We start from the raw sequence: 72089 nt of genomic DNA, 5'->3' as shown, positions 1-72089 counted from the left end.
CAGCCACACGAACACAAAGCCATGGCTTCATCATACTTAGTCGTAACAATGCAAATCGAAGGCGGTAGCGTAATCTGGAATGATTTCCTGACATTCAAGTTCCTTGATACCAGCAGAGCAAGGAATGAACAGTGCGAACCAAGTTCTACACTGCATGATAACTATATATCAACTATTTAATCTGTATGCGATGAGCACTTCCAAGTAGAATAACGTGCCATATCACTTTCCGGAATGGTTACAGAAACATGCAATGACTTTACCTTAATGGACTGTTTTCCTCAGTCTCTGGATATCAGTTCCTGCATGAATACTATGTCCAGCATATCGCAAAAGATGCTCAACAGAACTTCAGGACTGGAATTGGTTGGAATTACGACAGAAGCAGCTAAAGCTATAATGCCGGTGAACTGCAAGAATTCATCATGTCTACCCTGGAGTAGTATATTGGCAGAGTTGAATCTCGTGAAGTCAATGCTCCAGGGTATTAAGGCTGACCGAAGGCTCAGTCGCTGGTAGCCCAATGCATTACTAAGCAGGGATCGCTGATAAACAGGGTCACCCAGTGTAAAATATTATCATTATAAAACGGTACTCAACTAATGATCTCGCGAGAACATGAAACCAATATTATTACATCCATGACGGTCTTTCATTTCTTAATTTGGAAACTCGCTGGTTCCAAATTAAGAAACAGTTTTGAGGATTTTTGCGTAGCGCATTCGTCACATAATGTCACTCCAGTGAGACTGCCTTCAAAATTAAGTTAAACCTGCTTTTCCATAAGTCTGCAGAAGGGAGACATAGGTATGATTTAAGTCACAAAAAGATAAATAATCTCTCTCTCTCTCTCTCTCTCTCTCACACACACTCTCTCTTCTTTTTGTTTTTTTCAACAGAATTCAGAATGAGTCGATTTTTTTTCCTGAGAGAAACAATATCCGAAAAGTATGATCTAGTAAAGAGATAGAAAATAGTCTTTAGAAAACACACACCCCCACACACACCCACACACGCACACACGAGTGCATACAAATAAATATTAGTCATGATTAGGAAACCCACCTTTTGTTTAGGATGCATTAAAAATGCATTCAACTGCTACAAAGATGAAAGCTGGAAATCGGCTACTTACTGATGTCTAAAATGTCAGGGCTAAAATAGTGCTTCTTATTCTTAAGAGAATAAAAAGGCCCTTTGAGATTTATTTTTATTTATGGCAAATATAATCAATGTGTGTGTGTGGGGGGGGGTTAATATGTAGCAATATACACTTTAAGCATTATTATTATCATCATTTTACTAGAGGACTGTTATAGCATATCTAATTTTTTGGATTGATGAGCCTCTGAAATAGTGATAATTTTTGTTGGGATCAGACCTAAGCTCTAGAAAACGGCACACTGGGGCTGTAACATATGGTTACGATACCTTTGAGAGGGAGGGATGGTTCTCTACTGGAAAGAGTATATTGAATGGCAATATCACTTTTTTTTTTCTTTTCCTTTTTCCAAAAGCAACTGCATTGCCTATCCTTTCTTTTAATACTTAACTGCTATCTTAACTTAATTAATACTTAACTGCCTATCCTTTCTTTTAATACTTAACTCATTAAATTTGCCCTTTCTTAATTAAATTAAAGATAACTATATTTAATGTCAAACGGTAAAATAATGCACATAACATAAAACCGGAAGTACATTAGTGGGAGGATTAAAAAAATTCATACAAATTCATACTCAAAAACCAAACACAGTCTGTTTCGATGCAACTTAAAGCCTCCAATAAATAGTGAATTCTATAAAAAATTATCCATCACCCAAAAGCTTTCGCAGACATCCATACACCAGAGAGAGAGTAGCTGGCAAAGCAATCTGTCTAGGTAGCCCCTCAATCCTATGAAAAGAATGGGGGGATGGGGAATCCGTCAGTCTTCTTCACAGTGTACCTGAGGCCTCTCTTAGGAAAGTGCTCATAAACAGATCCTCCTCAGATAATCACTAATGAATGGCGTGTGGCACTTTTTTTACTCCCGTAATTTCAATATAATCTAGATGTTAAGATAATAGATGATTCAAGAGACTACCAAGTGAGAATCCAGGGATGCTAGCCAAGATGATTAGCTTCAAACGAATCCGAAGGCTTAAAGAGATCTGTTATTATTACTATTATTATAAATTTTACAGCCAATGTAAGAGAGAAAGTACCTTTCAGACATTAAATATTATTTTATCATGCTAAAACCATTCGAACATTTAAATATGAATGTAGTAACACGTTAATAATAATACACACACACAGCATTAATTTGTCAAAGGTTCTGTAACCTCTTGTTTTGTGTGCGTGTGGGAATGATGTTAAAAATAAATCCTAACTACGCCCTTATTTACACCAAGCTGTACCCACCATGTTAAGCAATCGATGAATATGCGAATATATCTGATACCATACAAAACTATTTCTAGGACAGCAATGTCTCTTTAGTACTACTTTGAAAAAGCTTACGTAAGTTGTTTACGCGACGCGGGAACATCGCATGAGCAAAATAAGTGTGGAGACTATATATTAACGAATGAATTCTGAAGATATTTTGGCTCGTACCCCAATGAGTGGAAAAAAAAAAAAGATCTCGCATCCTTATCTTTTTCCTATTTTTATCTTTAGAAGTGGTGCCTTTTTGTTAATTCGTGCTTCTTAACATTTTATTATTTTTTCAAGCGATTCGTTTGATGTTCCTTTACAAACAATGATTAACCAAAAAATAATAAATAAAACTCTCGTAACGTGAAATCTAGCAATGCAAGAGGCTCAAAAATGCTTGTTGTATTGGGTTGTGCGTGCGTGCGTGTGTCTGTGATAGGAAGAGTGGTACAAACGAGTAGAGTAGACAGACACGCACTGATTAGGTTAAGTCGAACTTTAAAATTTGCATATAAGACCAAAGCAAACCTTGCAAAAAATTTATTTTTACAACCTTTACTAAATATTTATCGCCCATTTCTTTGACAAAGTAGCAAAACACGTCCAAGAAAATACTGAATCCAAATGATTTCATGACATAATACTCATGACTCATATAGTCACATAATTTATATAAAGCAGACCAGTGTTGCCATATGCATAAAGATCAGTCAGACTGTTTTAATGTCAGAGTTTTGTGTATAGTGTGAAATAATAAATTTGGAAGCTGACATATCCCCCTTCCTCTCTCCGCCTCTTCTTTACTTATTTTATTTGGAGTTTGCAAAACGAAGTCGCTGATGACCCATAGCGCTAATTAAAATAAAATAATGAATAAATTTGTTATGATAATTAATAAAATAAGTTCATTTCATACTTCGATGTCTGTTGCTACTAATGCAAATAAAAACTAAGTTACTTAAATTTATATTAAGATATTCATTTTAAAATTACAACTGGCTATCCAAATTCATAAATGATAAACAGGGCTTATATAGAATATAGAAATTAAATCAAAATAAATGAAATTTCTTTCCTAATTTATAGCACAGCGAGTCAGTGAAATTTCTGTTTTTCGTAATTACTTTTAGTTACAAAACTCATTAGAACCAAAATTTGATATATTGAATATTATGAATATTAATTGATACTAATACGAATTAAATATATCGAATATTAACGATCCGTAACTTTTATTCTATATAGTTAACAGTGCACAAACTTGCCAAATTGTAGGCGTTAAACTTAAATCAAAGAGTTTAAAGCGCTATGGAAGAGGGCAGTTATTTATCAGCATTACTTCATTTAAGTAAAGTGACCTGTATAAAGAAATTAGACATCTTCATATTTATGATACCATTATCACTATGTTTTGCCTTCTAGTAACACTTTATTGTTTTAAAATAGACTATTTTCTCCACATACCATCATGGTCTTATATCGCAGGATAGTTTCAATTCTATCTCACTGATAATAAGAACTACAGACGAACCAATTTTACTCTACAGTAAATATATTCAGATCTTAATATAAAGTGACTTTCTCAATGAGTAATTAAAATGGGTAGATAAATTTTCTAAATACCAACTGTCATGAAAACGAAATATTCGATATTCTTCTCGTTAGCCTCAAGCGTGCTCATATAGTGTTCTGCTATTGTCCCTTGCTGGTAACAAAGCAATGCCTCAAAAACTGTACTTTGCTTATCAGATCAAGGAGATGGTGAATTTTAGAATTTGAATTTATGCTGTTGATTTAAGATACTACCGAATTACCTATAGCTGCACGGAGACTGAATAACTCAAGCCCAAAATTTCTTTTGTCCTAGAATCCGAATTTAGGTCATTCCAGCCAAAAGGAACATCGTTCTGACATCACTAGAGGTGCAAATCGAAGTGAATAGTTCTACTATTCTGATTTGAAACCAGTGAGTGCAAAGAATACCGTGTGAATTTGTTATAAACTCCAAGCCAGCACGCGGAGACGCAAACACAGTTCACTAAAATATTACCGCTCTACACGTATTTGCAGTAATCGGATTCATCAATATCAGCAGAAAGATAGTTACATCCAGTTCTAGAGATTGCCTACCAGAGCGGGCGGGTGTTATGTGCTAGGGGTAGAGAGTCGGCGGAATTCAAGGTGAGTGAGTGACTTCATTGTCTAAAATAGCTACAATATACGGTAATCTTACTTCTTGCGCAAGTTCTGGAAGTGTGCACTGCATCTTGGATCGATAATGAACTAAAAATCTCTGTCTGCTTATCTTACGTGTTTCACAACGTAAACATCATGAATTGCGAGCTACTGCTCTTTGTTTAAAGGTCATTGAACCCTTAAGCAGCGAGCCTGCAATTACAGGATGAACACAATCACAAATTTAGTTTTCGTTATCTTTACAGAAGTGAAAAATTGAATCCTATAATGGAATTTTCTTTTCGCTTCTTTTCTTTTTATTTCTTTATTTTTTTTTAACAAACAATTATCAAAATGCTCTGAGTAACTTGTCTCCTTCCATGTTTTTTCCAGAATTTTTGTTTTCCATGCTAATTACAGCAACAGTATCGTAACTCAAAAGCTCTTAAACTTTGTTGACTTTGGACATGAAATATAGCTTAACTTGGGATTCTCATATAACTGCTAGAAAGAGAAGCAGTATTGTTTTCAGGCGGGTAATCGCAATTACTAAAGAGTACCCAGGGAAATTCACGCGCAATAACTTTCTTTGAAAATAAAAAAATAATAATAATAAAATAAATGTAAAAATAATAAAATAAAATAAAATAAAAATTCTATAAATTCGCCATGGGAAAAGTATGAGAAAAAAATAATCGATTTGTCACTTTATGTACTATACACCTCTCGGCGGGCCATGTAACCTCTAGAGAGCGCGTCCCCTAGGTGTCGGATAGAGGAGCCCACCAGCTATGGGGGTGGTGGTCCGAATATATTGAATAAGGACTCGTGGACCAACAAGACCATAAGGGACAATAATCTTGATTTTAAGGGAAGTGATCCACCCATGGTCCTAGCTGGATCTGACCTCTTCTACTACTTGGAGGAAGATCCACTCACTTTAACCTTTCTTATAAGGCCTTATCAGCTAACGTTTCTTATTTTATGACCACCACCATCCCCTTATGCTTTAGAGTACTCTAGAGCTGTCTTTCCATTTCTGGTATATATATATATATATACAGGGTGTTCGGGATAAATTTGACAGTTTCGTAAGGAAAAAGAAAATCTTCTTTGTATCTATTAAATTTAATGAATTGACAAAAAAACATTACAGGCAGAGTTAATTACAATACTATCAACAAGATTTACTCAAAATAACCACCATTAGCATCGATCACAGCTTCAATTCTGCTTCGGAACCTCGAACAAGCTGATGCTACAGTCTCCCTGGGAAGGGCCGCAAAAACTGTTTTAATTTTATCCATTAACTGGGCTTTTGTATTACTGGAAGTGCGATTGGTGTCTTTTTCAACTGCGCCCCATACAAAATAATCCATGGGGTTAAGGTCTGGGGAGTTTGGAGGCCAAACATTTGGACTGGTGAAGTCGTAGAAATTTTCAGACAACCATTTTTGACTTTTCCCAGAGGTGTGGCAAGGGGTCGAATCCTGCTGCCATACATACGGCCTACCATTGGCTACCCTTGTTATCCAGGGCTTGACTACAGTTAGCAACTCCACGAACAAAGCCCGAATTCCAATGCCAGGGTTCTTCAACACCTGTTCCTGCAGATTTGCGAGGAATTCTGCTGTACGAACGCAATCAGATCGTCTGCTAGGGATCTTTCTTCTTGCTACATCCTCGTAGTCACCATTGCAAGTCTCTAGTTCATGCCTGATTGTTTTTACTGTATTCAGGGAGCATTGGGCAGCAGTCGTAATATCCTTATTTTGATGGCGGGCACGAATCATCATGATACAAGTTATTCTCTTCCATGATTCAGGTGGGTTCCATCTATCTATCCTTTCTGACATCTTGTATATGAATGAAGAAGGGTCCAAACTTTTAAATGAAGAGAAGTGTGTGTTAATACATGTAACTTACGGAAAAATATAATTAATTATAAATATGTCAAATTTATCCCGAACACCCTGTATATATATATATATATATATATTTATGTCCCCTCTAAAATCTCCTCTTTTCTCTTCAATATACCCATTCCTCTACGGGTTTAAATTTGGAAGATGATAAGCAGTAGTGAGCTATGGAAATTTTAACAAAGGGCTCGCATCGTCGAGCAAAAAAAAAAAAAAGAAAATAAAAGAAAACCGTATTTCACACAAAAATGTTTATTAATACAGCTTGTGTACAAATTCCAATCAAAAAGTATGAGAGGACAATCAACCTCTAACGGCTATCATTTTTAAACAAATATTTCATGATCTAAACATGAAATATTTGCAAAATCAACTGTGTTAATTTATCTCACATAAGAAAAACATTTTTTAACTATCAAAATATAATAAGAATGAAATCTTTTATAAAACATTTGATTGGCTACCGATTTTACCATACGACTTGCTACCAGAAGGGACAAGGATAAAGATAGCGCATGCGCTTATTTCATTTTCAAATTTGGGCGCATTCGTTATAGAGGAGTTGAAATAATAATTCCAAATAATCTATACACTGCCGAATAGACTAATTTTTGTTAGGTTACCGTATGAATTTGTCGCTTAATATGTTTAAAAAAATTTTTTTTTTTTTTTGAAAAAATAAAAAAGTAAACAAGAAAACAAGGGGCTCGCAAATTTGAAAAAAATTTAACAAAAGGCTCGCGCGAGCCACTTATAGCTCATCATTGGTGATAAGCGATGGATAGCCTCTTCTAGGTTACTAGCCTAGCGATGGATATCCATCGCTAGGTTAGTAACCTGACAGGGAGAACACTAAATTACTTTCATGCCAACAGAGAAAGATATTCGAAATGACAATGGAATGAAAAAGATAAAACGAAAATGGAAACGACAAAATATAATACACATAGCAAACTGGAACGTAAGAGGGACAGCATAAAAAGAAATAGAATTAGATTTAATATTAAATGAAAGAAAATTTCAAATAGCAGTAATCACCGACACAAAAGAGAAAGCAAAAGGAACCATGAGAAGTGAAAATTTTAATGTAACATAATGCAGTCGACAGAGACCAAGTCTTATGATTTGGATTCATAATTCCCTTTTAAAACAGTTGAAATATCATAAATCATGGCTATCATAAATCATGAACGAATAATAGAAGTTAGAATAAAAATAGATAGAGGTTATTTAATAATAATTGGTTTATATGCCCCAGAAGAAGGAAGAGAAGATTATAATACTGAATTTTATAATCAATTACAAAATATATATAATAAAACAAGCAAAAATGATTCTGTAATAGTAGCAAGAGACTTAAATGCAGGAATTGGAAAAACGAAAATTAATAATAATATAGGAATACATGGAGAATATATTCTAAACAGGAGTGGTAAAAAATTGATTGACTTTGTAGTTTATAATAATCTTCAAATAATGAATTCTTTCTATAAACACAAGACATACATAAATATACTTGGGCAGCCAGAGGATGGACATTAATCCTTATAAGGACTGGCTTAAAGGGGCGAAGCAAGAATGCTTTTCATCTTCCCCGTTATCTGTAGAGTACAGTGTAGGGATAAGGTGTTATTGAGCTATTAAAGCTCTGATCACGGCAGGAGGGTAACAGCAATAGCCGAGCCTCAGTTAGAACTTCATTGGCTACAGCATTGCCATCCATTACCCTCCAAGGGTATTAATCACCGCCTTTCTTGTGTATCGATGGACATTAATATTAGATTACTTTATCTTAAATGAAACGACATCAACGTTTCATTTAAGTAGCGATACTTAAATGAAATAAGTAGCGATCATTTCCTAGTTAAAATAAAATTAAGATTACCATCTAAATGGCACAAATAACAAGAACAGAAAGAAAGTTTTAAATATTCTTCTATAAAACTAGATTATTAAATGAGAGAAATATATAATGGCTATATGAACAAAGAATTAACCAATATTTTATAAAATAAAACGAATTCAAGAAATAGAAATACAACGGCTTACTATAAAAACGATACTAAATACAGCAGTCAAATCTTAAAGAAAGACCAAAAAATGCAATAAAAAAGAAAACACTGAAGATATGGGACGATATAATCAAAGAAATAAAAATGAAAAAAGAACCATATCATAAATGGTCAATATAAAAGAATAAGAGCCATAGCTAAAAGAGAAGTCAGAAAAAGACATAATCATGGAACAAATTTGTTTCTAATTTAGAACATGCCTTATATAGAATAAGACCCAATGTATATAAGATTTTGAAACATTTAAGTAAAAATACTAGAGAAAGAGTAAAATTAAGCACCGAATTGAAATTAGAGGAATTTCTAAATTTCTATGCAGAATTGTGGACAGACAAATATTTTTAAAAAGATAAACATTCAATGAAAATGAAATGGAAATAACTAAAGAAGAATTAGAAATCAGCTTGAAAGAAACAAGAAGGTATATTAGGTTTGAATTTTATAAATATGCAGGAATAAGGTTTAAAAGAAAGACATTATTTTTAAATAAAATCTATTCAACAAGTAACCCACCATAAAATGAAAAAAAAGAAAGCAATAGTGATCCCTATTTTTTTTAAAAAGTAATAGAGATTACCCTAAAAACTATAGAGGTATAAATATTCTAAATTCCTGTTATAAAATATATAGCAGAATTTTAAATAATGAAATAATAAAATATTTCGAAGGCTTTATTTTAGAAGTACAAAATGGATTTAGAAAAGGATGATCATGTATAGACCCGGCCTTTTGCTTAAAATGGATAATAGAGAAAAGAAGATAATACAATTTAGACACACACATATTACATTTATTGACTTTGAAAAAGCATTTGATAAAGTTAAAAGAAGTATTTTATTTAACATATTCAAAGAAAGACAAAGACCAAGTAATATTCTAAAAGCTATAATAAGTATATATGAAAATAATCAAATACAAATACGATTAAATTATGAACTATCATAACCGACAGAGATAAATCAAGGAGTCGGACAGGGAAGTCCCCTTTCAGCAACTCTTTTTAATATTTATTTAAATGAAATAATAATAAAATGGAATAAAATTTCCCATCAAGGGATTAAACTTTCTCCAACTGTTAACATAAACAGTGTCCTTTTTGCTGATGAACAAAATTACAAATTCTGAAGATAACTTAAAGAAAGATATTTTAAATTTAAACGAAATAGCCAAAGATTAGGGAATGATAATATCAACAGAAAAAAAAAATAATGTCCTTTACAGGACAAGATGCAATAAGAACTAAAATGGTAATAGATAACAAGATTTTAGAACAAGTGAATTCATTTAACTACTTAGGATGTATGATTACATATGAAAATGAAAAAGATATAAGCCAAAAAAATTGCGAAATATTTAAAAATAATAGGTGTAATTAACTCTGTATTTAAACTTAATCTAGATAAAACACAAACTAGATTAAAAGTATATAATACATTAGCCTTACAAATTCTATTGTATGGCTAATGTATTGGCCATACAATAGAATGGCCAATACAATACAATGATAAAAACTGCAAAGTATACTCTATTCGATCACAAAAGAAGTGAAGAAATTATAAAAGAACTAAACCAGGAATCAGTCATAGCAAAAATAAAGAAATATAAACATAAATAGATGAAACACGTTGAAAGAATGAAAACAGAAAGATTACCAAAACAAGTAGTTAAACTTTTTTCTAATTACAAACCATTAGAAAAAAGAAAACCTGGACGTCTTCTAAAGAGATTCAACGATGGCTTCTGAGGCCGGAACAGGAGCCATTGTAGGCCTAAATCCATGAAAAATATGATGATGATGATGTGCTATATACATAGCGTATACATTGCTTGGAAAGAAGTCCATGGACGCCATAGTGTAAGGAACAAACAGCCATGGCACCCACCTTAATAACATGTAGGATCTCTTCTCTGCCATGATTGCAGCAATCCTACAGAGCACACTTTCCACAAGCGTTGGATAGCGATCAATGAAACTTTTGGACCATTCTTCCTGCAGACATGTAAGAGGTCCTGGACTGTTGTGGACGTCCCTTGATCTCACCCGGCGATCCAGTTCATCAACGCCTCTTTCAAACTCATGGAGTTTGAAACAGATATTCAATAGGATTAAGATCAGGGGGGGGGGGTCTGTGGATGCTAGTCACGTATTGGTGACGTTCGTGCTCAAAAACCACGCAGATACAGTTACACGTGTCTTAACTCAGCAGCGTTAAGTCTTGTTGAAAGAGACAATGGTCAGTTCCGTAGAAACGCCAGAAAGTATGAAGCATTGCATTATCCAGAATGTTTAGATACCTGTCAGAGTTCAATATTCATGGCATCATAAACAGAGGTCCGATGTCAAAGGAGAAAAAACAGGACCATATCATCACAACGCCACCTCCGAATTTAATGGTTACGGTCCACCGAACATTCATGGGGGTAGCGTGATTCGTCGCTCCATAACATACGAGCTCGTAGCTTTCCAAGCTTCCACATCCCACTGCACACACTCTTTGCACCACTGAAGACGACGCTGCATGTTGGTTCGCGTAATGTGGGGTTTGCATATTGTTGTGGTCCTACCATGGAAACCTATGTTGTGAGCCTCGGTTCTGAACGATTTTGTGCAGACCAGTCGATGCCCAGAACTCCGAATTTAACGTGTCGGCCGACGTATGGCGGTTTTTACATATTATACATCGTAACACCCTACGGTCACATTCGGTGAGTGTGGTAGCACCTGCGCTTCCATATCAGTATGGTATCACTGATTGTTGAACTGGCATGCCAAAATTTGCCGAACAAATAGGCCTGCAATATGGCATCCTATCACAACGCCTCTTTCAAACTCCATGAGTTCCCTTCTCGCAGCCATTTCACTCGTGCACAGTTGCACTCACTTAGGAGCATCTATTCAATTTATATCGGCTATAAACATGTGACTCGTTACCTGGCACGATGCACCGTGTCCTTGGGGTGTGTCCGCTGATTTCTTCCCAAGCACTCTAGATCAAACTACCATGACGAAAATTTTGAAACTCAGTGATTGCTGCAAGTCTTTATAATTTCAAATTTTAAAGATTTTTAAAGTTTTAGTTTTATAATAATTAAAAGATAACCATAAAGTTTATAGCGATGTCCAAGTGAGCCAGCAAAAACAGTGCAGAGTACCCCAATGATACAGTTGAATTTGCAACTAGGATATTCGGAGCATCCTAATGAAACATCATAATAATGTTCATTTGCTTTCTAAAACAAAAACGAATTTTTTCTGGTTCTATATTACCATCTTCAACATAAGAAGGCAAAATCCATGGCTATTATAAAATAGACATTGGCGAAAATTATTCTAGATGGTGATATTAAGTAGTACATAGACAAGTGACTCCTCGCAATTTTGAAGAGCATAAAGCGTTCTTGCATTAATGTTCTAGAAATGGGTCATAGGTCAAGTTGAAATGTTGCTTTCTTTGACCATACAATATGCCATTTTCTAAAGGTTTTGCTAATTTCTTGAGTGTATTGAATTAGACTGCAGTTACATCCTGGTGGGTATTTGCTCGCTTCTATTTTCCAAACAGATCATTAATGGATCATCTGAACTTATCGTAACAATAATTCCCATCTATAATTTGCGACGTGTTATATGCAGCTGGTGAAGGGAGAGCCCTGACTACGTGGTTTATTCGGTATCGACGATGCTTCCGGTTGGATAATTATACACAGCATTGTTATATACATTGAGCTCAGGTATGTTGAGTAAACAGTCTGATGATTAATGTGTGTGTGTGGAACCATATACTCATTAGACTGTTTTCCCCTCCTCGTTTTGCCCACGCGTGTATATATAGATATACAATGTATATAGATATACATTGTATATCTTCGTTGTGCACACACACACACACACACACACACACACACACACACACACACACACACACACACACACACACACACACACACACACACACACACACACACACACACACACACACACACACACACACACACACACACACACCAATCATAAAATGTCATTAATTCTTCCCAGAACTGGCCTCTTGGTTACTAGTCAGGCGTACCGCGGCAGGACGGTATCGGGGGTGAATGAACGTGGAAAGACTAGTATTGCAATAAAAAACAGACAGGTCTGAAGTCTTCTCGGATGAAGCCGTTTTGAGAGCAGTGAGTGTGAACACTCGATACACTTGGCAGGGGAGGGGGAGGGGGTAAGGTTAAATGAAAAATAATCCAGAAAAAAAGAGCTAATTGCTTCCATTAGTTATAATCGAAGTTTTCAAATAATATTTGTATAACACGATAAAAACTGTGGTAAGGCAGAACCCATTCTTAAAGCTCAGTAAAATACATTTATTTTACTGATCGTTGCCATTAAGATGAATATGCTTATATTAATTTAAGCAATCATTATTTTTATTCCGATGTCGTTATCCCACACTATGTAAACTTCTAGCATTCAGTGATCATAAAGAAATGTTATCAAATTCATTGCATAAAAGTTAGAATAATTAATTTATATTTTTGTTTTTATTTCTTTACATACTTCAATTTCTAATGTTTATTTTCCAGATATACGCAACGGTAAAATGTGGTCATATTTCTGCCATTCCTCTGCTGCTTTTGTTGACTTTCAGCTCCGTTTACTGGCCTACCCATTCCATTTCTCTCGAAGAACTGCATTCTGCCTACAATAACGATGATGATCCAGATAGCCTACGGAGAGCACTGGAGTTAGTCCAACAGAAAAGACAACTACTAGAAAGGAATTCACTGATTGAAGCTAAGCGGCTATTGAAGCGATATCTAAGCGAGTATCCATATGATAATGACGATGAGGAAATAGAGGAGGATGATAATTTAAACAGACATTTAGTAAACGAAGATATTCTGGAACGACTTAATTCGTCGCCTGAAGATCATTATTTTCCTAAAATAAGAGAGCTTATCCATGATATCCTACAGAATGAAGCTAGAGCAGAAATGTATGAAGAACCTAATGAAAACGAAATAAACAGACGAAAGAAAACAATGAAAAGGGATGAGGAAGAGGAGGAGGATGAAGTTCTAAAACCAGATAACGATGATCAGGAAGACGAAGAAGAGCAAAGGGAAAAGAAATTTTCGGATAGGAAGCAACAGTCTGATGAGGGTAAGCATTATAGCATAATCGTTTCGTAATTTTGAATTTAACTGACCAAATATAGTTAAAATGGTATCAAGGTGAAAATATAAATAACAACAAGGGAACGGTTGAAAGTTTGCAATAAATAACAGCGTGAATTTTTTGAACTGGGTAATGTCAAGGAAATTTGGACAAGTCCAGTATAATACAGTAGGTAATTGGCAAATTGTCCTAAAATTTAATCACTTTACTCTTTAAACATCGCAACCTGCTTGTATGAAAAGTGTTAATTTAAAATTCTATTATTCATGTTTATCTCTAATTAAATTAACTGAAAATAAACATGAATGATAGAACTTTTTTTATATATATTTTCTACTGTTCATGATTATTTCTAAGTTGATATTCTAGAGCTTTATTTATATAAACACTTCACCATGTCTGAAGTGGACGATGAGTAATATGGCAGCTGGGTTGCTCATAAGGAAGAACGTTAAATCAGCTCGATGAATTAGATGAACACAGCTTTTAAAATTACCATAGAAGTGTACAATATTTGGTTTTCATTATTTTCATTACACCCATTTAACCAGGAAACCATTTACATGTCCATTATACACTTACTCAAAGAACAATCGTCAAGGGTAAAAAACAAAAACATAATAAAAATAAACATTTCTGGCATGTCCTAGAAACATGAAGTTTCTAGAACATGCCAAATTCAATAGTTGAAATTAATTTATGTTTTTGCAATGCTAAAAGTTGTTGAAAATAAGTTAAGAAAGTTACTTTTTTTTTTTAATTTTCGAGTAACAAAATATGAACTATGAGTTAAACAAAACATAGCATAATAAAAGTAAACATAAAATCTAAAAATTCTAACAAGTAACTGTATTAAAAGTATAGGTATAATTATTGTCGAACAATAACCTGCACTGGTCATACACTGATTTCCATTGATGAAGAAAGCAATCGATAAATTCGAATTTATCTTAAATAATTTTTTTTGCTGTTAGTCAGTTTCCATCCACATACATTCTAACTACGCACAAAGGAAATCCCGGGGAAATCTGTATCATCCAGGCTATGATCTAAACGGATTCTTCCGTTTCAAAGCGTCTTGTACCAGGTGTTAGGATGAGGACTCCCATTCAATGAATAAACATGTTTATAATTATAAACATGTTAATATTTATAACATGTTTTAAACATATTTACTTGTCATTCGTCGTTTAAGCGAAAAAAAAAAAAACGTTTGCTACCTGTAAGTTTGCATGTGCTAATTGCTCTCTTAAATTCGAATATATCAGCAGCGTTGAGCAAACCGGCTGTGCACTGTTTAGTGTTATGTCATTATATCAAGAGAAGGCTGCAAAACTTACATTTCCCCCCCTCCCAATACAGCCGAACATGAATGGGTGTAGCTATAATGAAGCAAGGGAAAGCTATATCATCCAGGCTATGATTTAACGTACTCTTCGGTCTCAAAGCGTATTGTACTAGGTGTTAAGAAGCGAACTCCCATCATTTTAGCAGAATCCGAGACTCATGAAATTTAAATACATTATTTAAAGAAAGTTACACTGTGACATTATTCTTGTGGAATTTTCCAGAAAGGGGGAAAACGTAAATAGGAAGATTAAACATTTTCATAAAAAAGTTAAATTTCGATTAATGTTTGCATCTATCTCACGTGTTTAATAAGCCTCAACTTCTTCTTTAGTATTCTGCAATTGAGCAGGTTCTTCTTTTAGTAGCAGAAACTTTCCTTTCACTTTCTTCTGTTCTGAGCCTTCTCTTTCAAAGTTGTGTACCTGTCTCCATTGAGCATGTCATCTAGCATTGTTTTCCTTACTCTTCCTCTGGGTCTTTTTCCGTCTATTTTTCCTTCGATGGCATCTCTGATGATTCCATTCCATTAGAATATGTCCGATCCAGTTTCGCTTGTTTCTTTTTATCCTCCTTAACAGACTTCTTTCTTCTTCTACTCTTTTTAAGACCTCTTCATTAGTTATTTTATCTAACCATTTGATTTTTTCCATCCTTCTCCAAATCCACATATCAAAGCTTTCCAAAATCTTAATTTCTTCTTTCTTCAATGTCCAAGTTTCAGCTGCATTGAGGGCAACACTCCACACATAACATTTTATTAGTTTTTCTTTAAGTTTCTATCCATTTTACTTCTGAATAAATTCCATTTTCTACTAAAGGCATCTCTTCCCATCGCTATTCTTGCTTTTATGTCACTTTTACATCTTCCATCACTGTTAATAACACTTCCTAGATATTAAATGTCTTTACTTAATTCAATTTTTCCCCATTTATTCTGATATCCATATTTGCCTCTTTCCTTGCTATTTTCATCACCTTTGTTTTCTGATGTTAATTTTCATTCCATAATTGATACAGGATTTCAGTAATCTGTTCAACAGATGTTGCAGTCCTGTTTCAATGTTTGATAGTAATGCCTTGTCATCTGCGTATCTTATTGCAAATATCTGTCTACCTCCAATCTTTATTCCTTCTTCCGAATTCTCCAGTGCTTCTTTTAGCATTGCTTCGGAATACATGTTGAACAAAATTGGTGACAGAGAACAGCCTTGTCTTACTCCTTGTCCAATGATACCTGGTTCTGTTGTACCACATATGTCTCTCACCATGGCAGTTTGTCCCATATATAGTGAGATAATTAGCCTTCTGTCTTTCCAATCTATACCAATCTTTTCCATTACTTCCACCATCTTATCCCATTTTACGCAGTCAAAATCTTTCTCAAAATCTATATAACAAATGTTAACTTCTTTATTCACTTCTTGACTTCTTTCACTTACTATTCGTAACAGTCCAATCGCATCTCTTGTTCCCCTACCCTTCCTGAAACCAAACTGATCTTCTCCAAGAAATTCTTCCACTTCGTGTTAAGATTCTCTAAGTATTTTTGATGTATGGGAAATTAGGCTTATTGTTCTAAAATCCTTGCAGTTCACTGTATTACCTTTCTTTGGTATAGGTATAAATATTAAGGTCATAAAATCTTTTGGTAGTTCTCCTTTGTTATAAATTAAATTTATTATTTTGGTTATTTCTTCAGTTCCTTTCTTCTGAAGTTGATTCAGGAATTCTGCAGGTATTTCATCTATTCCTTCTGCCTTTCCACATTTTAGTTCTTTGATGGCCATTTCTACTTCTGTCTTCAAAATCTCTGGGCCTAGATCATCTTCATTTACCTTGTTTATATCTTCTAATGGCAACTCATTTGGTCTATTTTCCTTGTCATATAGATCTTCAATGTATTCCTTCCATCTCATTAAGATTTTATCTTCTTCAGTTATGATTTCTCCATTCTTATTTTCTATGCCTCTAGCTCAAATTCCATTTCTCTTGTAATTCATGCTTCTTGCTTTTTCATATAAAAGATCATACCTTCCCACTCTCTCATAATTTTCCATTTCTTCACATTGTGTTTTAAGCCAATCTTCTCTATTTCTTTCTGCTTCCCCTTCTCAATCTGTCATTCAAGGTTCTATATTGTATTTTCCCTTCTGGGGTGTCTTTATATTTCCATTTTCTTCTTTCTTCCATTAGAGACATCATCTCATTAGTTATCCAAGTTTTTTTTTATTCTTTTAGCTCTTACATATCCAATTTTTTCTTCTGCAATCTTCTTTATTTTTTCTTTAACTTGTTCCCATTTCTTTTCTGGATCTTCAGTTTTGACAAAACTTGTTTCCTCTAATTCTTTCCCCAATCTATTTCCAAATTCCTTGGTATTTTTTAATTTCTCTAAGTTCCATTATTTCCTTTTCCTAGCTTCTTGTATTTTCTTTAGTTTCACATTTATTTCTGTGAATAGTAGGTTGTGGTCAGAGTAAATATCAGCTCCAGGATATGTGCATGCATTTTTATACTATTCTTGTATCTTTACTTTACTATAATGTAATCAATTTGATACCTTTCCGAATCTCCTGGTTTTTTCCATGTGTATAGTCTTCTCTTAGATTTTTTAAACCACGTATTTGTAATTATTAGCTTATTATCTTTACAGAATTCCACTAACCTTTTCCCCTCTCTCATTTCTATTGTCTAGTCCGTATCTTCCTACTACACTCTCATCCTCTTCTTCTCCTACAACTCCATTCCAATCTCCCATTATAATCATATAGTATTTTCTTTTTTTCTTCTTTAATTAGTTCTTGTAACTGTTCGTACATTTTCTCTATTTCCTCATCTGAATGGTCACTTGTTGGCATATATACCTGCATTATTGTTATGTTCACTGGTTCAGCCTTCAATTTTACCACCATAATCCTGTCATTCAGACAGTTTATGCTAATGATGCTCTTTGCTGTTCTTTTATTAAAAACTAGTGCAACTCCTTTTTCCTTTTTATCTCCACTTGAGTAAATTACTCTTACTTCGTCACTATAAAAATCACCTATTCTTTCCCATCTGATTTCACAGAGCCCTATGATATCAATTTTTCCTTTGGCCATTTCTTGTTTGAGATTTTCTAATTTTCCACATCTGTTCATGGTGCTCACATTCCATGTTGCAATTTTTTGATTCTCTGACGATCTTTCATTTTCAGTTTGTTTATAGCTTGTTTTAAGTCACTTTTAGAGGTTTGATCGGGAAGAACATCAGCCCCTGAAGCATCCTTATTTCCCGATATTGTATTTATTCCAATGTGCACCTTCTTTTCCTTTCTGTGCCAAAACACACCACACCACACCACCTTGGTTTGCCGGGATGGTAGCTGCCCCCCTTATAAGTTCTATTCATTGCTACTAAAATTTTCTAGGGATATTAGTGGAGTGGTTTCCCGCTGCTTTCTTCACCGCGGTGCTCCATCAGGTACTAGTAGAGCTGCTGCCCTCTACTAGCTAGAGTAGAAGTTGGGAAAAAGAGAAACACTCTCGGGCCTCGAGTACTCTAATACCCTCGGGGTAAAGTAAGCAAGAGTCAGCCAAGTGAGGCCATATAGGAAAGAATACAGAAGGAACCTGACACAAGTGAAAGCAATAGCAGGCTCAGCTCGGGACCCCGTGGCCGCTAACCACGTACTCCCAAGATGGGAGCCCCTGTGTTTAACAAGCCTCAACTACAATTAATGCAATTATACAGTAGCAAAGCTACATTATATAAAGTTCAGACAGAATAACGTAAACATATTTTCTGCTAAACGATATATTAACGATATTTGCTCTGTTAAATTTGGGAGGGGAAGTTGTATAATATTCGGGTATCGTTCAAGAAAAGTCTCTACGCTTTAAATGAAATTTAAATCTGTAGAACGGGCCTTGTTTTCTTTCATGAAATACTGAGATTTTATTAGCATGCTGTTTTAGACTCCAGATTTAGTTTGACATTTTCTGACATAACTTTCGTGTGTTGTGTGTGATGTTACATTTTTTAAAAATTATTCAAAATTTTATGAACCACGTCCCTTTCCAACAGTTCGTGGCATGGGATGGGGCATACTTCTGGAAAGGATGTAACAAATTTATTTATTTTTAATCAATTTAATGGGTTTCTGTATGATAGCCTGATAGCGGTTTTCGTGAAATGATATGAGATTTTTGATCACTGTGCATTGCACACTGAAAATAATTAATGCTAGTCTTAATTATTTTCAATTTCTGGGAGGATGTGGCATACTGACACCTTCGGGGATACATTGGTTTGCAGAACATTGAACATAATGTAAGCTATTTTGTTGCCTTGTACTGAACGATGTAAAAAACGGCTGAATTGAATTATTCAATTTATTTTGAGAATGAATAAAAATTTATTTTTGAGAATGAATATTGGTGAGTGTTTAGGAAGAATTTAATGATACGTGGGGTTATGCAGCTAAATGACAGAGTTCAGTGAAAATGCTTATAGACTGAGGATTCAAAGTATTCCATAATACTTTGAAACTGATACAGTTGAGTTGTTTTCATAGGACTACTATAGCTTAGGCAATGATTTATATTAAACGATGTTTCACAGATACGGACAAATCAGGTGTCAGCTTAGCTGAATAATTATGTAGAATATAAAGAGAGTAAAAATACAGATGAAAATAAAAATATAATTTTTAGATGAAAGCGTTTTGAACAAAAATATAATATAATATTCATAAGACTATAATAATTTCTTGTCAAATATAATTTATTTAAAAATATAATTACTTGTCATGTCTAATGCGGAGCAGTTTGCAGAATAAACTTTAACCATTATTCTTAAAAGTAGTTGATTAAATTACACTCACTTACATAAACTAATTATAAAATGAACTGCATTGCATTAGGTAGCAATACAATCGTGGGGAGTTCGAAAGTGAGAGATTCTTTGCTTGTATACGAGCTGTAGAGCATAGAAAATTATAAAATGAATTTCTAATCAAGAAAGTTGAAGGTACAGCCGACATCTTTGTGTCGTTACTCAACACTTGAGAAGCATAATTCAAAATTAAAGAAGAAAAAAAATAAGTGAATCTGATTCGATACACATTGATATGCATTGTTAAATGCATAAATTCCAAAGTCATCTTTAAGCATTGGTCGCTATATTCAAATCAAGCAAATACGCTGCTATTCCATGAAACCTACTTTTCATGTTGTCTTCCACTACTTTTAGTATTTTCTGGACATTAATTTTCTTTGTATACCAAGTGTTTAACCAAATTCCAGTCTATTGTTTCAATGTAAATATTTCTATTTCCATTATCGCAGTTCATCAGAATTATTTACTATTCCTTTAAATATTAAGAGATGTGCTGCAACCAGCCACCATCCATTCATAATTTAAGTCCAAATTCGTGAAACAAATATTTCTCTCTCTTCTCTATCTCTAGTCATTCTTTAAAACCAACCACTTTTGCTATGTGTGTTTTAAATGGTATCATCTATAAATGTTGTTGAATTTCAAGTTTGTTCATTGTTGTTAAACCAATCCATGATTCCTACATGGGAAGTTTTAAACCATAAACAAACCTAATCGCTACCGGAGATCTCTGGATTTGTCTGTACGTATCCTGGGTTCGAGAATGACTTCGTTATTTATTCAAAAAAAAAAAATTCAATGTTATTATTGATTTGTTGCTCCAGCCCATGAATTTTTTTTTTTGGAAACTTATAATACACTCGTACTGTGGGTGGACTAACAAATTTTTCCACTTTTATTAAATTTACTATATATATATATATATATATATATATATACAGTGGCAGTCTCGCATCGGAAGATGAAATTCATCTTCCACCTAAAAACAATCACAAATATCCATGTCCACTGTGGGATTCGAAACAGCAGTCTGTTGAATGGAGAGCGGATATGCTAACTACTCGGCCAACGAGGCAGGCAAGAAGAGACTTAACATTGAAAAACAATTATACTGCGTAATAATATGCAAATTGTGGTCAAAGGATGGCCGAACTAGACCACAAATTCTGCTCTAATAAAAATGCGTAATTTTCATTTATTTCATTATGCACAGTTCTGTTATAAATAATGCTGTTTGTTTTCATGTGCACAGATCAAAAGGTTAAATCTACAAATTTACTTTGCAGAGCGATAATGTAAAGGTATTATAATTGCCGAAGACAGCAACATATTAAGCTATCAAAATGAGTTGAGACAGCTTCGTTTCTTGGTACTTGGTAATTAAATTAGCATTCTTTAGTTTCTCTGCCTGGGATGCTGAAGAAGTCGATACAAGTTGATTATCTTGCGCAAAATTATTACGTTAACGAAACTGGAGTGTATTTTGGGTCCATTAAGAACTTTATTGCATCTCTTTCAAGCTGAAGTAAATTTTGTTAATTAAATCATGAGCAAATTAGTTGGTCTGAGTTTTAATACTGTTTCTCGTTGACCAACTGCAGAAATAATGACATGGATAAAACAGATAACGCTAAGTCAGAAAACAAGTGTATGTTTTTGAATTCCTAGTTCAGAATTCCTTATTCAATTTCTTTGGTTTGGAATTTCTTATTCATTTTTTGTAGTATTTTTACAACAATAATATACAACAAATTCGTAAATATTTCAATTCAAATGGAAACCACTTAGAAGATTGCAAACATGCTATTAGTCGTGTGACAATATTAATGTCAGTTATCTAACGCAATGTTTAATATCTATTTAGATGGAGTGTTTAATTAATATTTAGTTGGAAAGACCTAGGCTAGAATTCCACGAGGATCAGTTCTAAGGATTTTCAACTGGAATGTGAGTTAGTCTATCTCAAACAAAGACGGAAGAGCTTTTCTCCCGGAAGCTCTAGTCTTTCCTTCCCAGAAGGACAAGTCGATCGGAGAACGCATACAACTAACAGAAACACACAACTATATCATGATATTAGTTGCTTGTAACTAATCACAGTCTAATAGATATGATCATTATTGGTCACATGTCACGAACTCTTTCAGTCCAAAAGTTTATATTTCCTCTTCTAATCATCGCACGCTTTATACTTGTAAAACTAAATGCTATAATTTGTTAACTGAATAACAAATTGAAGAACCGAAAATGTCATGAGGAAGGGGGTATAAGTTTTGAATTCCTAGTTCAGAATTTCTTATTCAGTTTCTTTGGTTATGAATCGGAATCTACAAACAAATCACTAGCTGGTTTCCTGGTTAGTGAAACTTTTTTTTCCCTTTAAATTTTGAGCCTTAACTGCATAAGTAGCAACGTGTCTTAATAAGTATAGTTGAACGTGACATCCAGACAATGTACAACATCATTTCTGGACTGGTTTAGTTTACTTCTGATGATGGGGAAATTTGCTAAGAAATGTTAGCAGCTCATGTCTATTCTGACAGAAAACTTCGAATTAGATTTTAACAACTTCAGGCATAATTGAATCGTGATAAAAAAAGATAAACAAGACGGAAATTTTCACTACCTAAATACATAGCACTTTCAGAAGTATTATTGAATATAATATGTAAGATTTGGTTTGGTTGGAATTATGAGGTCTATAAAGTCCGTACATTATAACTAATATTTAAGGAATTGACAGCGTATACTAGAAATATAGATTAAATAAACTTTAATATATACTTTCCGATGGTGTATACCAGGTCCCTTGCAGCTGTAAACTGTCCTACTTTGGCCAAACAGGCAGGACAGCAAATATCAGAATCTCAGAACACAAGGATTACATCCGATTTCACCAGTACAGCCACTCTGGGCTTGCAGACCACGCTCTGGATACTCGCCACAGAATAAGATGGAAGAAAGCCACAGTAATACACCGCAGCAAGTTCAAGTATGAAAGACTATTCATGGAATCAGCCTCGGCCCTTAGGAACATGCCAAACCTCAACAAATTTGGATGCATGAAACTGCCCCAAATTTGGGAAACTTTTATCAGAAGAACTTCAGCCCAAAGGCCAAGAACTACCAATATAGTCCGCCAGGGGGAACCATCAGGACTTTAGGAAAACGCTAGCTTCCTAGCTTCAGTCTCATTTGCTGTTATTAGTACTTGTGTGCACGTGTCTTTGCAGTAAGTTCCCAAGAAGATGGCAACGTGACGTTCGCCGAAATATCGGAAAGTATATATTAAAGTTTATTTAATCTATATTTCTAGTATACGCTGTCAATTCCTTAAATATTAGTTATCATGTTTAACCAGCGTATAAGCCTCTCAACAAGAATAAAGTCCGTACATTGTCTATTAACTGCATGTATTCTGGTGATTGACTGCATGGTTTTGGGGGTGAAAAACCTGAGCTGAGTTTCTGGAAGTTGTTGTTTGGAATTACAGCGAAGCAACTAAGGCTATGAGGTCAGTATCTTATGTTCTGTTAATTGCGTGTGTTCTTCTAGCCGGATTGACTGTTTTGCGGGATGATAAAAAGGCTTTCAGGAAGAGAAAATTTCCACCTCAATATAAGACCGGCTAACTTACCTTCAGCTGAAAAGTCCTTATAAAGATTCCTCGCGTCCTAGAAGACATTCGAATCCAGATTATTTTATAAATCGATGGGAAAATTATCGCGTCGTCCTCACGATATTTTTTCCCTTCACTTGGATGCGAAAACGCTATTAAAAAAAGGAACCCCATACAAATATTTGCACTGTATTATTCAACATAAAGATTCAGTTGTGTTATTTGTTATTATAGTGATATTAAATAACCATTTATCCTTTCCATGCTTTGGCTGGATTGATCTTTAAAGCAATTTACTTTTGTACTGTTGTTTAATTGGCTTATTTTTCTGTTTGTGTGTTTAGGAATGTAATACATCCATGAACACGTAAGTGGTCCTTTCAGACCAAGCGAGCACTGAATTCTGCAAAATAATTGTTAATACCCCTATTTATTAAGCAACCATTAAGTGAAAAAGACAGTTCTTCAATACTCTCTACAAAGCCTGCATGAGGCCGGCTTAAAAGAAATTCCTTCATTTGCAAACGGATTCGAACTTTGTACCTTTTCACATAACAGTGCTTGCTATCGATGCATATTATGTGAAATGATTAAGTAGTAACGGAAGGAAACACTAGGTAAGAATGAGGTAAGATATGATGCGAGAACAATCAGTTCCGTTGATGGATTATCGATTTCTTGTTGTATGGTATCTTACTGCATGAACAGCAATCACATTAACTAAATATTGTCAAGAAGTCAGTGGAAGTAACTACGATTTTGCCATCCCCACAATCATATGTTGGAATACTTCAATGGGTCTACCAAAACCCTTTGATCCCTCATTGTGAGGGCTTGCAGTATTGTAGATAGCCACTACAAGATGACCTTTTCTTCATTTCTGCTTGGAGATGAGAAGTTAAAGAATGTCAGAAAAGTCCTGATGTACAATTTACAAACGAACAGTAATTGTATATTAGTCCAAGTCTAAGATAAATGTTTGATTATTTTTCTCTTCTGCAGTAAGGTAGAAACTAAATAGTCATCAAAATTCTCTTATTTCTTTTCAGACGGACCTCAGCCACGAATCTTTCATCGCCGTCCATCACTATTAGACGAAGAAGAATCGAAGAAGAAAAAGAAAAGTAGCAATGAAGACTTAACTCGTCGTTCATCTTTTCGTGAACGCCGTGCTGATCACTCTACTGAAGAAGGTCACGAAAGAGGGGAGGATGAAAGCAACAGCAACGAGGATGCCTACTTAAATATGGCCAGTAAACTGGGTCATCGGATTATGTTCTGGGATCCATCAATTCAGACTGTTAATGATGTCTCTCATACATCCGTTGATGATGATGACATATCAAAAGTTCGTCTACTTCCATCAAGGGACCATGGATTGGATACCAACAACAACAAACATCTTGAAATATGGAAGAGGCAAGATCGTCTGGCAGGCCAAGAAGAAAAGGTGCTGGGTGAGTTGTCAGAGATATTTCAGGATGGAGAAAATGGAGAAGACTTTCAAAATCGCAAACGAGACGAAGAACAACGGGGAGATAAGAGAATTCCTCCTGATGTAAAGAAAAGTTCTGCTTCTAATATCACTGAAGATGAAGTTAAGCCTAACATCGATGAGATCGAAAAATCAAGTGAAGAAAGTGATGAAAGCAGGAAGGATTATTTATTAAACAGTCGAGGCGATTTACAAACTAATAATTCTGATATAATGCCTACCGATAAAGAAGCATTTTATGATTGGTTACAACAAGAATACTTTAAGACAATGGCGAGATCCATGGTCAGTGCCAAGAGAAAGAGAAGCGACTATATTCCCATGGTTTCTTATGGTTCCAAGCAAAATCCGTCAGCTTCAAAGAAACAGTCAGAAAATCTGGAGGAAACTATCAAAACAAGAATAACGGCTAGCGATATGGACAAAGAACTGTCAGATAATAATCTGGGGAATATTGAAAAGAAACTAAAAGCAATCGAAAACATGATGGCTGGGGATGCCATGAATATTATCAAGGACAAATCGCAAAAAGGACAAGACAAAATTGATGTAGATGCACTGGATGAAAAATTAAACAGCTTATATAATGTGAAACAAATGAGAGGAGCTTTGAATCAGCTTGAAGGAACGTTGTCCATGATAGGTGAAAACAAAGAAGATGGTTCGTCTTCTCAAGAAAGACGGAAGAAATCCTTCAACAAACGCAGAGGCTATGGCGGTAAGTTTCATAGTTTACATGCTTATAATACAGCAGTCAGTGTTTTCAAGTCTTTGTACAGAAAATCGGAAACGTGACATAGTCTATTCGTGGTATCAGAATATAAATATTAGAAGAAAAGTGTAACGCTTATGCCGGTTTGGCTACGGAAATAAGCATTTGCTGTTTTGGTTGAAGAAATTCGTTTTATCAATCGTCTTTAAATTTTCATGGTGGGAGGGGAATGAACAAAATATCATAACAGAAATAAGGAGTATACATTCACGTTCTTGACATCTTTACTCCAAAGTATCGAAGTATTTTTTGAATTGCGCAATCATTATTGCATCCTGAGTAGAATATCAGCTCTCTTGAATAATAGTATGCCCCCCCCCACGCCTTTTCATCACGCTCCGAACAACGGGAGTAGGCAAATAGGAGTTTGGTCATGCGAGGAAATTTAAAGCAATCTTTTTTTTAATTTTTAATTGAAAAAAAAAAACATTAAATGTCTCTTTATCCTACCTTTTATAATCAAGAACATGTGCCTCATGATCACTCCAACGAAAAGTGAAACAGAACCTTCATTCATATAAGCTTCATGTAATCGAACAATATCACACACACACACACACACACACACACGCGCGCGCGCGCGCGCGAGCGTGTGTGTGTGTGAGAGAGAGAGAGAGAGAGAGAGAGAGAGAGAGAGAGAGAGAGACCCAAACTGTTTTCGTAAGTATAATGATGGTGGTAAATCATATGGTTATTGTTTAGATTATGCCAAAATATTTAAGGCTACGAAACAAGTGTTTCATGTTCTGTAAATTGCGTGTTCTGGCCGGTTTATGTGTCCGGAAGGAATTTCACTTCACTTCTACTTCCTAAACCACCTTACTGATTCCATATCGAAGCGCTGACAAGTCAAAAACTGAAGGGAATAAACAAATAGACCATTTCTCGAAGACACTGAGTAACAGTTGAATATATTAGTTTCATTTTACTGCACTTTATCAATTATTCTAGTAATTGTGTGAAAAAATTCTAATATTTGCATATTATATTATTTATAAATTGTTTCCATTATTCAGTGGACGTGAGTACATTTTAGACTTTAATATTTTTATGTACGTAGAAATTTATTAAAATTTAAAACTATTTTACGATTTTATAAACGTCCTGAATTCTAAGATCTGGAATTTTGGACCGAAGCAATTATACTATCATTAGATTCCCTGAAAACTGTCCAAAAACCAAAAACAAAATATATATAGAGAGAGAGACTTGAATATTTCTTTGAAATGTTGGAGTTTATTTTTTTAAATTAATGTTCACATAACTTACAAAACAGTTTTAATGACTTGTTAAATGAGCCCAAATTCACGCCTTGTTTTTGTGACAGTTCATACCAACATATTCGCTGACATATTTACAAAGAGGAAGAGAAAATAACACTGAATATTTTGCATAATACTGTAGTCATATCTAGTGGACGGAAAATTAGAAAAATATCCATTTGAATCAAAGTGTTTTGAGGAGTATTAATCATTTGAGGAGTATTAATCACGAGTTGTATGGCTTTGAGAAAGGCCATACAACTCGTGCATGACCACCAAGGAGAATCCATAATAAGTTTTATCTGGTTTGGTTATTCTAATTATGCCAAAACTATTAAGGCGTTTGATATAATCTAAGGAACGAAGAAATTAATGAATTTATTATGCCTATAACTTACGTTTGTTCTAGGGCTAATTTGTATGGTATTCAGGATGAACTCGACAATTCTAGAGGGAAAGGCCCCTCTCATATTATGACAGGCATTAAATCCAGATCTTCCCAGCCACTGATCCAGATCTTTCAAACTAACTGCGTTATGCAAATGACAACACAGCAAGACCAATTGAATCGATCTTTCATTTTAATTGCAAAAACTTAAGGCTACTATCAAGCACTACAGTGAATAAAAATAGTTAAGAAAAGGGATATCGACTTCAAAACAGGAGAGACTGACAGACAAACGGTGTCAGCAGCGGAATTAGAAGACAAATTACTGATTTTAGCTCAATCATGACGCGATGACGATTCCCTGGGTACACCACCAAAAAAAAAAAAAAGACACGTTATCATTTTGATAACGGCCATTGCCATAAGAATAGAAATCTGACATGATCAATGATGTGATCTGAAAACGTGATCAGCGGTGTTGCTGTACTGCTGCGGAGTAAGAAAGGACGCCGTGGTGAGAACAGGAAGTAGAATGTGGAGTGAGGAAAATTACATTCATAGATTTCAGTCGAATAAAGTCAGCTGAAATCTCTCAAAATGCTACTATGTGTATAAACAATTTTTCAGATCACATTCATTATGTTAGATTTCTATCCTAATGGCAATAATCATTATCAAAATGATAAAGTGCCTAACTTTTTTGGTGTGGTACACCCATTGAATTGTCATCGCGTCATGCTTGAGCTAAAATCAGTAATTTGTCTTCTAATTCAACCACTTCATTCTCAGATCTAGGTTCGATCTATCTAAATTTAATAAAGAAGGCTAATGCCAGAAGGTGAGCACTATGTTTGTCGACTGCATATACGTACTGGCTTCTTTGACCATTTTAGTTAAACAAAATTCGAGTTTCAGATAAGGAAAAATCTTTCTCGCTGTCTCTATTTGAGACCAGTTTGCTAAATTTTTTGAAAAGGTAATCTAGAAATCTAAAAGGGAATTTAAACTGATGGCTTTCATGTTTCCAATTCCCAGTTTCAGTTGTTGAGAATCTGGAATGTAGTTTTGGTGGTCATTTAATATTGCCGAAGGCAACTAAGGTCATAAAAACTGCAAATGCTCTTGACTGGCTTGCCTGTTTTGCGAGCATAAAAACCCTTCTACTTCCATGTGACACTAGCTAACTTCATATTCAGATGAAACCCTTCATAAAAGTTCCCTTGTTGAGCCAATCAGTCATCTAATTCATAGGATGTATAGATATCGGCATACGAACAGGAAGTATACTATCATCACTGAGAAACTCGACTCATTACTTTTGCAAGAATGGATCCAAAATACCCCAGATACATTACAAACAGCAGAAGAACTCATGGCATGTCCAGTTCTAGCTGCTATTGAGGCAGGTTTGAAAGCTATTGAGATAGCTTTCGTAATGCTGATGCAGGGTTTCTGAGTCTACTTGCGAAGATTTTCCTTTCTGTTGCTCATTCCAGGTATTTCTAGTTTTCTAAATGCCACCTGTAAGTCCTAAAATTGCATATAGTAACTTCTGCGCCTCCTACATCTGGCGTAGCGAGAGAGAGAGAGAGAGAGAGAGAGAGAGAGAGAGAGAGAGGTGGAAGAACAAATGCAAGTAAAGAGATGTGAAATAAAAATCATTAAAAAACAAAGATGTGACAACCTAACTGTAAACTAAATTGTATATTTCACATGTTTGCATTACATGAAAGAAATAGTAAGCATTTTATTACAAATTAAAGCAATGTTTAAAACAAATTAAAAAAAATAACAGAGACGTAAAAATTGCATTAACAGTACTAGTACAAAAGACAGTAGTACATTTTGAAAACAGTAAAGCTCGCATTACTGTTTTCAAAATGTACTACTGTGTTTGATTGTTCAAAATATGTATACTCATTTAATACTTTTTATAAATTATTTGTGAATTTGAAATAAGTGTTTCGTTTATTTTTAACTTAACCAATATATATTGTGATTGTTCATTTTTATAAGGTAGAAAATATTATTAATTAGTTTAAATGACTGATACCGCGAGATAAAGAGGTGATATGGTTTATTTAAAAAGATATTTACTAGTTTCGTTGAATGGATCAACTTCTTCAGGTATCACAATCAAAGAAATATACAAAAAATAACAGAGGCTTAAAAATTGCATTAACAGTACTAGTACAAAAGACAGTAGTACATTTTGAAAACAGTAATGCGATCTTTACTGTTTTCAAAATGTACTACTGTCTTTTGTACTAGTACTGTTAATGCAATTTTTATGTCTCTGTTATTTTTTGTATATTTCTTTGATTGTGATACCTGAAGAAGTTGATCCATTCAACGAAACTAGTAAACTAGTAGTATATTTTTAAATAAACTCTTTATCTCTCAGTATCAGTCATTTAAACTAATTAAACACACACACACACACACACACACACACACACACACACACACACACACACACACACACACACACACACACACACACACACATACATATATATATATATACACACACACACATGAAAATATCACCTATGAATGAAAACCTATAATACATTAGTATCATGAGTGAGCTAAGAGTCATAATAATCCAGGAATCTCATCTAGAGTAAAACATGGTATTTTCTTCAGGTCTCTGATAAAATTTTATTTACAATATACATTTGGTCATCCGCTACTTTGTTTCGCTAACAGTTTCCATTTCATTCCAAGCGACCGGAAAGCGAAACGAGGGAAAGTTTTCATTGAAGAAGAACAAATAAAATGTTGTTTATCTGAATTGAATTGAATGACAAACTGAGGACAAACGCGACATGCACTGGCAGCCCTTTTGAAGGCTTTCATTAAATCCTATGCTAACCTCGGCCTTGATATTCAGCGGGTGGCAGGATGCCACCTTGTGACATTATTTAACTTTAGGCATTCTCTCGGTTCAACGTGCGTGACGATTTTCAAGATAAAAAAAAAAAAAAAAAAAAAAAAAACGAGTGAATAGTTTGTAGAAGGACATTCAGTTGTTTTAGCTTTACTACTTTTCCCTATCTCTTCAAAGTAATTATCTCATTGATTTCAACCGCTAAGGTTTATATATATATATATATATATATATATAATTTTTAGCACTATTTTAATAGAGGTTTTCACTTTCCTCTCTAAGTAATATTTAAAACCTCTTTTTATCATGTTTAGGTAGGAATGAATTAATAATTATACAGTAATGAAAATTAGAAACACTTATTTATTTTAGTACCTGTTGAAATATTTATATGTATTATTTAATATGCATACACCATGTTCTTCAAAAAGTGTCCAGACTATTAATGTTAAAGAAAATTGAATTTTAATAAGGATACTACTAAAGTATAGGCCGATCTTTTAGTCTATAATAGCAATATCGTTCATGGAGCACTTTCATCCATATCAATAGCAAGCAGTTGGAATTCGACACTATTTCTTTCTTAGTCTAATTATTATTACAATCATTCAATCTAATGAGGTAGCATGTACACGTATAAGTCTCGAGATGACAAGAATTCCAGCTTGTCTAAAAAAGTCTTGGAATTCGGATCAAGAATTTCGCTTGGTTAGGTTAATTCTGAAACTTTGTCTCATTAATTGCTAAGTATATAAATTTAAAGGAAACGAATAATTACATTCTGGAATATTACAGATAATTTTCTCCAACGCCTTCGGTATGTCAATATACGGTATGACCGATTATTTTCGACAGTATGACTACGATCCCAGCGCTTGTCGAATTCTAACTGCTTGTCATAACGGCATCCATCCACTACTTACTCCTAACTTCATGGTTGGAATGATAGAAAAAAAAGTCTGGCGCTGTGTAAAAATGATCCTTTAAGAAGTCAATAAATCATGTTAATGTCTTAAAAAGGCGACGTCTATGGGATAATCATATCCTTAGCACTGCTAATAAATTCCCTATTCAGCAATGTTCATGTTATATGAAATGTTTCCTGTCTTCTAGCACTCTACGTCACGGTCACCCATCTACTGACTTCAAAGGTTTCAATAGGCTAATAACAACACGCAACGACAAATCGCAGCGATGCCATTTGACAATCAAGTTTCTTTAACTCTGTAACTTTATATCGTCACTATACAGCTGCCACTTACTTATATTATTCTGGCGGTTTTTTTGCACAGCTTTGTCTCTGATAACACAAGGGTTGCAGAAAATTTTAGAATACAAACCGGTGTGCTTTTACGGAATGAAAATGAGTTTTGATATACTGCTTGTTACATTTCTCAAAATTTCAACAGAACGAATATAGAATAATGCTTTTCATATAGCTCGTACTTCATTTTCTTTTCTGTGTGCATGTTACTCCAGATAATGTTATTTCAGAAATGGATATCAGCGACATGAGTGGTAAAAAAAAAAAACACTCCCATTAATTATTCAAGACATGATAACGGTGCTTTTCCATTCATAAGACGAATTCTAATTGCATTTCTTAACAGAAGACAGACTCGAAGAATAATGGATAATGGCCTTCGAAAAAATATTCAAAAGTCATTAATTTTTACGCAAAAGAGAAAAATTGCAAATTACCATCCACTATGCTGAATTTCAAGAAACTGAAGCAACTTTCGTTATTATGAACTTGAACGATTTGGGTTGGGCTGCTTTGTATTATAGCACTGGAAGAGATAAAGATATAAAGTATTTATAATTATCACACGGCGTGTATTCTTAGGAAAATATGTCCTATGAACGAGAAAAAAAGTGTGTTCTGGCAAAAAAAAGAGAGAGAGAGAGAGAAAAAAAAAAGGGGGGGATGAATGAACTGCGTATTTTAAGAATGTAATTATAAATGGATCGATGCGAAAACAAAAGTCTAGGTGAGTAGTTAGTCATAGTGTAATGTGTATGTCACTGAAAGAAAAATCAGATTATTTTTGTAAGAGCTTTGCAAACTATTGCCTAGAGTAGGGGTCAACAACCGACGAATTATCAGGCTCACTCATCAGCTCTTTGAGTATATACATACTCTTTATTAATTCCAATCCGGTGGCTCCTATTTATGCAAAGGAGTTATTGTTGCAACGCTACGAACCACGAGCAAAAAACATATTGGGTGGTGAGCTAGACTGTTTGGAATTATAATTGAATCAACCAACTAAGGTTATGAGGCCAACGTATTGATGTGTTCTTCTGACTGGTTTGCTGTTCTGCGGGACGAAAACCAGAATTTCCGGGAGTGAAAACCCAGAACTTTAGAGGGGATGAAGATAATTTGTAGCTGATATATATATATATATATATATATATATATATATATATCAGCTACATTACTACAACTCTGACAACTCTATCTAATGACATGAGATATCCGCACAAAATAACGTTAGACCGCATTCACAAGTAAAAAGTGACGGTTTGCGTAATACAATGTTTGTAAGAACGCTGAAGTAACATATTTTGAAACCCGTAAAAACATGCTGTAAATACATTTACAGACTAGAAAGATTGCTTCTGAGAAACACACACATTGGTGACAAAATCAATATTTTTGCTTGAAATAGTTCTTCCATAACTTGACTAGGCTGTGTGATGGCGCTACACGCATTTCCCGTCATAAGATCGCAAGTAGACTAAACACATTCTCGGACGTTTACGCAGCAGTCAGCGGAAGTGAAGAAATGGTAGTAGCCGTTCAGTTACTTTTTTTCCCCTTTTTTATTTTATTTTATTTTATTTATTATTTTCTGATTGAATCGCTCCTTGTAGAGGTCCTTATATGTTCATCCATGGAATGCAAACAAATTTCAAAACTTGATCTTGTACATTTTATGGTTATATTAATTAATATTAAGGGGAGGGGAAGGAAGATGAAAAATATTACTTATATCTAGCATTATTTAAAATTAATTTTTTTAAAGTTCTAAAAATTGCTCAATATAAACAAAATCCGTTACTGATATATCTTGAGATTTCAAAATATTATTTCATATGCATTATACCGTGTAATTATTGAAATTACAAAAACTTTTTTCAAATAAATTTGTAGAAATTTTAAAGATCAAACGTTATGTATTTACAATTTTTGTTACTCCACCAATTAAAATTTTTAATTGGTGTGGTATTTGTATTTGTTCATATACACACAATAATGTGTTTATTTCGATATTTATCTCTTTGCAACATAAATATAAAGAAATCAAACTATAATGTTGACTGGAATTCTGATATATTAAATTAAAAATAGTCCAAATGGAATATAAGTGTTAAATAGGAAAGAAATAATTTTAATTCTAACTAAAATTTGCTTATCTTTTGCTTTAGTAATGTCGCCTGAGGAAGATGAATGCCCAGCCATAGAAGCACTTGCTGATGACTGTTCATTTCTAAATGATGTATTACCCAATGGAAACTTACGGCACTCCTTATTACGGATATGCACTTGGCATCAAGCCTGCTATATCTGCGTGAGTATATTAATATCACAAATAAACAGCAATGTTAAGAGAACTTATATATTATTTAGTTCAAAGTTGGGAAAAGGAAAATTAACACATATTACTTAGACCTAGACAACAAATCAACCTACACTCAGTTTTCATATTTTCAGTACATATCACACTATATTTAAAAAAATGACATATTAAAATGAATGGTGTTATTTTTGCAAAAGTAACAATTTTCAGTAAAATTAACATTTTTTTTTTTATATCTCAATTATCCTTGAGATTATGACATCGAGGGCTACCATATTTTCAAAATTTAAACTAGATACATACACTAGATGTAGAGTGTATGAAAATATTTGTATTTCCTTACATTCATGAAAGGTCCTCTAATACAGATCATAAAACATTACATATGATTGCTCCGACTGAGTAGGTGATTTTACTGAAAACGTAAGCTATTAAACTGTTTTTGGATGAGTACATGAAGACATGTACTCATCCAAATCATGCACAATATCAGCTATAAAAGGGGGTGGGGGATCACCCTTCTCTGCAGTTACGATTACCTCACATCCCAAACGTGTGCTTTATGAAAAACAAGACTTTAGTCATTCCATTGTACTCACATAGTGCTAAAAAAAAGTCTGGAGAAAACTTGTGCTGTTGCACTTAACATTTCCAAAGCATTTAATAGGAGCTAGCGAGGAGGACTTCTCAGCAAATTACTATCTTATGGTCGCCTAACAACCTTTGCAACTGGATTGCCAATTTTCTCTCGGATCGTTCACTGCGTCTTATGGTGCAGGGTTCAATTTTTTTCTCTTAATGCAGGTGTTCCCCAGGACTTTGTTATTTCAATCCCTCTTCCTTCAATACATAATCGACCTCTCATTGACTGAATTCCTTTTCACAGTTTTGCTAATGATAGCACTTCCCTACTCATTGATAAACCCTTGCAGTGTTCAAACATCTTAAGCTTCAAGTTCATCTACAATAAGTGTCCTAAACATTTCAATCCTTCGATAACAACCTGCTAACTTTTTTTTTGTTTTGTTTTCCATGTTTGTTGCCGGTATAAATTGGAAGAATATGATGCTCCCAAGTAAGTGCAACTATGTCCGGGTGAATTGACTGGGAGAAGGGAACTGACGGAGTTTGAAAGAGCCGTTGTGATAGAATGCAATGTCAATATTGCAGGCCTATATGTTCGACAAATTGGGCCATCCCAGGTAAACAATCAATGATACCATACTGAGATGGAAGTGCAGGAGTCAACTGCAAGTACTACCCGCAGCGGACGATTCAGCACACTCATTTTCTCTTTCAGCAAGACAATGCACCACGTCATAAGGCGCTGTTGCTCTAACTGCGTTCTTTGTGGACATGAACGTCATCACACTTGACTGGCCTCGACAGAGCCGTGATCTCAACCATACTGAACATCTGTGGGATGAACTGGAGCGTCGGGTGAGGTCAAGGGACGTCCGCTCCACAACACTTGACTGTTGTGGGAGATCCTTGACTGTTGTGGGACTGTTGAGGTCTTGTGACTCGTCAAAGGACCTCATTACATGCCTATAAGAAGAATCTAAAGTTCCCATTGATCGCTATCCTAAGCTTGTGGAAAGTATGCCCTGTAAGACTGCTGCAATCAAAGCAGCGAAAGGAGGTCCTACATCTTATTAAGGTGGGTGCCGCGACTATTTGTTCCTCACGCTATGGTGTCAGTTGACTTCTTTCCCAAGCAGTGTATAATTTATATATATACTAGTATTATATATTATATATTTCCACACACACTGCTTGGAAAGAAGTCAACGAACAACATAGTGAGTAACAAACAGCATGGCGCCCACCTTAATAAGATGTAGGACTTCCTTTCGCTGCGTTAACTGCAGCAATCCTTATGGACATACTTTCCACAAGAGTTATTAGATCCCCCCCCCCCCTAAGAAATACTATCTGTCAGTGTGTAAACTTCTCCCCAAACAGGAAGATTACTCAATCTAGAAAATTAATACTTTCTAGCATCCATTTTCTAGTGGGCAGAGACGTTTCTATTTCGTAACTATTTGGAACTATCACATTTCAAGAGGCTTGCAAACTTAAGTTCATCTAAGTTGGAATTTCCGCTATGTGTTTCTTCAAATCTGCAAAGTACTGAAAGTAAAATACGGAAAGTGATAATACTTTCAGTATATTATTTTCTTAGTGCACCGAGATGCCGAAATTAATTTTAAATATTTCAAATGCAACATGAACGTATATGATTTAAAGTAGCTATTGGCCTTCAGAGAAATCGCATGTGGATTTTATTACGATACTACATGAAAATTAATACACTTAATTTACTTCATTTCCTTATTTACGAACAACAATACTTTCAGCAAGTTCATTTAGTAAATGGGGTCAAGTTGAGAAAAAATAAAAAAATAGGACTGTTTTGGTTTGAAATTACTTCCGCGTGCTTTAAAGTTTCAAATAGCAAAGAACATATTTTAATAAAAATTGCATTATTTATTTTTGTCATTATTATTTTTTTATCAGCTCCATCAATAGAGGTCGTCAAAATTAGTATTTTTATTTCGTTTTTATTCCAAACGAGATCTTTCAGAATCACATAGAATTATATTTTTTCCACATTTTCCATTTTCAGAAGAAAATTTTAAACACGAAGATTTAGTTTATAATAAAACTATTATTTCTGTTTTATTACGCTGGTTTTACAAACTGAAAATTCTTTTCTGTCTTTTCTAATTAACACCGGGTTGAGAAAATAAAAAATACAATTTATTTTACAGGAAAGTAGGCTCAAAATTATATACTTATAGGATGAGCTAGGACTAAAACATCGTTTTATCTTTTTTATTATCTTAATTATTATGTTTTGTTTTGCTTTTTCTGGTATTAGAATAGCTAAGTAACATAATGCTGGGTTCGAATTTAGTTTCATAATAACTCTTCCCCCCCCCAAATAAATATAAATAAATAAATAAAATAACAGAACAAGATTAACAGAATATTAATCAATATTAATGCCAAAAATAGGTTTGGTACCCTTACAATGAACTAATATCAGCTAAAAATAATAGTGTTGCTTATTTCGAATTTTTTGTAGATTATTATATTATTATTGTTTTCGTTGTTATTAACCTTCTACAAAACAATTTTTTCCACTAATTGGCTAATTCTAACTTCCTTCCCGACTAATTCAAGTAGAGCACAATTAGAATGAGAGTTTAAACTGTAAATATTAAAATAACTTCATGACTATTTCGAAATAAATTGGCTTTATTAAGAAAGCAGATTCGTATAAATTTCTCAATATCTTCATGTTGACTCATTGAATCATTCTCTAATGATAGAATGCCAGCTTGTATGCTAAAGCTCAATATTTGGTATACAAGCATTCTATCATCAGAGGATAATTCACTGAGTCACAATGGAAGATATTGAGAAATTTATGCGAATCTATTTATTAATAAAGCCAATTTTTTTCGAAATACTCATGAAGCTGTTTTGACTTCATGACTAAACTAAATAAATGTCCAGTTTCACAAAAAAAAAAAAAAAAAAATCATACACAGTTTTCTCTTTCTTTCATTTATTTCCATAATTATATATTAGTAATCATATAATTATGACCGTTTATGTCTTGAAGAGTTCAAATATATTATTATTACTTTACTGCTCAAAATAAAACGGAAAACACAATAAGTCACAATGAGAGGCACGCCAAGGGTATTTGTCGCCCAGAAGCAAACTTTTATCCGCCGCCCCTAATACTGCATTGTATAATCCAAATTAGGTATTAGCTACATAAAATGCAACCCTATCAATGTTGCCGCCCGAGTGCGATGCATCCCTTGCACCCTCGGGTTGGCGCGGCCCTGGTCATAATATACTATTTCCCCTCACTTCTGACTCTCAGCAGTTAATTCTGCAGCAGCAATACCTTTGGTTGGAATGACCTTAGTGAGAATAAGCCAAGTTGCTTGTCAGTGACAAACCGTCGAGCCTAGCATACTAGAGAGAAAATGAAATGAGACGATATCAACGATCTAACTTGAGTCTTACCAACGATTTGATTCGAAAGACAAGGATTAAAATCCAGTCTAGGATGCGAGGAACTTTATATGGTTTTTCATGTAAAAGTGGGCTAGTCTTATACGAGGTGGCAAGGTTTATCTCCCTAGAAACTCGACTGTTTCATCCCGCTAAAAGAGACAAACCAGCAAGACCACACCCAATTAACAGACATAATAGGTTAGCCTTGAGTGCTTTCACTGTAATTCCAAACTAACAACAACCAACAAAGATGAGATGGCTAATTCCAATACTTGTGCTGCCGCAAATCCGCTGTTAAATTAACTATTCGTTGGACTCCTTAGAAATGCAGGAACATTGCACTTGTGTACCATCTCACAGCGAACCATTCGTTAATTACAAAGAGATATTGGTGCCTCTCTTATAAAAATAAAAATATATTCGTATTGTAATGTTTTGAGCCAGTTTGGTTGTTTTAGTGTTTCTTATTTTCAAGCATATTTATCTCAAAATCTTTCTAGCAGTTTTAATTGTAAAGTAGCACGCGAAACTCAAAGTAGAATCAATAAGACCAAAAGCAATTCACCTGGAATTGTCAATTGAACAGTCCAATGCACAATGGAAAGTGAACGATTGTGACTATTTTAATCAAGTCTGACATGTGGAAGTTACTTTACTAAAACCGGTAATAATTTTGAACTGAACTGCTCTAATAGAAAAGTTCAATTTTGAAGAGAAAGAACTATTCCGTAACATATGGAAGTATGTACACACTAGTAATTATCTACCTCCTCCGGGAAATCCATTTCCATCTAGGATTGCAACAGAGAGAATTACACGAATTACCCAAATCATATCTTCATAAGGCATGTAACACTACGACCAAATGTTTTCGATTCAGCCTCGGTACACGTTTGACTAGTATATTAACACTCATGACATTTTCTTCCTCTCTTCTATTTTCACACACTTCAGCCAAAACAATCGTCGGATATTTTCTTCAAGCTACATAATTTCACTGCTCTGTTACTGAAAAGTTTATCAGATCTACATTCTTTGCATAATTTTATCTTACATATTTCTACAAAAACTTAAAAGTGAAACCAGCCGACTTCCGATTTTCTAAAATTGATTGTTCGGAATAAACTCGGACATTAAATGATATAGGACGTGCCTTATCGTTTTGCAATAGCGTCTTTTCCATTAGATGGTATTTAAATTCTTTTACTGAATTTAACTTCTTTGAAATTTCCCCCTTGAGCTTTCTGATCGTCACTTCTCCCTTTAGTCTCAATTTCCATGACAGAGTTACATAATCACTGCCACAAATGGATTTTAGGTAATTCATATGATCGATCATTAATTCCTTCTCATTTGTGATGGTTATCTGAAGTAACCATCACAAAGTTGGGCCAAATATTTGCTACTGTTTTTACTGAGCTGTTTCATTCTCCAAGGCAATATCATCCATATTAAAATCATTCTTTCTTAATCCTTAATCCTCTTCTTCTACCTTTTACGGTGTCGAGATTTCTTATTCTTGTAACCGCAACCACCTCGAGGGTATGCATCCGGTGTGTCCTATGCCTGTAGATGTTCATGGGCCGGTTTGCCTGTTCTGGGGGACGAAAAACCTGAATTTCAGGGTGAAAAAAACTCTCTACCACCGTATGAGACCGGCTTACTCGCCTTTCGTCGAAAGAGACCAGATAAAGGTTCCTCACGTCACTGACAGGAATCGAGCCGAGGTCTTTCCGATCAAAGAGCTTTGTCTATAAGGACTGAGCTACGGAGACTCCTATTAAAATCATCCATTAATATTATTTTGCTTTATCATCTCAAAGTAACTGCTCCCCATTACTTCTTCCATTACAGTAATTGATACAAACCTTAACGCAGCAGTTATTTGGCTTTTTAGCGGCTACTTCGAACAGATGTGCTGCCATCTGTTATCAGATGGCAGCACATCGTAATGCAAACGGCAGATGATTATATATATATATATATATATATATATATATATATATATATATATAAATATATATATAATTATTATTGTTATTTTTATTTATTCTAAGCTTATATTATATTATAGTACAAAATTTTGAATAATCATGCGTAACCTAAGAGAAAGAAACTTGATATGCGTAAAGTTAGAAAATGTTATGTAATGCATCATTATTATATACACATATGTACATCTATATAATACATATATTATAATATAATAATATACCAAAATCACAGGAGACATGCTATTATGTGACAGAAAAAGTTGCATAACATTACATTAATTAGGTTTTGGAACAAAACAAAATAAAGTAGTTAAATAGTATTTAATTTTTTTCATTTTACACCTGAAACAGGATCTTTTTAATACCAATATGCAAAAACCAATTATTTATATTATTATTTTGAACAAAGCTTCCTCATTTCTGTGGGAAATTAAATTTTCTTTCATTTCATTTCATTTTTGTATTTGTTTGGGTTATTTTCATTTCTTATTGTTAAAGGTAGTGTATTGACTATTTTTTGATGCTAAATAAGTGTAATGTTTATGTATTACTTCTTTATTTGCTTTAGGAACTATATATTTTATGCCTTTATGTCTACTGAGGAAAGCATGTTGTTTGATATTTACGTATTCCTTTTCGTTTTTAATGAATAGCAGTACCCTATAAGCGTAGAAATATCTAAGGGGTAGTATGTTTAGTATGGTGAACACCCTCTGTCCGAAACGAAACCGAACTTTTGATAGAAAATAAAACACAGGCCAATTATAATTATTCAAATCATTTATTTCAATCAATATACTCTCCCTCAGCTTCGATACAGCGCTTGGCATGGTCAATTAATTCGTTAAATGAGTGTTTTATATCGGTTTTGGGGATATTGCGGGTCGTGGTTACTGCCGCTTGAACGTTTTCAATGTTGTCGTATCCCTTTCCTTTCATCGGCAAATGAAGTCGGGGTAAGAGAAAGAAGTCACAGCGAGTGATCCAACACACAAACTTGGTTTTTCCTCAAAAACTGTCTCGCAATGTTCGAACGATGAGATGGTGCATTATCGTGCAAAAGTGACCAGCTGTCTGCATCACGATATTCATGCAGTACGCGATGAATTCTCGCTATTAATCTCTTCAAAACTTCGAGATAAAACTCACCATTCATCGTTTGGCCAGGCGGAACGAATTCTTTGTGGATAATGTCCTTGGAATCGTAGAAACAAATCAGCATCGTCTTTACTTTTGACTTCTCCAAGCGACTTTTTTTTGGATACCCTTCTTCGGGTGGTCTCCACTCAGCACTCTGTTTCGGGCTCATATTTAAAACACCACGTTTCGTCACCAGTAACGATCGTTTCAAGGAAGTTTGAGTCCTTAACGAGGTCCTTGCAGTGTTCAATTCGATACATTTTTTGGCCGTCGGTCAACTTGTGGGGAACAAATAGTAAATTCAATTTACGAAGGCCCAAACTTTCGGTCAAAATGTTGTGCACAATTGCTTTTGGAATCCCCAATTCATCTTCAATCAATCTCACGGACGATTTCGGGCTTTCTTTGATGAAATCACGCACTTTTTGGTTTGGATGTTAATTTCGCTCATTCCAGTTTTTGGATAGGCCCGGCTTTTCGTCGTCCTCAAGCGTCTCACGACCACTTTGAAATCGCTTAAGCCACTCGTAAACTTGAGTACGGGATAAGCATTCATCACCGTATGCTTTTTGAAGCATTTGATGCGTTTCGGTAAAACTTTTACCAAGTTTAACACAAAAGTCAATCGCAGCTCTCTGTTTGATACTCATTTTCCGACCGTTCGTCAAAATAAACTGTCACTATAACTCGGCTTCTAATGAAATAATGAATGTCATAAACAGTTGACACAACACTAATGAAGGTTGCCGCTTTCGACAACAAAAAGATACAACAGTCGGCACCACTAGTTCTTATATTTTCGAAACGTTCGGTTTCATTTTGGACAGTGTTTTTATTGGACTTTGCAGTATCCTTGTATTTGTTTCTAGTTAAGATTTGAATGACTTTATTCTGAGTCGAAACTAGAGGTTTCAGCGTTGTGTGGCAGATTCTCCCCAACTTAAAATACCATATTGTAGGGTGCTTTGAATTCATGCAGAATATATTTTTAACATATTTATATTTAAATTTAATTTAAGAATCTATTTAGTTAGTAAAGTCTGTTCAACATAATCCTAACTTTATTTACGACATCGGTGATGTGTAGGTTCCCATTTAAATTACTATCAATTTTTAATCCCAAGTAAGCTATTACATTGACTTTTTTATTTCTAGTTGCAATTTGAATTTGTCCGGCAATTCCAATCATGCAAAAATAATTGTGCAGTGAAGTTCATTTTACTTGTTGTATTTCGCAAATCAAAATTTTAAATGAATTTAAATTAAATTAAATTTAAGAAGATTTACATATTTAGTTTTTGAGACATTCAGACTAGCTTATTTGATTGGAACCAATTTATTACTTTTAAAATACGAGCATTCAGAATGGCTTGTATTTGTTTGACTGTGTCCGTAGAGAAAATTAGAATGGTATCATCTGCAAAAACGTTTATTTTACTGTTTAGCTGAAGATTGCAGAAGTCATTGATATAAATATTAAATAAAATTTGTTCTAAGACAAATCCTTGTGGCACACCCCAGCCTACGGTTTTGAAACTGCTATAGCTGTTTTTTATTTTTACAATTTGTGATCTAGCATTTAAGTAATCTTTGAACCAGTTTAGGGCAGTACCTCATATATATTCGTATATCATCTGCCTATATATGTATGTATGTATGTGTATATATATATATATATATATCGGTGTATATATATATTTTATTTTTACAATTTGTGATCTAGCATTTAAGTAATCTTTGAACCAGTTTAGGGCAGTACCTCATATATATTCGTATATCATCTGCCTATATATTTATTTTTACAATTTGTGATCTAGCATTTAAGTAATCTTTGAACCAGTTTAGGGCAGTACCTCATATATATTCGTATATCATCTGCCTATATATATATATCGGTGTGTATATATATATATATATATCTTAATGAGAAAAGTTATTCCTCTCTCCTGTCCTTCCCTGATTACGAAGAGACTTTTGTTTAAGAAAACCAAGAAATATTTAAAAATAACCTTCCCAAGATTCTAGAGAAGATTACCGATTGCGCTGGAGTAAAACTTCTATTTTCGGATTTTGGACTTCAATTTGATAACATCGAACAGAGTTCCTGAATAGTTTTGACTAAAGCACTTCAGACAGCTCGTTTAAGTTTTTCAACTCCTTTAATGTTATATATACATATATATGAAACGTACTATTAACTCGGGGTTGGGATATGTTCATTTTTTAAATTAACTGACTTAAACCCGAGAATTATAACACAATGACATTTGAAAAAAACGCAACATGTTTCGTCAAAAATGACTTCTTCAGGCGATAAGAACATAGAAAGATAATAAAAGACACTTAAATTAACATTGACACACTCTAAAGCTATACAACTATAAAGCCATAATATTCGACTGTAAATTACAGTTATGAGCTTGAACTACAGTCCGAGTTAAAGTTCTATTGTTGTACACCTGTGCGTGTGTGTGGAATGACGCGATCTCCAGTATCTAATAGTAGAGTTGAAAGAGTCTGCCAAATTATAGCTAAGATTATTATTCAAATGAAAAGGGTCTAAGGTGATTTCCCTTGACTCGACAATGCGGCGCTCTATTTCATCATGGCTGATGTGTAGGTTTGAAGTCAATGTCCAATCTATTTCATGTTGGTGGCCTTCGTTGTTAAAAAAAAATCCAAGTTGCGACTTGGATTAGAGGGCGGCTGATGGACAGATAAAAGTGGCTTAGGTCCAGCAGAAGGCAGGTGACTAGTGATGTACCTCAAGGCTCGGTACTTGGTCATCTGCTGTTTAATATGTACATTAATAATACTAGAAATAATTTGGTAGGAAATGTCCACTTGTTTGCTGATGACGTAGAATTGGGAAGGGCGACAGTCAATGAAAGTTATGTCGATATCTTGCAGAATGACTTAAATATGCTTCACAGTATAGGATAAGATAAATGTTAAACTGTCAGTTTAACGTGGCTAAGTGTAAGGCGGAGCCTCCGTAGCTCAGTCAATATAGACGAAGCGATTTGGCAGGAAAGACCTGGGTTCGATTCTCGTCTATGACGTGAGGAACCTTGATCTGGTCTTTTTCGACTAAAGGTAAGTTAGCGGGTCTCATACAGAGGTAGGTTTCCCTCAGAACAGGCCCTGTGAACACACACACTGATTACAGTCACGAATACTTACAATAAGTGGAAGAGATAGGGTCGTTACGCCAGTTGTTAACCATGAGTCACATCATTGCAGTCAACCTTCTAGATAGACAGCACATGAATGGATGGGAGTGTAAGGCAATGCACTTCGGCAGGATGAGATCATGCTGTGTACTATATTATTATTAATGGAACTGAACTACAAGAAGTTGACGAGGCAAGGTACTTTGGGGTTATTGTGGACAAAAAACTTAAGTTTATAAAGGTATATTGCAAAGGTTACAAAATAGCACATCAAATTATATGGTTGTTAAAGAACACACAGACAAGCAGGGATAGTTATTGTTCCACTTTATAAAGGCAATAAGACCACATTTGGACTACGGCGCACAGATCTGGTCACCTGGATTCTTTGGTAATGAAGAAATGGAGAGGAACCAAAGGCGAGTGACAAAGATCGTTGTTTCCTGTGAAGAAAGATTGAAAGTCTGTGGGCTCCAAAGACTAGCTGATAGGCATAAGAGATTAGATATGACAGATATTAAAGGAGTTTTATAGGATTGATATCGATTTTTTTTTTTGTACAGCGCAGGAAAGGAGAGAATGAAGGATCATCCCTGGAAATTGTGTAAGAATGTGCTTAACAAGGGTGTTGCACTAGATTTTCTGCTTGGAGGGTGATAAATGTGTGGAATGTGTTGTCAGAGGTGGTTGTGAATGAATCTATGGAGAAGTAGGATAGATATTGTGTGAATAATGAGTAGTGTGTCAACGTACGGTCTCCCGCGATGAGTCTTCTGACTCCATGGAGACACCGTTATAATCATTAAGGGAAGTGAATAAATGGGCAATTAAGAAGCTAATCAGTTCCATAAAAGCTGATGGAATAAGTTTCGAAAGTAGCTCTATTGAACATGTAGAAAAATTCACAAGGTTTAAGTTTCGGTATGAAGGGAAATAAGTTAGTTAGGTCATGAACTGTCTGCTTTCAGTCGATATATCACAGCTAAGACATTGAGTTGGTTCAAAGTCATCGATTGCTAAACTGAAACTGGGCAATAAAAATAATTTATACTCTTGATTGTAATGTTTCTTCGATTCCTCAACATCTATGACTGAACTTTTGAGAGGGTATTAAAAAACTAATCACTGCTATAGCTATGCACGTATTCTTTTTTTTTTTTTTTTTTTTTTGTATCCAAATTCCTTTGAATAAGCAGTCCATTTTTCCTGGAAAGAAACGTTTTATAGAGAAAATTTACGTGTATCGCACTTGGTTAAATAACTTCCAATTTACTTTATTTCCAAACAATGTCGCAAAAAATAAAGAGGGAACAGACGCTTCGTTTTATATCCATTTCTGCCAACCGCTTCCTAATTTGGAATGTTTATACTACGTGCTGCCAGCATTACAAACTGTAGTGCTAATGCGTAGCGTATAGCTGATTTGTCGAATAATTGGAACGACACAACTCGACAACGCTTATATGTAACTGCAAGTAACTTTTATCGTTTGTACATTAATGCTCAATGAAAAATGATTTCCTTAGCATTATGTACCATAACACGTTTGATTGTATAGGATGCGCAAAAATTTACCCATACAAGGATTTCTGTCACACTTTCCATTCAGCAAGATGGTACGTTATTTATTTATATATATACATATACACACAATAGCTCCAATTCTTCTGAGTAAAAGGGACTAATGTTCTGCTTTATTGTCGATCGACAAAGAACTAAAACCGCATCAGGTTTTAATTCTTTGTTTTTAGTATCTAGCTCTAAGAAGTCCACACATGGATTAAGCCCTTTGCGAAAGTGCTTAACCTCAACTCACGCATATTTTTCATGACCAACTAATCTGTAGTCAAATAAAAGTTCGAATAAAATATTTCCCCCCCCCCAAAAAAAAAAACTATTGAATTCCAATTATATTATTAAGAGATACCTCCAGAGAGTCGCGGACTCATCAAGAGAGTCAATCATCAACGCACCAGTTACCAATTTGTTCTTGAATTGATTCACACTGCGTACAACACATTCCAGGGCAATCTATCCCAATCACGCACTACTCAGTAACATCTACAACTCACCAAGTCAATCTTATCACTCCTCTTTCTCCTGTTTGCTAGTGTCTACAGTTTACAAATTCTTGATCTGTTAATCGGTATTTCACAATCCTGAATCATTTAACAATCTTCTTTGCACACTCTCTCTCCACTGTATCAGAATCGCAAAAACCGGAGAACCACACCTGTGCACAATATTCCAAGTAAGGAGGTATCAAGTCTTTGTAAAGAGGCAAAATGACATCCTATTTTTTACATATTGAAGTTCGTTTCAGCATTACAATTATTCTGAATTGTATTTGAAATCTTTGTTATATGGGTCTTGAACTTCAACTTCCTCTCTTCTAACACTGCAAGATCCTTAGCCTGATCAGTTTTTCTTCTAGCATAATACCACCAATATAAATGGTCGGATACCTAATCAACACCAATGTGCATGACTTTACATTTATGGACTGAACTGACATCCATTTTCCATAATAATAATCTAATCTAATCTAATCAAATCCATCTGCAAGTACCACATAATCAGTCGCATTTCTGAACACCTATCTTTAAAATCAGCAAATAGCTGTATGTCGCCTGAAATCCTTCTCAATGTCATTAATGTGCAGAGTGAATAACAGTACACCAATAACTAATCCTTGTGAAACACCACTGGTTACCTTAAATCTTGCAGCCTTACATCGCCTATATATACATATATACATATATATATATATTTTTTTTGGAAAGTTTACCTTGGGTATAATGTACGTTAAAGATACCAAGCTATTTTATAAATAAACCTGGTTTTAACCCATTTCCCAAGTAAGCAAACAGACAAATTGTTTGCTTACTTGGGAAATGGATTAAAACCAGGTTTATTTATAAAATAGCTTAGCATCTTTAACACACACACACACACACACACACACTACTGATATCTGTCAATCGGTCATCCTCTTATCCATGCTAATATTTATAATACAATCCCGTATTCTCCAGTTTATGCAGTCTTCCATGCTGTATTCTGTCAAAAGCCTTAGCAAACTGCAAAGGCACATGTATCTATGTCCCCTTGTCTAGCTCAATGGTAACATTATAGAATGCGAACAGGTTGCTAAAACATGACCTTCACTTAATAAACCCATGCTGTTCATTACAAATATTTTCTTTCAACTCAAAGTCCTGACCTATTTTTCCAAAATCTTCACTCCTGAGATACGGATTAGTCAGCTGTATACATCGATCTTTGCACCACCCTGGTCGAATGGGATTACCATACACTTTGTTTCCACTCCTCTGTAATCTTCCCTGTTCTGAGTAAGAAATTATATTATATTGCCTGGTCGAAGGAATAGGCAGCTCAGCTATACACCCTTTTAGCAACTAGCTGATGTCATATCAGTCCCTATTGCTGAATTCTTATTCATTTTGTGAAACAGTTCTAACATCTTCCTATATATACCTGACTTTCTTCCAGTGAAAAGATAGCAGTGATCTCAATGTTGCATATATACCAGGTTGATAGCTCTTAACAAAATGGGGATTCGTTAGCTGAACCTCTTCTGCATTTGTCACCCTAATACCATCTGCATTTAGTAGTTATTCTATCGTATTCATTCTTTCATCTTGCAGCATAACGATAGATTTCATAGGAGTTGACATTAACTCGCAGAGCCAGTTTTACATACTCAGACTTTGCTTTCCTTACAACAATGCAACTCTTCCTGCTGCTTTTAATTTTTATAACAGACATCCTTATGCACACGGCATTCCTTCCACATCATCCTGTTCTTACGATTCTCTTGCATAACAGACATCCTTATGCACACGGCATTCCTTCCACATCATCCTGTTCTTATGAGTCTCTTGCTGGATAAAATTACACATCCATTTGACTCTTATCCTATTTATTCTTCGAAATCTCGTGACACATTCTGATACTGCATTAAGTGCTTCCCACGCAGTTGATATTCTTTCCACCCAGCAACCAATATCTTTGCGCTGAATTTAGTATATGCTTCAGTTGGTCATAACTTCCTGCTTTGTATTCAGCATGTAATTTTTTTTCTGAATCTAACATTCATAAACAGCTACTTCCCAAATGAGTACCGCATGATTACTGTCACCAACTAGAGACATAATAGTTGTCTTTAATTGAAATACACATACTATAATCAGCTCTAACACTTTATGAATAGCAAAAATATTTTCCTAATCGCATTGGAGAAATTAAGGGAAAATATTATCAGTGCTTGAAAATTCACTTTTCCGTATTTAAATTAAGTAAATAATTCCTTTCGCTTGATGCAAAATGTCTAGTTATGAAGTTTCAATATGAATAAGGCAGGTTCGATGTATTTTAAATATTTTTCAGGGAGAAACCGTTGGATTGGCACCAAGCGATTGTGATGGCGGCTTCATGCAAGAAAGCGAAACTGTGTGCATCGACGACACTCCTTGCCGTAGTTCCGCAAGGACAATGCTTCTTCCACTACGACAGCGTAGGTTTATGCTGAAACGAACCATCTCTAGTTTGTGCTACAGCGATCCATGTATTTCCCGCTATCTACAAAGGATTTAGACATCTGTGTCAATGAAGGAATGTACAAAACTTATGCACGTAATAACTCCTTATTTGCCTCCAAGTCTGGATATGTTGTGGGCGTTTTTCAGCAATTGTCTCAATGTGTTGGTTTAAGTAATTTTGTTCATATTGTGTATAAAAATATATTTAAAATAACTCCTTATGGTGACCATTTATTTTTTATATTCAAGATCTCAGCAGCTTAAAAGTTGCTAGACATGCTGAATATTCAAACTAATCAGAGTAGTCATGTGAAGCCAAAATATCCAAATTAATCTGGGCAATTGTACTTCGCTAACCTAACAAAAGTTGAAATAGAAGAAAATATTCAAAATATGAATTGTTAAACCTGGAGCGCTACTAACAAATTATCACATATCTAGTGTATAAGGAACACTGAAGTACAACAGCGAGTTTTGTCTGCAAATCATCCTTGCTTCTAAAAATTAGATCGTTAAATCTCGCCGAGAACGCGAATGCTTAAGAGGCCACTGAAAGTGGCCTCTTAAGCATTCGCGCCTGAAGCATAAAATATTTTACAACAGAAACAGATTATCGGCGTCTAAGTGATGCTACAATTTTATGTACGGGTTCGAGTTTAGCATTCAGCAAACAATGAGAAAGAAGCATCAAATTATCATGTTTAGAAAGTTTTGTTAGTCAGAACCCAAGTTTAATAATAAACTTAAATACTGCCAAGATTTCTGGCAATAATTTACAAGGAATAATCAAAATGTTAAGAAAACTGCATAAGTCATCTCTACCACAAGTATGTTGAGCAAACATCTTCGATATTTGTGAAGATATGTGGCTAAAAATTAATCATTGACAGTGTCTTTGTAAAAATATTCAAATATTTCGATATTTTAAGCCCAAGGTGATACAAAACTATCATTTTGTTAAAGAGTGAATGGAAAAAATAAATTTAGTCATGAGCTACTAAACATTCAAACCTTAAGTGTACAAAATATGCGATATTAAGAGGATCGCAATTTCCTCATTTACAAAGACAAGAATACGAGTACTAAGTTTATACTTACTATTACTGTTTATCGAGACGAGTCCAGAATCTGTCCTTAGTCCCAACCCTGGCTAATTTCTCCCATAAATGAAGTTTAGCCAGGGTTAGATAAGATCTATTTGCATTGTTGCATCTACAGGAAGAATTTTTATGCGAACAAACAAATTTGAGGAAATCAACGTCACAATTATGCAGAATTTTAAATAGCTGTCTTATAATAAATTTAGTTTAATCCTTTATCCAAGTGTGAGAAGGAGCTGAGAGCTTGATCCACCTTTGCTGCGAGTTTCCCGATGTTGTACTACCTTACCTCAGTCCTGAAGATATTTTCAGGCACAAACTTTGTTTGAACACACTTGGATAAAGGATTAAACTAAATTTATTATAGTCTAACCAAGTGAAAAATAAACTTTCAACAAGCTCTCTTATTATTTTCGCGATCGCGTTGGAGTAGATAAGGAACTTTCTGTTCAATCACCAGGTTCTAGGTTCAAATTCCGCCGTGCACACAGATGCTTGTAATTGGTTTTAAGTTGAAATGAAATTCGCCTCTTTTCCGGTGATTTCCCAGTGTGAGACAGCTTTCCCATTTATTGGATGCCTGAAGTGGCTTGATAACTTCCATGTTGGTTATAGAGCAGGGGTTTCGGTGTATGCGATAAAATATACATACTCCACCTACGGTGCTATGTACTATAAGGGTTATAATCTATCACGTTGGGAGTAAATAAAATAAAGAGCTAAGTTTTCGGCTTTCCACGGTCAACTGATGCTCTTGTAGGACAAATCCACTAAGTTTTCAGATAGTCCACGTGAAGAGTATGGCGAGGATAGTTACACTCCAAAGTCAGCTTTGATACCTTAAATGATTTTTTTTTAAAAATTCATTTTACTTGTAGTTTTGGCTTATTTCTTCACTCCAGGTCCACTGGTTCACTTGAAACATTGCTACTAATTATCCATTTCATTTAGGTATCGGTAGGTTCGTTAATCAAGGCCAAAGTACAAAAATTAAAAACTTCCCCCTCACCATATTAAATTTCCACTACTTATCCTATAATTGAATATTTTTTCCTTCCAGAAAATGATTTTTCGTCCCGCAAAACAAACCAGAAGAACAGACGCAAGTGACATTCATAATACTCTAATACTGATAGCATTAATATAGCTATCAGAGCTTTAAATATAATTGCGAAAAAGTCGAGTTACTTGGTTGTAATCATCCAGACATGGAAGAAATGGGATCTTTCTGTTGTGTAAATGCTTTAAGTTAAAACTAGAGACAAATGAAATTCTTTATTCAGCAAAATAGAATAAATATTTAATAAAATTACATTCACGCAGTAAAACGTTTTCAAGAAAGAAGACTGACGCACTGAAACCCCTATAAATTAAAGAAACAAAGATTTTAAATCTGACTTTAAATAGGCTTCGAGCTAAAATATTTATAATTCATCGATGACAAATCAGACATTAGCACTGCGACTCATTAGTCCGGCGATTTACTTGGCCACTTGAACGTTCCTCAGTCCTTGGCTGGAAGGGAAAAAATTCATTAAAACTCCATTGAATTAATGTATTATAATATAAAATTAAAAATTCAACACAGATTTATATCTATTGTCATATTGTATATTAACTTTAACATTTGAAATTGTCTAAAGAAGACTGCTATATGGAAAATTTCCAATAAATTTAATAAGCAAGCATACAAAAGAAATTATGTTAAATTTGTTTTCAGTGACTTATACTTAATTTGTTTTGTTGCTTGTTATTTGATTATATCCTTTCTTATTTAAATGGTTTTTCAATTAAAATCCTACTGGCTGCTCTATCGTTACTTTCTCTATATATTCTGTTTTATATATATACACACACTATCGCTATTTTGCTTCTTCAGATATCGGGCCTAAATGCTTATATCTAGGATTGTTCCTCTCCGGATACTGGCAAATTTATATTTTGCTGCACTAGTCAGTATCCTATAGCAGAAAAGGATCCTTGCTCAGGGAGACAATACTAGATACCGAAGCTTTCTTACACAATATCTTACTTTAACACTGTCGTATAGATTCAGATTATTTGCAGTCGTGACCTAAATCTATAATTGTATACACTAATTCCTTCCCGTCAAAATAGGTTCTATTTTTATAAGTGGTAGTTTGGAATCGTAATCAGGCATAACTTAGGTTTAGGTAAATATGACATGTTTATTGGAATATCTAAACAGAATACACAAAATTCATACACTCAATTTGACTCAGTACTAAATAAAAAAACTCGAATTAAAAAATTAACATACTCTAAATTAAATTAAAGGTTAAGAAAGATCGTAAAAACAGTAATTGAAAATTGGGATAAATTGCAAATGATATGAAGTTAAGTAAAATTTTCTTTCTGCAATACTATTCATAAGATAATATAAACAATCATTCTTATGTTACTCAGTTACTATAAATCCACTATTCTAACCTTGTTAAGTTAATTCTATCACAAACAACACAAAAGATCTCTTCCAAACAACTTCTTACTCTCAAACGAGGTTAACTTTCTAATTAGAGACTGTCCTCAAAGTTCTTTAGAAATTGTTCTTAATTTACATTCGCAAATAATCTTCTCTCTTCTAAGGAATTTTATACACGAAATAGAGTAATTTTACTTTACCGAACTTTTTCCCGCGTCTTTCAGCACCACTGGTAACTTCTTGTCTATTGGCTGTCCTTACGCTATCCTCATGATTTCTGCCGAAAACTGACTCGAATCTCGGTTTCAGGATACATTTCGATGGGACTTTTCAGCGACGGCTTGATTCTGCTAGGACTGGAAATTTTTACCTTCAGCTCTGCATAGAATCCTACTCCGTTCTCAAGAAAGCTTGCTGTCCGACATCTTATCTTAACACAGACGCTTCCCCCCCCCCCCTTTACGCGAACTACCGAATCACCAAACTAGAAAACGATACGACAAGACCGCGCTTCAACAACAACAACGTTACTGGTTTGCTGGGTGAAGCATAAAATGCTTTTTGTTTTCCCCTTTGTGTCGAGAAGCTTGATGGGGGAGTGGGGGTTTGTGAGCCTTATGCTCCACTTTATGAACTATGGGGTTAGCTCTGTTCTGCTGAGAGCAAGATTGCCTTGGGTCTTATGTTTGTGATAGTCATGTTCACTGTAACTGGAAGCTTGTCTGACTAGTGGGTTAGGATGAGAGTGTGCTTTGCTGAAGAATTTTTTGGCTTGGTCCTGAAGGAGGGAATGGATGTCTGGGGTTCTGGTTTCTCTATGGATCTGCGTGTTTCTGACGAACCATGGGGCATTCAGGATCATCCGCAGGCACTTGTTCTGTATCCTCTGTAGTTTCAGGATGTTGGATTTGGTTGTGTGACTCCATGTAGGGGATGCATATATGATAACTGGTCGTATTACCATCTGGTACAGTAGCAGCTTGTTGCGTGTATTCAGTTTGCTGTTGCGGTTGATCAGGGGGTAGAGCTGGGCTATGGCTCTGGATGTCTTTGTGCCTATGAGTTTGATGTGGCTGTTGAAATTTAGTTTATGGTCCAGCTGTACTCCTAGGTATCTGGCTTCAGTCTGCCAAGGTATCTTTTTTCCGAGGAGATTAATGTCGTCTTGGATGAGGGCTTTGCGTCTGGTGAATAGTATAGCTGTGCTTTTGTGGGGGTTTACTTGTATCCTCCAGTCCGAGAACCCATTTCTCTAGTGTTGTGATAGTTTCCTGTACACGACTGATCGCCAGGTGTGGGCGGAGAGATCTTGTCATTATGGCTGTGTCGTCCGCGTATAGGGCTGTGATGGTGGTCCTTGGGTTCTGCGGGATGTCGGCCACATAGATTGTGAAGAGTAGGGGAGCCAGCAGGGAACCCTGTGGAACACCTGCCAGGATTTTGCGCCTAGTTGAGATGGTGCCATTTATTTTTTACCTGCATGGATCTGTCAGTGAGGTATGATTTTATTAGTTTGATGAGGTTTGTTGGTATGTTGGCCTGTATGAGTTTGTAGAGTAGTCCTTGATGCCATGCCTTGTCGAAGGTCTTTGCAACATCCAGAAACACTACAGCTGTGTGCAGGTTCCAGTTGTAACCTTGTGTGATGTGCTCCACCAGTCGGTGTATTTGTTGCACTGTGCTGTGTACACGGCGGAAGCCAAATTATTCGTTTGGTATTATTCCTAGTTTGTCTGATTCTTCTTGTATTCTTGAGAGGATGATTTTTTCAGCAACCGCGCTTCGATACTGCGCTCGTCCCTTTATATTCTTCGTTAGAGCGTCCCCTTTTTTCGGAGTCCCTTTTGCACACGACCCTATATATTTTCATCCCTTGGGTTATCCCTTGCTTTCCCGACGCTGTATGCTCTTGGATTCACGGAATACGCGGCAACGGGCGTTCCGTGTACGCTCCTGCTGCCGACGTTACGCTGGAAATGTGTACTTTTATTCTTTCTAAGAATTATTACTTAGTAACTATCTGGTGACTCACAGTTAATCTATACAGCTTAAGTGAGGCTTAAAATTAATATCAACGAAATTCTTCCTTTAAGACATTCTCTAATTCGATCTTAGTACAATCACAATAGATTAAAATACATGGAACATTATGTATAAAATTGCTATTTTTATCTTAAGTGAAGAAGTTTCACTTTTGATTTCAACTGATGTGCAGGTATTTCTCTTTGTTAGAGAGTTTAATATGTCAGACTCTGAATGAATGATTTCTTTGCAAGATTCCTTCATTCAGGGTCTAACAATTAACCCTTCCATGCAGCAATTTGATCTATTATTAAGATCGTACATCTGAATTAAGCAAATTGTTAATTTGGTTAATTCAGAAATTGCATGAAGTAAAAGATTGCGACATTTAAAAAAAAAATGTTATTCATTGTTTTTAAATACAGTATCAATGAAAATAGTTTTATTACTGGTCAGTGATACAATGAACAGGTTTAGTTAACAAAAAAAAAAAAAAGGAAATCTGGAGTATTGTTGAATTCCATCAACTAAATGGCGGACAGTGGATGGTGTGCGAGATACCTATCTTCTAACACAAAACTAACAGACGCATAAAATTTTCCCTTCCCAATTAGTACAGACATCTACGAAAACGCGTAAAATGTGACAGGTTCTGAATTTCAGGTTTTGCACTTAGTGATAATATGGATTCAATCGAGTTGCAAAAAGCTGTAGATGCCGCATCCATAGATTATACTCAAAAATTGCTCGACAATCTCATCCAAACGCTATAGTAGCTTTAAGATTTTCTTTCCATGTAACGACACGAGATTATTCAAAATACATGCTTGCTAATTTTATGTCTGTTATACAGTATAGATATAACGCATCTGTACCTATGACGAATATGTAAATTTTCATATATATATACATACATATATACATACATATACATACATACACACATACACATACACACATACACATACACATATATATACATACACATACATACATATATATACATACACATACATACATATATATACATACACATACATACATACATACACATACATATATATACATACACATACATATATATACATACACATACATATATATACATACACATACATATATATACATACACATACATATATATACATACACATACATATATATACATACACATACATATATATACATACACATACATATATATACATACACATACATATATATACATACACATACATATATATACATACACATACATATATATACATACACATACATATATATACATACACATACATATATATACATACACATACATATATATACATACACATACATATATATACATACACATACATATATATACATACACATACATATATATACATACACATACATATATATACATACACATACATATATATACATACACATACATATATATACATACACATACATATATATACATACACATACATATATATACATACACATACATATATATACATACACATACATATATATACATACACATACATATATATACATACACATACATATATATACATACACATACATATATATACATACACATACATATATATACATACACATACATATATATACATACACATACATATATATACATACACATACATATATATACATACACATACATATATATACATACACATACATATATATACATACACATACATATATATACATACACATACATATATATACATACACATACATATATATACATACACATACATATACATACACATACATATACATACACATACATACACATACATATATATACATATACATATATATACATATACATATACATACATATATATACATATACATATATATACATATACATATACATACATATATATACATATACATATACATACACATACATATACATACATATACATACACATACATATACATATACATACACATACATATACATACATATACATACACATACATATACATATACATACACATACATATACATATACATACACATACATATACATACACATACATATACATACACATACATATACATATACATACATATACATATATATACATATATATACATATACATATATATACATATACATATATATACATATACATATATATACATATACATATATATACATATACATATACACATATACACATATACATATACACATATACATATACACATATATATATAGGTTGATTAGACTCCAGCCATTAAAAAATCGTACGGAGACGTAACCCAGGGCTGTATTTACGCATAAGAAATAGACAAGCAACAGCTTAGGGCCTAACATTACAAGAGATCTCCACCTCGTTATAGATAACCTAAAAATTTACCCAGGAGAGGAGGACCTCTTAAGTTATAGCTTAGGAATCAAGAATCTTAAATCTGGCCTCTGAACTTCGTATGAGACCAACCCGTTTCGCTTATTGGAAGCCTAAAGTGGCTTGAAAGTTTCTGGACTATAAAAACACATAATTACAAAAAATAAAATTGATAAAAATGGAAATCCTTGGCCCACCCACGGTACAATACTATAGGCTTACTATATAATAAACTTTTGTGGGTGTGAACCAGTAATTCTGCAGCAGGCCGCTTGGTATTTTTATATATTACATATTTAGAAAATTTAAGAAACGCAAAACGGACTCACCTGAATCCACTAAGGAAAGCTACAACTTTTTTCAAGAAAACGGCCACAGCTCTTATAATTCCGATCATTTTGGGATTTCTTCCAGAGTTGTCTACTGCAGTGACCGTATTCAGCACATTCTCAGCTAGCTGAGTAACCATCATCATTTGGTCGACGACGCTACTAACGCCAATGAGGAAGTTCTTTCGTTCTGATACCTCTGGATCTTGGGCTGAAACAGTGGACTGAGAATAAAATCTAGAGGTTATAAAGTTTGTGATCACAGGCAGAAGATTTAGTAGCGATGTTATGGGAGACGATTTAATATCGGTTGATCCTAATGGAATAGAACACAATATAAAAATGCTAAATATATATTTTAAAAAATCCAACAATCTTCGAAGTAAAATTTAAAAGGTCAATTTGCACTTACCATAATTTTGTAGAAAGTGATCTACTGGTCAGCCACAACTCCTTTTGTTAAAGTTGCAAATACAAAAGACTAAACCAACCTCTCAAATACTGCTCTTATTTTACATTGAGCTGTTATTACCTGACAGATTAATACGGAGCTTTTTTTTTTCTATACAATATAAACCAATTCACAGATTAAACAAATACTGAGTGATAAACTGGAACTACATAAAACTGTAATGGGTTGACTCCAGAGCGTTAACGTAGGTGTTCTTTATATGTGCAAATAAAAAATATTTGCTTATATTCATATCGTTACGGTGCAACAATATTTTTTAAAACTCATCTAGTTTCAATTACAATACTAGCCAAGTTCAAGTAGGAAACCGTTCACATATTCGTTCAGTAATCCCCCCCCCCCCCAGATAACATTTACGGTTGAATTTGATCTTTTATAGATATTTAAGACAAATTACTGCAAGCAGGAATCTATTGTTAGGAATGAAAACAATCTGAAATAAAACAGCAACAAAATAGCCGAAAACTTGTTTTACTTTTATTCAGAAAAAGAAATCCATTTGCAATAAGTTTTTTTTTTTAAAAAAAGGCAGTTTTTTTTTTTTTTTTTTGTAGAAAACAGTTATACCAAGTTGATCTAAAAGGAATCCTGTTCAAACGAGGACAGTAGTTTGCAAGTCCGGGTCACGTCTATAAACGTGAATGGACGGCCAGAATATAGTATTAACGGACGGTTTTTTTCAGGATAACACTGTAAAAATTAAATATAGGAAGATGCTTCTCTGATATTGGGAATTCGAACAGTATGATTACTAAAACTTAGGAATGTCAGTGACATTCCTAAGTTGAAACGCAATTTCAACACGCGACAAGCTCAAAACAAAAATGTGTAAGCATTTAATATTCTTCTGTCGGTCCGCAAGGAAGTTATTCTGTACTATCTAGACTGATTGTATCGGAATCGGTATTCTGGAATCTTAACAAAAGTGTCAATCCATTCCAGATGTGTTGTATCAATAGGAAAGGGAAAACTTGTCTCAATTATATATAAGAATAATGATTCTCTAGGATTTAGGATCTTTAAAATTTGTCGAGTTAATTAAATTTTCAATCGGACCATTCGAGGAAAACAGAGCTGAAATTTTATGACTTGCGTACATTTTTTTTTTTTTTTATACAAGTCTGACTAGTGCATGTCAAAGTAACGCCATTCTATATAAAATGTTATAGTTCACGATATTGAGATGTTCCCATCCATAAATTAAAATGCGAATACTTTTCAATGAGAAAAGTGAGCGTCCAAAAATTTAGGGATTCGATTAAGTTCGAGGTACTGATGTTGCATTTTAACGATAAAATAAGGCAAACCAAAATCTTTTCTACAGGATATAAGAAATGGTGCTTTTCTACAAGACTGCTATTACTAAAGAGAATTTGTCTAGCAGTATTTGCAAAGTCAAATGACTAGGAGTTACTGACTCGGTGAAGGGGACAGCGGATCCTCAGAGTCCACGATTCTAGCCCTAAGTGCCAGGTCTGCGTTGCCTGGTGCCATCAGCTGCGAATACTGTATCAGGCGGGGAGTTTGACTGGGAGGGGGGGGGACAGATGAGTAACTTACGTTACCCATCTGTCAATAGGTAACGTAAGTGTCCTAAGGCAAGCTCAGCGAGGAGAGAAATCTCGCTTAGGGCACAAGCTAGATTGATCTTGATTTTCAAAACGAATATGGACCGCAAATGTGGTGCCTATCTATCCTTTTCATTTTAAGAGGTGTCAGAAAAGTTACCACAGAGATAACTAGCTTGTGGCGACCAAGCATTCATAGCAACGTCGTTTTTCGATCCTTCGATACCGGCTCTTCCTATCATTGCGAAGCAGAATTCGCCAAGCGTTGGATTGTTGACCCACTAATAAGGAACGTGAGCTGGGATTAGACTTCGTGAGACAGGTTAGTTTTACCCCACTGATGACTAGTCGTTGCGATAGTAATCCTACTCAATATGAAAGGAACCGCAAATTCGGACACTTGGTACAAGTGCTTGGCCGAGTGACTAGTGGTGCAAAGCTACCATCCATGAGATTATGACTGAATACATCTGAGTCAGAATCCAGTCTAGCCACTGCAACGATACATTTCGTGCCTCACTCGTTGAAAAGGCAACGCTAGTTGCTTTCGTACTCTTACGGTGCGATCGCTTTGGCGATGAGGCACTAACTAGAAAAGAAGCATCAAAACAGCTGTTGAGACTATGCGGCCGCTACTTCCTACGCCACACCATTCAGGTGTGACGTGAGGACACCAAGTCTTCCGCCGACGACCTACGTACTGATCTGGTTGTCGTGCTTAGAATAACACGACACCATACTGCGATCTATTGAGACTCATCCTTACTGGGCGATTTTCCTCGACTCCCAGGAGGTCTCATACTAATAATTTGGATTCTTTCAAACAGAGTTCAGAAGTGCCATTTTGGCAGTCAACTATATCAGAGGACGTATGGACTTGCAATTACCAGGAATCTAGGATAATTTTCTACTTTTTCGAGCCAGAAAACTCGTTTAAAAAAAAAAAAAGGATATTCGGAATATTTGAATATTCAAATACACTGCTCAAAACAATTATAGATATTTTAGTTTGTTGGATAATTATAAATTTCTGCAAATAATTATAACTTGGGTATTTTATAAATATTTATTACTTATGGATAGGGTGTAACTGATAAAACATTGTTTAATTAATCGATATTACAAATTTAAACAAATTATGCATTTTAGCGTGAAATAATTTTAACAAGAAGAATAGCCAAAAACGCTTTCGTTAATTTTTAATAGGGTGTATGGTCTCCATTAAACAGTGGTACATCTTGATTGCATGGACAGGATAAGATGATCAAACAGTTCTTGTGGGATATTTCCCCACTCTTCTATGAGAGCAATTTCGAGCTCTTGGAGCAATCGTGGTGGCACCAGTCGGGAAGAAACGCGCCTACCTAAAGCATTCAGGCATGTTCTTCTGGCAAGTAATGACAAATACTGATCGTCTCTTGGAGTTGATGGTGGATGACAATGGCCTTGTCTTTGGCAAACATTTCCCGTCTCGAGAAAGCGATTCCAAAGTCGCGAAATTCCACATTGAGATACACGATACGCTTGAGCGACAACTTGCTGCGTTTGTCCAGCTTCTAATCGACCAATGGCTCTCCAAGCCATGGATTCCGGGATATCATGTTGCTCTGCCATTTTTAACAAAATAATGGGCGGTAGGTGGCACAAGTTTACAATTGAAGTGATAATTATGTACCGGGGAAGTGAGCGCAACAAGCCACGCTTTTATATCCCCACGTGCTAATACGGCTAAGACACGTTTCGACAAGTCTTAACATGATTTTGTACGCAGGTACATGTTCTACAGTTGTATATCAAGAATATTTTAAAATAAATGACATTTGTAAATTATAGTTAAAAATAATTTACAAATGTCATTTATTTTAAAATATTCTTGATATACATGACATTTGTAAATTATTTTTATAACTATAATTTACAAGAAAACCAAAATATCTCCTAATTGTTTTGAGCAGTATAATTTAATGCTAGCTACATGACCAGGAAGAGTGAAAATATTTGAATGTTTAGATGAGGATTCCTAATACTTTTTTTTAAAGAAATGGGGAAAAAAATCGATAGTAATAGTAATGCAATAAAATCACGAGGACTGAAGTTACTTTAGCGATGTTCTGAAATTTACAGTTAACGAATTTGTAACACTATTTTTAGTTTTGTAACGCCGAACGAATCGCTTAATCTATGCCAATCCACTGTGGTTTCTTACAGATCAAGAGTCCAATTTGGTTTGAAGAGGGCCAAACAAAATAGTCGCTGGCAATAAGACTGCTCCTTACTATTAATTTCATCATTAATTAGGGATTTTTAAACAGTTGGAATTTTCATTGATCGATGTTTATATACAACTGTTACAATCACTAAAAAAATGAAAAGCCAAGTATTTACATCACGCCAACATTCTTATTGTGGTTGTTAACACCGTAATAATAAACAAGCACTTATGTGAAGTATTATTATTATTTGACACATCCAGGGAGTCCTAAAGACTCATCGAGGGATATTTGAGTATACATGACAGACGAGTCCTACTTGGGTCGAAGTATGTCAACTAGTTTCTGGGAGATTTCCTTGCCTACGCATGTCTAAATCACAATAAATGGAATGGTGAACAATAACTGGTCTGCTGTTGCATTTAAATTCACCCCTCAGTTAAAACTCAACAAGAAGCGTTACTATTTTATACTGCTAACAACATTGAGAGCATATTTTTGATTGGGGGGGGGGATCAAACTGCGCAACCTACGAATATAATTTGGAGGCCAACTGGAATCATTTTCGCACCCCCGGTTGCAATCGTACAACTAGGGATGCGATTCTAATTTCATTTCGCATACAATATGCTGTCCCCTGCCCCTCCCTCCCTTAAAAATAAAATAAAATAAAAACCCTACATGATTGGAAAATTAAATATTTACGATCTAGCTGGCCAGGATAGTCTCATTCTCCAACCAAACAGTTGAAGTATCCAATCCAACCCCTTTTCACCAGACGCCTGAAATGGCTTGAAAAGTTTAATTTTTATTCTGCACAACGGGATTTCTAGGTAATTTAATTATTAGCCTACTCACGCTATACTAAATGTTTAATAGGTGGCTACAAATCGATCGCGATGAAATTCGTGAATGCAAATAATGAAATTTTGTATTTACAAATTTCATGTATTGCACAAAAATATATAACTGAATAATCCGTTGAAGTATTGGCATTTGAACTATTACTAAAAAACTATTACACATTAATGTAATCAATCTCTTAAGAGCCAGGTAATCAGAATAAAGTTCGTTCAGAAATGTATGAAAATTAATTTTACATTCTCGTTTTAGCTACATATTTACATGAATTGGCCTTTCATATTTGAAACAAGAGAAAGCCAAATGATAGAAAATTCTGTAAGACTAGCCTATAGTAGTTTATCCCATTTTAGAAGCGTGAAAATGGGCATGAATGCAAATTTAACTATTTGACTAAGTTAATTATACTTAATTTAAAAGTAAACATTTTTCGTTCGGTTATTGTTAATCACATGCAGTGAATAGAAATAGTAGCTCACGGCTCGTTTTAAAGGAAGCGAATTGTATGGCAAAATAATTACTGTGAGATCACATTTCGTAGGTGGGACTAACAAAAATATACAAGCAAAAGAAACCGATATAGGAGAGAATCTTTCTGATTGTCACATTTTCAATTTAATTCGCGTATCACATAAAGAGACCCAAACAGCCTGCACAATGCAAAGCAATGGACTGGAAACTACTGGTCTAACTTGTAGTTATGTGAGAATATTATACTTATCGGTGTGTGTGTGGGGGAGGGAGGGAGGGAGATAAATGGTTTATTCTGCATTTTAAGCAGACATTAAATGAAAAAGATTCTTAGACCAACTCGATTACCAGTTCGTAAGAAAGCTTCGAAGACGAGGTAATCATACTGTTACTATACCTAGTACATAAACTGCTTGCATGGGCAAAATATTTACGTAGATATTACAAATATTGGGTTATTAGTACGGAATTTATAACTGAATATTCCGTGAGGAAAATAAAAATACCAGTTTTTGTTGGCATATTCTTCAAATGTATTTTGGGTTTGTGCTCCAACCATGCTCGACAAAGGGTAAAGTTATGCGGGCGATTTTAATTGTTGAATGTCTAAGTCACTTTCTTTTCGATTTTTTCATTGCCTCATTAACAACAAAAGGGAGAAAAAGTGGAGGGATGGACAGGGAAATAGTAGTGCAGGAATGTTCACATAAACCCGCGTGAATAAAACTAAATGAGTCGAATAAACTTCTCCTTTCCCTAGGCTCGTACTGACAATTTTAAATAGTTCGTTAATTTTCAAGCGTGAACATGTTATGAAAAAATCTAACTTAAAGATATGATTATATATGAAACACTGTAAATCGCTCGTACTATTTACATTATTTTACGTAATGAATAGTAAGTCGAGACAGTATTGATCACCGAAATGGGCGAAGGGGAAAAGAGGTAAACATTTCTGGCTGTTTAATCATCCTTCCCATATTTACTACCCGCTTTTTATGTGCTTAAGAATTTCTCAAGTTGTCTTCATATAATTTTCAAACTTTACACTATAAAATATGCTAGTCACACAAATGCACATCACCCACTCAAACGAAGACGTTTATCATCAAGTCGGAGTATTTACGGTTAAATCAAACAATTCTGACATTTTACTGCATTTATTTTCAATTAATAAGGTTTAATATACTTATGCAATTATAATTTTACAAACTCATACTCGCATCAAGTTGAATATTTTTGAAATCATTACAGGAAGGGATTAGGAAGTAAATATTTTTACAACTCAAAATTATTCGGTGACACTTATTCACTTTATATTTTTCTTAAGACATTTTACTTACTTTCCGTAGACTTAACAGTACTGGATTGCACGTCATTGTCACTTTCGCCAGTGCAACAGTTGAAAAGCAGTGTTATTACCAACATAAATGGAATTAAATATAGTCTGTCCATATCCTGCCTAACTTATCGATATACACAATTATTAAAAAGGAGTACACGTAATTAGTCCAATGCAGAAAACTGCAACTAAGAAAATACCTAAACACTGCTTTCCGTTCACAAATACATCAAAAACTAATAATAATAATGTCCAAAACGCTAGCCACTCACATAAATAAAGTAGCATACGATACTGTTAATATACCAACGCCCCCTGCCATTAAAAATTATCAGAAGTAAAGCCTCGGTAAAAAGCAACTTCATATATAGAAGCTCCATTCCAGAAGGAAAGTTATTGAACAAACTACGACTATAATCGAGAATCGAGTATTCGTACAATAAATAAATAAATAAACAAATAAAATAAATAAAAACAAAGTAAGTAAATCAATAAATAAAATAAATAAATAATCAGCTAACGCCTGGTGGATGTCAGATAGAGTTTTACAGTTGTCTATTGATGGTTTTACAGATGTATTGCTAAAATTGTTTGCATGGTCTTCCTCTACGGCGATTGCCATTTTCTGGTTTGTACAAAATGAGGGATTCAAAAATGGGTGAGACTTCAGGATGTCTGAGATGATGTCCAAGCCATCCAAGTTGTATTTTTTTGGCTGTATTGACAAATAATTCTTGCTTAGCCAGATTTAGCACAGTAGAGTTACTGACACGGTCCATCCAGGTGTATCCAAGGATCAGGCACGTAGTTCCGAAGGAATTAATTAGATCTGTAGTTTCTTTTATGCTTATTGTCCAGGTTTAAGAATTATTCAAGAAGATGGATCTGCTGGCTGCATGGTATAGTCATAATTTTGTCTTTAATGATATTATTAAATAAATAAATAAAATAAATAATAAATAATTCGTGCGGTTAGCCTAGTGGCTTTGCGCTTCGCAACCATATGCCTCGGGAAGGAGTGTGCTAGGTTCGTTCCCGTCGGTGATGTGAGGAGCTGAAGGTTCTGCCTAAGCCAAGTTAGCCGGTCTTGGGGGTGGACAGTAGGATTTTTTCCCCAGTTTATCAGGGGGAAGGGGGTTTCATCCTGCAAAAGCAGGCAAACCGGCATTGAGAACTCAACACTACAGGACATAGGATACACCAGGGCATAGGGCTGACCACCTTATCCAGTGAACGGTTTGAGTTCCTATGATTAATAAACCCTCGACACAGCAAGGTAAAAGGTAGGTGAGATGATGAGATAAATAAAAATTCTGTTTTGATATTCGAACATAGTCGTATGATATATCTGAAATAGATATCTTGAAACAAAATATTTCTCTCCGTGAAATAACTTTAAATAAGATTTATTATTATTATTCATAACAAGCATATCACTCGTATAGCTTCCTCTAGATAGATATCTAGAGAAAGCTATACGATTTATATCTATTTATCTTTATCGGTTCCCCACCTCTCCACCATAGTAGTCATGTAATTCCTTTCTCTCATGGCTTATATTATCATTCCTCCTCGCCAAGTTACTCGAGGTCCTCCTCGTTTTCATCTACCTGAAGGAGCCACACACACACACACACACACACACACACACACACACACACACACACACACACACACACACACACACACACACACACATTAGCCATTTCGCATCTGGCATCCTTCTGATGACCATTACCACCGAATCCGATTTCGCTGGATCTTAGATATCCGATAGCTGCTTCTTAGGTCGAATGGTGGCCTATGGTGCACCATGCACCATAGGCCACTATTTCTAGTAACAATTTTTCACCTCCATATTATCAAAATGCTTTTACTGATGACTCTCAAAATAGTATTCTTTATTCTTTCACGTATTTCTCGACTTCATAGAATGCCATTTTTCATACTCATTTTCTCACTTGTTTGACTCATGTGCTAATCACGTCTTTCTCACAAGTGCCAGACTTATTCAGTACTGTCCACAGATACTTTCTCATCCCTGGTATATTCAAGTCATACCCGTCTTCTCTCGCCAGATATTCTGTTATTTGAATATTTATCTTATATTCTCCTAATTCATATACTGAATTAACTTTTGATCATATATTCTCATAATTTCATTCATATGATATTATCATCCACATCCTTAGTCTTTTCGATATTCTGAAATCATTCGCTTGACTTTGACTTTTGCTCGGGCCATGTCATTCTCTTGAAGTTTCGTAAGCCTAACGTATCAAAAGCCTTTTCTAGACTATAACAACCATACGGAGTTCTCTTCCTTTTGCATTTATCTTCTCTGGCGAATTATGAGCATATTCATTGATAGTCTTGGTACAGCTATTCTGTTAGCGAATTTCATTTTATTTATTTATTTCTTCGTCCATATTCATAAGTCAATGTTTATTACTCACATCAGGAATCTTTGGTATTAGGCTTTTGTCTTAGTTGTTTTCTCTTCTGTTAATAGCAGTTAAAAATTATTTTCTCTGTTCAGAAGCAAACAGTTCATTGTGTTCACTTTCTCAACATGGTTTCGCACAAATTCAGTATTTAGTGAAATATTTTTAAAGATATAGTAAAGGTCAATTTTAGAGAGTACTTTTTAATCGATAGGCAGTGTAGGAATGTTTAGGATTTTTTACTGTAAAAACGCTAGTTAATTTCTTTCGTAAGGTGGCCATTTTGCCCATTTTTGCAATTAGATACATAAACAGATATGAATACCCGTATGTAAAGGTCTGCTCATGTTCGGCACTCATTACTTGATCACACTAGCCAAGAAATTAAAACTTTTTTGTGTAAGTGAAATTAATTAAATCCAAATCTGCTGGCCAAAAAATGCTACTACTTAATGATCTTTTAAATTTTTTTTAGAAGTGTACTCGTAACATGAATTAGTCAACAATAATATTTTAAATCATTTTCACTTAATTGGCTATTTTGATGTGACTGTTAAGACATGCACCAACCGCTGAAAATGAATATAAGAATTGTTCAACATATTTGATACCTATGAAGCATATTAGCACACAAAGTTAGTCCGTTACATATCTCGCTATGCTCAGACGTCTCTAAATCGAAACAACATTTCGTTAACTTTTTATTATGTCATATTTAAAAGTTAGAGGCTGGGAAACAGGATGGGCTGATTTTTCTTAGGTACATTCTGTGTGTACATTCTGTATATATATATATATATATAGGTACATTCTGTATATATATATATATATATGTATATAACGATCTGTAATATTAACTCGGAATTGGGATATGTTCATATTTATATATACTGACTTAGAACCGAGAACTAGAATAAATTAAATTAATTAACAATGCAAGACCTCCATCTGACAACATCTCCCTTGGCGAAAGGCTAGCCATAAAAAGTCTTAAGAATAACAAAGACATCGTTATCATACAAGCTGACAAGGGCAATGCAGCTATAGTGCTAACTAAAACAGATTACCATGACAAAATCTCTGCGTTATTAGAGTCAGATACATACTTGGAAATTGAGAGAGATCCAACGAGGGAGATACATAAAAAAAACAAACAACCTCTTACAAAAAGCCAAGGAACTTCCACGAAACATACGCCTTGCCGCTCGCTCTTTACATCCACTCATCCCAAGGTTATATGGTCTCCCAAAGATACACAAAGAAAACTGCCCACTCAGGCCAATCGTAGATAGTATTGACTCGCCTACCTACAGCTTATCTAAGTTTCTGGCTTCATCCTTAAAAGGTTTTACAGGAAATTCTTCTTCATATATAAAAAACTCAAGAGATTTCGTCTCGAAAATCAAAAATTTAAAACTCCAGCCTTCAGATATCATGGTGAGCTTTGACGTGGTGGCTCTCTTTACAAACGTTCCAACTCAAGAGGTTCTCGATATTTTAAAGAACAAGATTTCAAAAAAGATGTTTTCGTTGCTATCACATTGCGTTCACTCCGGCTACTTTCAATATGAGAAAAAAGTGTACAAACAAAATAAGGGAATGGCAATGGGAAGCCCCCCCCCATCTCCTATATTAGCTAACATCTTTTTTGAAGATTTCGAACAAAAAGGCAATCTCCTCAGTTACTCTTAAACCAAAAATTTGGCTGAGATTTGTAGATGACATATTTCTTATCTGGGAACACGCACCGATAACCTTCAGTTTTTTTTTTAAATCATTTAAACAACTTCCACTAAAACATCAAATTAACAATGGAGGTTGAAGAAAATGGATCCCTTCCCTTCCTGGACGTAAGACTTACTAAGACATCTGATTCTATAAAAATCTCAATCGTTAGAAAATCTATAGGAATAGGAAGTATGGGGGGATTAAGAATGACAAAGTATGAGAATGACAGAAGTGAATATGTGCATGGAATAAATAGTGCAGAAATAGATACACACATATTGCTGAGTGATATACTAAAGAATGTGAGAGAGGTTCAGGAACAAAAACAAGCATCAGTGGGAGTAAACGATGTCAAGTTAAGAAGAAGCAAAAAAGATGTTGTGCTGTATGGGAATTCTATAATTAAGGGTGTGAAGGATGGTAGAGTAATTAAAGCGTGTTACCCAGGGTCAAAGATTAAGGATATAACTAGGGCTGTGAAATTGCAGAAAGATAGAGTGAGTGAGATTATTGCAGTTATAGGGACGAATGATCTTCGTAGCGAAAGATTTTCTGTAAGACGGGATTTGAAGAATTTAATGATTGCAATGAATGCAAAGAGTGAGAGTGGAAAGATCATGAGTGTGCTACCACGATTTGATTGTGATGAAATGAACAGAAGAGCAATTATAGTAAATGGAATGGTGTCCAGATTGTGTAAAAGGTTTTGCAAAGAAATGAAACTGAATATTCATTTTATGAATGTCTGGGATGAGTTTGATAAAAGGAAGGAGTATTTTAAGAGAGATGGTTTGCACTTAAATGGATTAGGAGCTTGGCATTTAGAACATTTATTGATAAAGGACAGAGTAAAGGGTCATAAACAGGGAAATGGGATTTGCTAGGGAGGCAGGTGATAGAGTTAGCTGTAAATAGTACTAAGGTCATTAATCGTTGTGAAACTGGGATTAATTGTTCGCAGAATGTTAACAGTAGACAGAGTGGGGTAATTCGCACACAGGGATATTATGGGAGGAAGGGTGTATTGCAGTTTATGTATACCAATGCTCGAAGTATTAGGAATAAGTGTGAAGAATTTTTGTCATTACTGAGTACAACATGGCCAAAAATTATAGGAATTAGCGAAACTTGGTTAACCAAAAATGATATAGTTATTGGGATTGAATGTAAGGGGTACAGTATTTTCAGGCAGGACAGAGATGACAGAATGGGGGGAGGGGTTTTATTAATGATAGATGAAACATTAAAGCCAAAAAAGATAGAAGTACCTCACTGTGACAGGTATGTAGAGGGCAGTTCATTAGAGGCTGTTTGGTGTGAGATAGAGATTAACAAGGCGAAATATGTAATTGGTTGTTGCTATAATCCAAGGGGAATAAGGGAGAATGTACATAGCATGTATTGGCAAATTAGCACGATGAGTAAAGGTCAAGTAATTATTATGGGGGATTTTAACTTTGGGGACATAGATTGGGGGAAGGAATGGTCACAAGGAACAACGGAAATGGAGTTTATACATTTGTTAAGAGATAATTACCTGAGACAGCATGTGATGGAAGGGACAAGAGATTCTAGAGTGTTAGATCTGGTCATAACATCGGAGAACATATCAATAAGTAATTTAGTTACAATGTCTCCACTTGGGGAAAGCGATCATGTGGTCTTGACCTGGGAGATTGAAAGACGTACTGAATATTCTAATAAGAATGGGTATATGTGGAATTACAAGGCTGGTGATTATGGCAAGCTGAGAAGTCAGCTTTCAGCTGTATTATGGCATGAGAAATTCAAGGGGAGAGATGTTGATGGTGCGTGGGAGATTCTCAAGGAGTATTTGAAGAAAGCTGTATCAGATTGTATTCCCAGAGTCAGAAGGAGAAATCAAGTAGGAGTAAAATGGATGACTAATACTATTAAACAAGAGTTGCAGATAAAGAAAAGGTTGTGGAAGACATATAAAGAAAACGGTGATGAGCGTTCCAATGAGCAATATAAGGTACAGGCAAAGAGAGTAACCTGTATGGTAAGGAAAGCCAAAGCTAATTATGAGAGGAAACTAGCTGATGAATCCAAAAGAAACCCTAAAGAGTTCTTTCGCTATGTGGCTAGTAAAAGGAAGAATATCCATGGAAAGATTACTTTAAAAAGTGTTGATGGTAAGGAAATTACTGAAGCTAATCAAATAGTTGAGTTGCTTAGTGATCATTTCGCAAAAGTGTACCATCTTCGTAGTGATAGTGCAGTGTCAGATGTGCCATTGACAGATGAGAGTATAGAAATAGATGAAATTGAGGTGCTTAATATATTAAAGAACCTTAATGCTAACACTGCCATTGGGTTAGATGGCATATCGGCCCATGTGTTACGAGAATGTGCAAGAGAATTAGCAACTCCTCTAACCAGGATGTTTAATTTAAGCCTCAGTTCTGGTAAAGTGCCAATAGAGTGGAAAGAGGGGAAAATAGTTCCATTGCACAAGGGAGGCTCTAAGACTGATGTTGCAAATTATAGACCAATCAATATATCTGGAGTGGTGGTTAAGATTTTGGAGAAATTAGTTAAAATTAGAATTCAGGACTGGGTGGACAGCAATATGATACTTTATAAGGGGCAACATGGTTTTGTGAAAGGTAGGTCTTGCCTAAGTAATTTGCTTACGTTCTATAATAAAGTAACAGTGGAGTTGGATAAAGGAAATCCTTACTCAGTGATACTGCTTGACTTTGCAAAGGCTTTTGACAGGATTCCACATGGAACTCTGTTACATAAATTAGAGCAATTTATGTAATTTATGGGTTTGGATCCGAAGATGGTGATTTGGATTAAAGGATGGCTGGCGGACAGATACAAAGAGTGGTTTACGGAGGAGCTGAGTCCAGGAAAAGGCAAGTGACTAGTGGTGTACCTCAGGGCTCAGTTCTTGGTCCTCTATTGTTTAATTTGTACATCAATGATATTGGAAATACCTTGAATGGAAATATCCACTTGTTTGCTGATGATGCAAAATTGGGAAGAGCGATAATCAATTCAAATGATGTGGATATTTTACAGGATGACTTAAATAGGCTGACGCTATGGACTGAGGTAAATGGCTGTCAGTTCAACGTGGCTAAGTGTAAGGTGATGCACTTCGGGAGGATGAAATCGCATGCTGTTTACTATATTAACGGAACTGAACTGCAGGAAGTTGATGAGATAAGAGACTTGGGAGTTATTGTGGACAGAGAACTTAAGTTTAAAGGGCATATTGCTAAGATTGCCAAAACATCACATCAAATTACATGGTTGTTGAGGAACACACTAACAAGCAGGGATAGGGAAGTTATTATTCCACTCTATAAGGCATTAATAAGGCCGCATTTGGACTATTGTGCACAGATCTGGTCGCCAGGATTTCTTGGTGATGCGGAAGTGGTAGAAAGGATTCAGAGGAGGGTTACAAAGATTGTTGCAGGTCTGTGGGATGTTCCCTATGAGGATAGATTGATGATCTGTGGGCTCCAAAAACTAGCTGATAGACGTAGGAGAGGAGATATGATAGAGGTATTTAAATTGTTAAAGGGATTTTACAGGATTGATACTGATGATATTCTTAAGACCAATGCAGGATGTGAGAGAACGAGAGGTCATCCCTGGAGATTGTGTAAGAGTGTGGTTAACAAGGGTGTTAGGACTAGATTTTTTACTTGGAGGGTTGTGAATGGGTGGAATGCTTTGCCAGAACTGGTTGTGAATGCTTCAACTGTGAATGAATTTAAGGAGAGGTATGACAGGTATTGTGTAAATAATGGTTAGTGTGTCAA

The 72089-nt window shown here is 34.8% G+C and overlaps 2 protein-coding genes across 2 annotated transcripts; one reads left to right on the top strand and one right to left on the bottom strand.

Moving 5' to 3' along the window:
- Window positions 1–13725: 13725 nt before the first annotated feature.
- On the top strand, window positions 13726–49135 carry LOC150094760 (uncharacterized). Its single transcript, XM_090411450.1, has 4 exons — window positions 13726–13745; window positions 24657–25820; window positions 33853–33995; window positions 48763–49135. The coding sequence occupies exons 2-4, from the start codon at window positions 24854–24856 to the stop codon at window positions 48967–48969; spliced, it is 1317 nt and encodes a 438-aa protein (XP_090267576.1). The 5' UTR covers window positions 13726–13745; window positions 24657–24853; the 3' UTR covers window positions 48970–49135.
- A 2239-nt stretch (window positions 49136–51374) lies between these two features.
- LOC150094759 (uncharacterized) lies at window positions 51375–64367 on the bottom strand. The gene is made up of 3 exons (XM_090410842.1): window positions 64116–64367; window positions 57191–57506; window positions 51375–51529 (listed from the first exon to the last, which is right to left on the bottom strand). Exons 1-3 carry the CDS (start codon window positions 64225–64227, stop codon window positions 51496–51498), a joined length of 462 nt encoding a protein of 153 aa, XP_090266968.1. The 5' UTR covers window positions 64228–64367; the 3' UTR covers window positions 51375–51495.
- Window positions 64368–72089: the final 7722 nt, after the last annotated feature.

Source organism: Typopeltis vanoorti, chromosome 21 (genome assembly GCF_054136105.1).
Source record: "Typopeltis vanoorti isolate ZY-2024b chromosome 21, IOZ_Tvanoo_1.0, whole genome shotgun sequence".
Classification (NCBI taxonomy): Eukaryota; Metazoa; Arthropoda; class Arachnida; order Uropygi; family Thelyphonidae; genus Typopeltis; species Typopeltis vanoorti.
Note: the sequence above shows the minus strand (reverse complement) of the source record. Positions and strands in the feature narration are given on the sequence as shown.

Excerpts from the sequence above, each read along its gene's own strand:
- LOC150094760 (XM_090411450.1), top strand. The coding sequence starts at position 24,854 with ATGGCCAGTAAACTGGGTCATCGGATTATGTTCTGGGATCCATCAATT. Across the intron at positions 25,821-33,852 it reads CAAACGCAGAGGCTATGGCG|TAATGTCGCCTGAGGAAGAT; the intron begins GTAAGTTTCATA and ends CTTTTGCTTTAG. Across the intron at positions 33,996-48,762 it reads ATCAAGCCTGCTATATCTGC|GGAGAAACCGTTGGATTGGC; the intron begins GTGAGTATATTA and ends AATATTTTTCAG.
- LOC150094759 (XM_090410842.1), bottom strand. The coding sequence starts at position 64,227 with ATGGACAGACTATATTTAATTCCATTTATGTTGGTAATAACACTGCTT. Across the intron at positions 57,507-64,115 it reads TACTGTTAAGTCTACGGAAA|GATCAACCGATATTAAATCG; the intron begins GTAAGTAAAATG and ends CTATTCCATTAG. Across the intron at positions 51,530-57,190 it reads GCTTTCCTTAGTGGATTCAG|CCAAGGACTGAGGAACGTTC; the intron begins GTGAGTCCGTTT and ends TTTCCCTTCCAG.